At 45.2% G+C, this 71,437-nt stretch overlaps 4 protein-coding genes and 1 pseudogene across 4 annotated transcripts; 4 read left to right on the top strand and 1 right to left on the bottom strand.

Annotated features, from left to right (window-relative positions):
* The first annotated feature begins 28,574 nt into the window (after positions 1-28,574).
* Positions 28,575-34,970, top strand: LOC133921241 (uncharacterized). The gene is made up of 5 exons (XM_062366045.1): positions 28,575-28,650; positions 28,869-29,548; positions 31,176-31,292; positions 31,387-31,814; positions 34,457-34,970. The coding sequence occupies exons 2-5, from the start codon at positions 28,871-28,873 to the stop codon at positions 34,746-34,748; spliced, it is 1,515 nt and encodes a 504-aa protein (XP_062222029.1). The 5' UTR covers positions 28,575-28,650; positions 28,869-28,870; the 3' UTR covers positions 34,749-34,970.
* A 2,141-nt stretch (positions 34,971-37,111) lies between these two features.
* Positions 37,112-43,084, top strand: LOC133920800 (threonine--tRNA ligase, mitochondrial 1-like; annotated as a pseudogene).
* A 2,314-nt stretch (positions 43,085-45,398) lies between these two features.
* Positions 45,399-47,447, top strand: LOC133921240 (sphinganine C4-monooxygenase 1-like). Its single transcript, XM_062366044.1, has 2 exons — positions 45,399-45,949; positions 46,554-47,447. The coding sequence occupies exons 1-2, from the start codon at positions 45,716-45,718 to the stop codon at positions 47,094-47,096; spliced, it is 777 nt and encodes a 258-aa protein (XP_062222028.1). The 5' UTR covers positions 45,399-45,715; the 3' UTR covers positions 47,097-47,447.
* Positions 47,448-47,554: 107 nt separating this feature from the next.
* On the top strand, positions 47,555-52,458 carry LOC133921239 (probable hexosyltransferase MUCI70). Its single transcript, XM_062366042.1, has 8 exons — positions 47,555-48,335; positions 48,827-48,908; positions 48,989-49,041; positions 49,637-49,992; positions 50,228-50,439; positions 50,968-51,224; positions 51,319-51,497; positions 51,928-52,458. The coding sequence occupies exons 1-8, from the start codon at positions 48,167-48,169 to the stop codon at positions 52,039-52,041; spliced, it is 1,422 nt and encodes a 473-aa protein (XP_062222026.1). The 5' UTR covers positions 47,555-48,166; the 3' UTR covers positions 52,042-52,458.
* Positions 52,459-52,928: 470 nt separating this feature from the next.
* On the bottom strand, positions 52,929-55,999 carry LOC133921238 (cullin-3A-like). The gene is made up of 2 exons (XM_062366041.1): positions 55,653-55,999; positions 52,929-55,132 (listed from the first exon to the last, which is right to left on the bottom strand). The coding sequence occupies exons 1-2, from the start codon at positions 55,820-55,822 to the stop codon at positions 53,092-53,094; spliced, it is 2,211 nt and encodes a 736-aa protein (XP_062222025.1). The 5' UTR covers positions 55,823-55,999; the 3' UTR covers positions 52,929-53,091.
* Positions 56,000-71,437: the final 15,438 nt, after the last annotated feature.

Here is a 71,437-nt window from a genome sequence, read left to right as displayed (position 1 = left end):
CTTTGAGTTCAGGCCATTCACAAAGCGGCGTTGCTTGCGCGCATCCGTGCTGACCTCCTCGGTAGCATATTGTGCAAGGTGGTTGAACATCTGCACGTACTCCATCACCGCCCGACCTCCTTGCTTGAGGTCCTCAAACTCCCGCCTCTTAGCCTCCATGAGGCCACTCGGTATGTGAAACGAGCGGAAGGCCTCGCGAAACTCCGCCCATGACACGCGGTGATCGGCGGGATGCATGGCCAGGAAGCCGGACCACCACGCACCCGCCGGGCCCTGAAGCTGATGGGCGGCAAAGAGCGCCTTCTCGTGATCCTCACAACGAAGAAGGGCGAGCTTCTGCTCAATCGTCCGGAGCCAATGATCAGCATCGAGAGGATCCTCAGCTCGCGAGAAGACCGGTGGCTGAGTCCGCAAAAAGTCCGAGAAGTCGTCTCGGCGCACGGCCCCACCTCCTCCATGAGGAGCCGCGTTGCGCACGAGAGCCTCCAGGAGCGCTTGGTTCGTCTGGAGGAGAGCATGATTCGCTTGGCGGTTCTGCTCAATCTGCATGAGCACTTCCGCCATAGTCGGCGGTGGAGGAGGGTTGTTCTGACCGGAACCCTCCGGAACCTCTCCACTACGCCGAGTGACAACCATTCTTGAAATGTAAAATAAAAGGGGGAAACGTCAAATTCCGACTCAGCACAATGCATTCGCCGGATATATCGTTAGAATCCCGTAATACATGCATAAATATGAATGCATGCATGAATGCCATGAAATGATGCATGCTCGAACCTAGCTACCGCTTCTTTCTCAAAATAAGAACCGCACCTGCAAGCATCAAAATCACAGGCAGTTTATAACATCCAGAACGTACCCTTCGCGCTAGAAAGAGTAAGAGCGCGAACGGCCCTTGTACCACATGCCGTACAAGCGACAATCCATACGTCGATAACGACGTATTCACTTCCCGTAGACCCTACGGGACATCTCGTGTAAACGCCACACGAGTAGACGACCATGTCTCCCATCGCATGGTGGATGTTCATACGCTATTGCTAGCGTATTCACTTCCCGTACAGATCACCGTACGGAACATGCCGGGCCCCTGCCTCGCATCCGGCTGAGCCCTCGGTGATTAACCGCCACCGAGCGTCGTACCTTACCTTCCGACGATGCAAAGCCGAAGATGCAATGCTCAACATGAATCGATGCAGGGTCGAAAGCAAAACAATGTGGTATAAGACATATAAACGTCACTCATAATACGCATTTTAACTTAGGGGCATAAACGATAGCAGTTTAATACATATTAGACATGAAGAGGCATAAACATAATTCATGGGTTATTTAGGTGAAGTTGTCGACTTACTAAACAACGCACTAATTATGTTTAGGCTACTAAATTAAACCAGGCTCTGATACCAAGCTGTGAGGAACCGTCCAAATAGTATTCTAATTAATCATCAGGATGATCATTAGTCATAATCACAACCTCGACGATTAACCAGAATACCATTCCGGTAGTCCCGGCACGTGTTTTGTGCCCAGGATCGGAACACATGCCTTCCAACTCAAATATCACAACACAGTTTAATAGAGAGCAAATAATTAAACTGGATTACCATTGTTAAACAAGCAACTGCTTCCACAATTTACAACAAAAGAGGAACAACAACAACTACTATGCAGCGGAAGAAAAACCTATACAACAAAAGAGTATGGAGCCGTATGCCCTTAGGCTCCATACCAAAAGCGCCAGAGTTCGGAGTAGAAGGTGCTACTCCTGCCCGCCACCCTGATCGGCAGGCACAAAGTAGCCGAACACTGCCCCATCTTCGCCGACCTGCGAACCTGAAAGCAACTTAAGGGCAGCACCCTTAGTACGAAGGTACTAGCAAGTCTTACACAGTATGAGTATATATATTCTCGACTCCAAGGATCATGCATTTAAAGCTGTAGCAAGGATTAAGACATGTTTAAGTTCATTAAGCGGTAAGCAACCTAGACTCTAGGTGTAAGCAACTGACTTAACCAACCACCGACTCAAACCCTGCCAACCAACTGATCAAAACAGATATATAACAACAAGTGTATAAAAGCAAACCATTCCCACCAAACCACCAACCACATACCGACCAAACCACCCCAATCCAACCACGCCACAACCCACATCGAAACTCTACGACCAAAATATGGTCGCTCGGTGGAGATAAGCGATAGCGATGCTCATAACCGAGAGCGCGGCAGCTCGAACTGATTATACACCCTGCAGGGGGATACTCCTGGACCCACACGACACAGGGACCATACGGCTTGTGCCACCCGCTAAGATGCGCACAAGGGGGTACCCGTGACAACCTTTCCCAACCAGGCCCAACCATGTGGATCAACCATAGCTCGGCACGGCGGTATTAGAACTACTCCCCGAGCAAACTAATACCGCTAAAAGCCCGGACTCAAACCGGACTCACACCGTCTATGACGAGGCCCACATGACCACGTCTGCGAAAGTAATCGGCTCGCCTACCATTATATCAGCATGTGGTGAGTAAGGTATGTGCTAAAGCCGACTACACCGATGATCGGTGCTTAACCGGTGCAAGCGGTCTACGGTGTCCGGGTTCCCTCCCCGAACTGCCTGAGGACTCCTCGTGAGCAGATGACACCCCTAACACCGCCCACACCTCGTCTCAACTCACCACTCACCAAACCGACTCATCATCAACCCAACCATAAGTGCGAACAAATAATAAGTCCTAGGCTCGCGACAACGGTGGACGCCGCCGTCGACTTCTACCGGAAAGCCTAAGTACCACTAAGCATAGCGAACTAAAATTAGACCTCGATGACACCACTAGGCTCCTAGGAACAACACATGACACGTGACCGAAATGGGATAATGCATCGGCATAGGTTCTACCCAACTCAGTACCCGACACATGCAATGTATACATAAGCGTAGATAACATATTAAAATTTCAAGTAGACACGGTGCAATATGAACGATGCTTGCCTTGCTGCCCTGGATCAGAAAGGTGGGACGCCTCACGATCGCCCACGGCCTCCGGGATCGACGGATCGGCGTTCACTACAGAGAGCAACGCGTGCAATGTAATGAGCATGTATGAAATGCGACCATGTAAGAAAAATATGCTCCACAATACATGACAATATTATTCCAAGATCGTACTGACCAAACCAGAATTTTCCAAGTGGTCTCAAAAAGTTTGGAGTTCCTACGAATTAACTACGAATTTTACAAGCTATCAGCTATCAGGAAAGCCTGATAAACCGTGCTCGGGTGCCCGGGATGAACAGTACTCACGGGGGTACCCGGGGGTGAACAGTTCGGGATCGACCGTGCTCGGGTGCTCGGGGTGAACAGTACAGGGGGTGCTCGGGGTGCTCGGGTGAACAGTACCCGGGGGTCGTCGGGTGAACAGTACCCGGGGGTGCTCGGTGAACAGTACCCGGGGGTCCTCGGGGTCGACCGTGCTCGGGGTGCTCGGGGTGAACAGTACAGGGGTGCTCGGGGTGCTCGGGTGAACAGTACCCGGGGGTCGTCGGGTGAACAGTACCCGGGGGTGCTCGGGTGAACAGTAACGGGGGTCCTCGGGATCGACCGTGCTCGGGGTGCTCGGGGTGAACAGAACAGGGGGTGCTCGGGTGCTCGGGTGAACAGTACCCGGGGGTCGTCGGGTGAACAGTACCCGGGGGTGTTCGGTGAACAGTACCCGGGGGTCCTCGGGGTCGACCGTGCTCGGGGTGCTCGGGGTGAACAGTACAGGGGTGCTCGGGGTGCTCGGGTGAACAGTACCCGGGGGTCGTCGGGTGAACAGTACCCGGGGGTGCTCGGGTGAACAGTAACGGGGGTCCTCGGGATCGACCGTGCTCGGGGTGCTCGGGGTGAACAGAACAGGGGGTGCTCGGGTGCTCGGGTGAACAGTACCCGGGGGTCGTCGGGTGAACAGTACCCGGGGGTCGTCGGGTGAACAGTATCAGGGTGCTCGGGTGAACAGTGCCCCCCGTGCTCGTGTGAACAGTACTCGGCGCTACAGTAAAATCAGCCTCGCGCAGCTCCAGAACAGCAGCCATTACGAAGGGAAAAACTGGCTAAACTAACCTGGGAGTCTCTCTAAATCAAAAGTAAAAAAAATGCCTAGAAGGGTGTACAGGGTCTAGACTTTGTTCAACTGCCTAGCAACATGATTCCTAACTCAAATCCACATAAATCCTCATTTGTTCCCAGACTGTAGAACTTTAAGAACTTTGCAGCCCTAGTTCCAGATTCAAGATCTATCCAACCAAAAATGAGCATACTTGCCATGGGAGCCTAGCAGACTCACCTAAGGTCCTTTGCTGAGGTTGGTGACCGCCAGTTGAAGGAGGAAACGACGGAAAATGGCTTGGAGAAGAGAGGAAAAACTGCTGCTTCCTTGCTTCTCCCAAAGAACACCAAACAAGTTTAGAACCAGCTCGAATTCCTTCGGGGAAACTGAAAATGAATTGGATGGACGAGTAGTCCTTGAGCTGGTGGTCTCGTGAGTACCACATACGTACCTTGATCTTGCTCCCAGAGGTAGGGATCCAAAAGGGGAAAAATGGAGCCTAAAAGAGAGAGTGAGAGACAGCCAACTCCAACTTGCTTCCTCAAAAAGCCTTATCTGGTGGAGTGGGTGAGTAGTACGTATGGGCAAGCTTGTTAGGGGGAGAGAGAGTGTTGTCCACTTATAGAGAGATATTTTCCACCCAAGTGGGCCCCATTTACCTAGCGGAAAGTCCAGACTTGCTTCCAGCTCCTTTATTTCTCTTAGTTTTTCCTTCTCCCACCTCATTGACTCAAAGTGAAGTGCTCCAGTGACCCAAACTGGAACATGAAGCTGAAATTGCATGTTTTAGGATTAAAACACACAATTATGGATTTCGGGACGTGACAACTTGTGTCCATTTTAAGTTCTTAGTTGAGGATTAAGGACTTCTTTGAGTGCTTGGAGAGTAACAAGTGTGCATCTAGCTGTTGTCTAGGCTTGGTCTTTGTCAAGTGAAGCTTGAGGCTTGTTACTCTTGGTGGTTGGCAACACCTAGACGGTCTTGGTGATCGGATGATTTCTCGGTGAGCTCTTGGAGCAATTGTGGGAGCCCCGGAAAAAGAGGATGTACTTGGTTTGATACCCGCCAATCCGGAGATGGAGAAAGGGTAATCAAGAGGGAGCACTTGAGCCTTGGTGACTCAAGGGGGAGCTACATCCTTGGTGGATGCTCCAACGAGGACTAGGGGGAAGTGCCAACTTCTCGAAACCTCGGAAAAAAATTGGTGTTGTCTTCTCCAACTCTTTACTTTCTTGCATCTTATTTTGAGCTTTGTTATTATTGCAAGTTCTTCTTAGGAATTGTCTTTCTTAGTTAATTCTTGCGTGGTTAGCTATCTTGTGCTAGTTAAAATTCCTTACTTGCGTTTCTTATAAGTTTTATTTGGTCAAGCAGTAGTTAATTAAAAAAAAACAAACAAAATTAATATCCCAATTCACCCCCCCTCTTGGGCTATTCGATCCTTTCAATTGGTATCAGAGCTACGTTCTCTTGATAGGCTTAAAATCCTAGAGAAATGGCCCCGGGGAGCGGAAGTAGCGTGCCAAGGTTCGAGGGAAAGAACTTTGCGTATTGGAAAGTTCGCATAGCGAGCTATCTAGAGGCTATTTCCCCCGAGTGTTGGCAAGCAACCTCCGTTGGGTTTGAACAACCTTTTACCGAACAAGAAGTTAGGTGGAATGCTAAGGCTAAGAATGCTATATTTGAGGGAATTAGTGAAGAAGTTTTCTCTAGAGTTAGAAGTAAGGAATTTGCTCATGACATTTGGGTCGCTCTTTGTGAAATTCATGAGGGATCTAGGAGAATTCGTGAAGAAAGATATCATGTGCTTATGAATGCTCTAAATCAATTCAAGATGTTTCCAAATGAATTATGCAATGACATGTATTCTCGTATAAACATGCTTGTGGAAGAAATCAATTCTCTTGAACTCACTCAATTGTCCGATGGAGATGTTATTCGTAGGATCTTGATGGTATTTCCCAAGCTACAATACAATATTGTTATCTCTCTTCTTCATGAAAGAGACATCAATGACATGACCATCACAGATGCCGTTGGAAAGATATGTGCGCATGAAATGTTCTTGTTTGGAGATCATGAGTCCTCATCCAAGAAAAACCTTGCTCTCAAAGCAAAGATGGTCGGCAACAAGAAGAAGAAGATCAAGCTTCCTTCATCATCAAGTGAAAGTGATGAAGATGACGATAATGATGAACATGATGATGATGACTCCGACACCGAGCTTGCTCTTCTCATGAGAAGAACCACAAGGATGATCTCTAAGTTTCAAAAGAAGGGCTACAACTATGATCCCAAGAAGAACAAATTTCGTCCAAAGAAATTTGACAAGTTCGGTGGTGGAGACAAGAAGAAGTGCTACAATTGTGGTAATCTTGGTCACATATCATATGATTGTCCTCATCCTGACAAGAGAAACAAGAACAAGTCCAAGAAGCTTGATGCAAGTGAAGATGAGGACAAGTACAAGAAGAAGGATCAAGATAAGAAGAAGAAGAAGCTCTTTTACAAGAGAGGTGGAGGACGTAAGGCCTACATTGTTGGTGAATGGGTCTCCGGTGAGAGCTCAAGTGATGACTCAAGTGATAATGATGACAACAACTTCGCGGGTCTCGCAATCGTCAATGATGATCCACCTCTACCTCCACCACCTATGTGCCTCATGGCAAAAGGTAACAACAAGGTGAGTAGTGAGGAAGATGATAGTAGTGATGATAATAGTCTTTCTCCTAATGATCTATCTAAGCTAATGAATGACTATGCTGCTATCATCAAGAGGCAAAAGGCTAAAATCAAGTTGCTTGAAAATGCTAACTCCATGCTTAGTTCTAAACATGATGAGTTGCTCACTAAACACAATAATTTGCTTGGAAAATATGATGAAGTAGTTGAATCCAACAAGTCTCTTAAAGCAAGTAACTATAAGCTAAAACTTGAGCATGATGGCCTAATATACAAACACCAAGAACTTGAATATGCCTATGATGCCATTGATCGTAGCTTGGATGAATTGGTTGATAATGATGTAGTTAAGGTCAATGCATCTACCTCTTGTGATGATCTTCTTGATATATCATGTGATATTACATCATCATCTAAGACTAACCATGCAAGGGAGCAAGAGCTTCAAAGTGAAATTGCAAGTCTCAAATCTTGTGTGGCCCGGTTGACTAAGAGGGAGTACAAGCACAAGGAAATCCTCATGATGAATGCTTTGTACTTCAACAAGAAAGGACTTGGATGCTTCCACAACCCGGTAAAAAGGGTCATAAAGACACCGGAGATCAAGAATTATTTCATCAAGGAAGTTGGTTCATATTGCCAACATTGTCAAGTCATCGGACACCACACAAGGGAGTGTCCAATTCCTACCAAACCTCTCCCTATTTTGCCTTCTAAATACAAGTCCACATTTAATGATCATCATTTTCTATTACATAAGCTTAAAAATGGTAAAATTATGGCAAAATTCATTGGAACTCAAGCTAAGGGCAATCTTTCTAGGCAACTTTGGGTGCCTAAATCTCTTGTATCTCACATAAAAGGTACCAAACTTGGTTGGGTACCTAAACAAAAGGCTTGATCACATGTGTGTAGGTGAACTACAAAGCCGGTGGAAAACATTGGGTGCTTGATAGCGGATGTACACAACATATGACCGGCAATGTAACGATGTTCACCTCGCTAGAAGATGAAGTGGATAATCATGATAAAGTCACTTTTGGTGATAACTCTAAGGCAAACGTGGTAGGTTTGGGTAAGGTGGCTATCTCAAAAGATCTCTCTATTTCCAATGTTCTTTCAGTAGAATCACTTAGCTCCAATCTACTCTCCGTAGCTCAACTATGTGATTTGGGTTTCACATGCTTGTTTAGTGATGTTGATGTTATCATAACGAGTAAGAAGCATAATGACCTAATATTCAAAGGATTTAGACATGGGCATATCTATCTTGTGGATTTTTCCTCTAATGATGCTAGCTTGACTACATGTCTCTTCACCAAGACATCTATGGGTTGGCTTTGGCATCGTCGGCTTGCACACATTGGGATGAGCCAACTCAAGAAGGTATTCAAAAATGGGAAGGTGGTTGGTGTGAAGGATGTGATTTTCGAGAAGGACAGGTTGTGTAGTGCGTGTCAAGCCGGAAAACAAGTTGCAAGTCCTCATCCATACAAGTCCATGATGTCTACGTCAAGATCCTTGGAACTTCTACACATGGACCTCTTCGGACCAACTACCTACAAAAGTCTTGGTGGTAATTTATATTGTCTTGTCATTGTTGATGATTATACAAGATATACTTGGACTTTCTTTTTAGATGACAAAGGAAAGACCGTTGAAATCTTCAAGAAGTTCGCAAAAAGGGCTCAAAATGAGTTTGAGTCCATACTTGTGAAGATCCGGAGTGACAATGGGACGGAGTTCAAGAACACTCAAATTGAAGATTTTTGTGAAGAAAGAGGCATCAAACATGAGTTTTCATCAACCTACACACCTCAGCAAAATGGCGTAGTAGAGAGGAAGAACAAGACCTTGATTACACTTGCAAGAGCAATGTTAGATGAGTATGGTACTCCGGAGAAGTTTTGGGCGGAAGCAATCAATACGGCATGCCATGCTTCTAACTGAGTCTACCTCCATCGACTATTGAAAAAGATGCCATACGAGCTTCTTATTGGGAGAAAACCCAATGTCTCCTACTTCCGGGTGTTCGGGTGTAAGTGTTTTATCTACAAGAAAAAGGAACGCCTAGGCAAGTTTGAAAAACGTTGTGACATTGGTTTTCTTGTTGGCTATGCATCAAACTCCAAAGCATATCGAGTATTTAACAATGCCACCAGCTTTGTTGAAGAAACTTGTGATGTGGAGTTTGATGAATCTAATGGCTCCCAAGGAGAGGATATTTCTTGTGATGATGTAGGTGATGAACCCTTGAGAGATGCAATGAAGAATATGGCAATTGGGGATATCAAGCCTAAGGAGGACGATGAAGATGTACCCTCTACTTCAATACCACATACCTCAATGGCACCACAAGTTGATAAAGATGAAGACAAAGATGATCAACCACTTCCATCACATGATGTCCATATCTCTCAAGAGGAAGCTCAAGCTCAAGCTCAAGATGTTGGATCACCACAAAATACACCTCAACAACCACAAGTGAAGCATACACATATTTCCAAGGATCACCCGATTGACTTGATCATTGGAAGTCCATCTAGGGGAGTACAAACTCGCTCTCGTCAGTGTGCTTCATTTTGTGAACATTACTCGTTTGTCTCTTGTTCAGAACCCACACATGTAGATGAGGCTCTCACTGATCCTGATTGGGTGATGGCAATGCAAGAAGAACTCAACAACTTTACTCGAAATGAGGTATGGATACTTGAGGAAAGGCCTCAAGACAAGAACATAATTGGAACAAAGTGGGTCTTTCGCAACAAGCAAGATGAACATGGTGTGGTGGTACGCAACAAGGCAAGACTTGTCGCACAAGGCTTTGCAAAAATTGAAGGTTTGGATTTTGGCGAAACATTTGCTCCCGTGGCAAGGCTTGAGGCCATTCGTATCCTTCTAGCATTTGCTTCACATCATAACATAAAACTCTATCAAATGGACGTGAAAAGTGCATTCTTAAATGGCCTTATTAATGAACTCATATATGTTGAACAACCCCCCGGTTTCAAAGATCCTAGATATCCTAATCATGTTTATAGGTTGGTCAAGGCACTTTATGGTCTCAAGCAAGCCCCACGAACTTGGTATGAACGCCTACGTGACTTCCTCATCAACCAAGGATTCAAGATCGGGAGGGTGGACACCACATTGTTCACAAAAATCATCGACAATGAGCTTTTCTTGTGTCAAGTTTATGTTGATGATATAATATTTGGTTCAACTAACAAAGAGTTTTGCAAGGAATTTGGTGATATGATGTCTAAGGAGTTCGAGATGTCGATGATTGGTGAGCTAAATTACTTTCTTGGATTCCAAATCAAGCAATTAAAGGAATGGACATTCATCCATCAAGAGAAGTACACGAGAGATATCCTCAAGAAGTTTAAGATGGAAGAGTGCAAGCCAATCAAGACCCCCATGCCTACAAATGGACATCTTGACTTGGATGAAACGGGTAAATCGATTGACCAAAAACTCTATCGTTCGATGATTGGGTCACTCCTTTACCTTACCGCATCTAGGCCCGACATAATGTTCAGTGTATGCATGTGCGCTCGTTTTCAAGCTAATCCTAAGGAATCTCATCTTGGTGCGGTAAAAAGAATCCTTAGATACCTAAAGCATACACCTAGCATAGGCTTGTGGTACCCAAAAGGCGCTAGTTTCGTACTGCTTGGATACTCGGATTCGGACTTTGCCGGATGCCGTGTGGATCGCAAGAGTACTTCGGGTGGGTGCTACTTGCTAGGGTGATCCCTAGTCTCTTGGAGTTCTAAGAAGCAAAATTCAGTAGCCTTGTCCACAGCTGAAGCAAAATACATTGCCGCCGGAGCATGTTGTGCTCAAATCCTCTATATGAAGCAAACCTTGTTAGACTTTGGTGTTCGTCTAGAGAAGGTTCCACTCCTTTGTGATAATGAGAGTGCCGTAAAAATTGCTAACAATCCCGTTCAACACTCCCGCACAAAGCACATTGATATCCGTCATCACTTTCTAAGAGACCATGTGGCAAACAATGATATCTCTCTTAGTAGTGTTCGATCGGAAGATCAACTGGCGGATATCTTCACTAAACCTCTAGATGAAGCCACTTTTAGTAGATTACGAAATGAACTAAATGTGATCGATGCTTCTAATGTCATTTGATACCTTGTCATATAGATGCATTCATAATAGGACCTTGTCTAACCTTCTCAAGGTAATGGTGGACATGGGTTTTGCTTGAAATGGTGGGTCACTAGTTCTTCTCAAGGCATGTTGTTGGGTTCACCATGAAGAAGCTTGAGAAGGGAAGTAATATGACAAGATAGATTAATTTTACGCTTCGCATTCACATGTCATATAATATGCACTCATGTCTACTTTCATGTCTTACATTGCTTAAGCATTGGTGGTAGAGAGATCACAAAGGAGAATATCACTCTTTGAGATTATAGTTCGCTCTCAATGTGAACGTACACTTCTAAAAGTGTGATTAGAAAGATATAAGTGCTTAATACCTATTGAGTCATGACCTAGCGAATTTAAAGCCTTCATCTTTAAGTTCATAGGAAATATGGCTCAAATATTTCCTTGGTGTTTTCTACCATCTTCTTTGGCTCTTATTTGATTATTTCAAAAATTATATATGTTAGAGCCTTTTTGGCAAATATTTGTAAATGAGAGTTTGAGAGGGTAAGGGATTCACTCAAACTGGTCCAAATATGTGTTTATGTTGAGTGGTTATTTGAAACTTGGACTCAGTAAGAGAAATTAGTTCAGCCTGGTTTTTCTCATATCACCGGATAGTCCGGCGCTCCTTTCATTTTACCAGCGGAATATCCTGTGATCTCTGTCTCAGATCAGTTCAACCATGACAATGGTCCGGTGATCAGTTAGTTATCAGCGGACATTCCGGTGCTCATCAGTTCAGTGAACTTCAAAATCTTAACATAAGTCCGGTGATGTTATGTTGTGATCAGCGGAACGTCCGGTGAGTATAATAGGTTTCGGCCTTCAAAAATTTAGTTCTGCAAACATTAGTCCGCTGTCTTTTCCTGGTGATCAGCGGAATATCCGGTGATGTCATCCGGTGCTAAATATAAGCTCAGCGGAACATCCTGTGAACAGAGTTTTCGGTCCCTGAAAGTTGGTTCTGCAAAAAATAGTCCGGTGGTCTATCCGGTGCTCTCTGTTGCCTCCACCGGATTATCCGGTGCTTTCAAAAAACTGCGGGACCCACCTGTCATATATGTCTTCCCGGTCGGCCGGCTCTCTCATTTTTTCGCCGCCGCTCGTACGTCGTCGCGCCACCTCGCCGACTCGCCGCCTCCCAGTTCCGTAGCGCCGCCGCCGGAGTTGCGCCGTCCACCGGCGCCACCAGTTCGCCACCGCCGGCTCTCCGCCCGTCGCTGCCCTGAGATCCCGCGCGCAGAGCTGCCTCCGCCGTGCCCTCCTCACCGCCGCCGCTCCTCTTGCGCCGCCGGCTATCATCTCCGGCATCACCACCGCCTCCTCTCTCTCTCCTTCATCGTGGTGAGCACATTTGTGGCCGGTGTACTCAAATTGATGAAGCCCTAGATCAAATTCATACAATTGTGTGCCAAAATTCATGAAATTTCTTCAAAAATCAAAGCAAATTTGATCCAATTTGTTGCTATTCCATCTTTTAGACATGAATTGAGTACATGATAGTCAAAATTGCGCATAATTTGGCCAAATTCATGATTATTCAAGACAATCCATGCAAATTCCATTCAAATTCATGTAAATTTGAGTCAATTTCTCTCAAATTTGGGATCATTCAGTTTCAATTGACATAAATTGAGAGCATGTTCATCAATTATGCGTCTTCCTTGTTAAATCCGTTGACTTTAATACAAATTTGCCTCAAATTCATGTCAAATTAGATGAATTGTGTCAAATCTTGCCTCTTGCCGTGATCAAATCAAGAAATTAGCTTCATCTCCACCTTTTCATCACCTACTAGGGCATGTTCATCTGTTTGTACCATATATCGCTCATTTCACTCAAATTCAAGCAAAATCGTTCACATTTGCTTCAAATTCATGCCTATTTTGATTAATTTGCCCAAATTCAAGTCTTCCTCTATGCAATTGATCAATATCTATTGTCTCTTGCCTATATCCATAGCATGATTGTCTCAATTCATATCCATCCATGCTTAGGGTTCCGTTTAGGGTTAATTTCATTCGAAATCTTAAACCCAATATGATCACTCATCTCTATTTCACGTTGCATCTGTCAGATGGGTCGTAATCGCAGTGACAAGGGCAAGGGCAAGGCAATTGAACAGCCTAAGCAGAAGAAGTCAAAGACTCAGAAGGAATGGGACAGAGCGCTTGCTGCTGTTGATGCCTACAACAGGCAGGAGGGTTTTGTGATCAGAGATGAGACCACCCCTCCTACACGTCGTTCCACCCGCACTCGTGCTTCCGGGAGGTCAGGTTCGACGCCTTCCAGCCGGTCAGGGGGCCGGAAGAGGGTTCGCCAGGAGCTAGAGGCAGTAGAGACACAGCAGCAGCAGTCCGAGCAGTCCGAGCAGTCTGAACAGTAGCAGCAGTCCGAGCAGTCTGAGCAGCAGCCTCCAGCTCAGGGAGAGGTCCGTTTGCTTGATCTCACGTCCTGCAAGGGTCCGAGGATCAAGAGGCTGAGATTCGTACCAGTCGAGGAGTGGTTCCCTGAGGTCAGAGAGGAGGGGATTGATCCCTGTTTCTGGACAGTGGTACAGGAGAGCTTCTATCGCTCATTTGGCAGGAAGAGCGTTCAGTTAAGTCAGCACAGGACGCTGAGATGGGAGTACTTGCAGTCAGCTGCAGGGGGAGCAGATGTGAGATGACACTTTGATGCATTCCCCGGTCTCACCGCTCTCCTTACTCAGGTGGACAGATATGTTGGGGATTGGGTCAGAGTATTCTATGCGACAGTATGGATCGCTCCCGACAGGTCGTTCATTCAGTTCATGTTTCAGGGAGAGGTCTACAAATTGTACCGGGCAGATATGCTCGAGGCTCTGAGGCTTCAGGAGAGTACCAGATTCTTGCATGAGGTCGTTCATCCGAACGCTCATCCTCCTCGTCGTCCTCTGACCAGTGGCGTTTTCCCGACGGATGACGAGATCCGTCTGTTGTTCAGGTCGCCTTTTCCTCCAGGTTCACTGAGACTGCCAGAGATGCTGACTCCAGAGGCGAGGGCAGTTCACTTTGCACTCAGACGCAGCCTGTTGCCTAGGATCGGGAACGCAGAGGCTATTACCAGTATCCAGCAGTGGTTGCTCTTATCTATCCTCACTCATCAGCAGTTTGACATTTTAGATCTCATCTTGTGTGAGATTGAGGATAACATAGCAGAGGGTCTGGGCAGACAGCAGCCATTCGCGCATTTCATCTCATATTTGTTGGCTCGCTCGATTCATTATCCAGAGCATCTTAGCGTCTACCAGCAATCCCCGAAGCGATTCCCGGACTATATTCCTAGCGCTCCGACGGACAGACGTCGCGGACAGCGTGCTATGGCGCAGGCTCAGCGGCAAATCCCAGCAGAGGAGCGAGACAGAGTTGCCGCTGAGGACCAGGCCCTTGCAGAGGCCGAGGCAGAGCTACCTCATGCCTTCATAGACTTGGATGACGACGATAGTGACTCGGAGGATATCGAGTTCATTCCACCACTTCCGAGATGTCATGATGCTGAGGCTGGTGGTTCTACTCAGGGTGCGCCTCAGACATCAGTTCCTTCCTCAGATACTGAGACAGCTACCACCGAGCCCTCTGCTGCAGTGCCTTCGGAGATCACTCTTATCCTTCGGCAGATGCAGCAGCAGCAGGCATCTCAGGCAGAGGATGCTCGCCGCCGAGAGGAGCAGCAGTTTGCACTGATGCAGTCACTACAGCAGCAGCAGCAGGCCATGTTTGCAGCACTTCAGGCAGACCGTGAGAACAACGCCAGATTGTTCTCCGTTCTTTTCCAGGCACAGGGCCTTCAGTTGCCAGCTCCAGCACCTGCTTCAGCTCCTGCCCCGAGTCATCTCCCAGGCAGTGTCAGTGCACTCTTGCGTACTCCAGGGTCCGATTTCCCTCTGTCAGCTCTCTTGGCCTCCGGAGTGTACTCTCTGCCTGCTGGGATGTCTCAGAGGCCAGTGTTACCATCGTTGACTTCTCCTATACCCACTGGCCCTCTGAGTTTCGAGGACACTCCACAGCCGACAGTCCCCGAGCAGCAGCAGCCCGTCATCTCCCCTCATGTCCCTCAGCTGTCAGTTGTGCCTTCTTCAGTCGCTGAGCCAGCACTTGACGCTCCAGATGCTACTCTTCAGTCAGTGCAGGATCAGATCGTTGAGGCGACAGCAGCTGCGGGTCACAGTTCGTCCAGCTCCGACTCCGAGGCCGACGGTTCTCAGTTCGTCGTGGCACCTTCTTCGACAGCATCGGGTCCTCCATCTTCTCCAGCTCCGGCTGCTTAGTCATGTCCTAGTTTTTCTCTTTTTGGTGCTTAGATGCCAAAGGGGGAGAGTCTAGTAATAGGGGGAGTTGGTAGAGAAAGTAGCTGGTGGGTCTAGTGAGATTTTGATTCAGGGGGAGGTTAGATTTTTGGGTAGCTAGTTTTGAAATGTTGGATCTTATGGATTGATTTTGATGTTATGACAGGCTATCTGGCTCTGTATATGGATGTGTTTCGCCTGTCATCACATTGTGTTTATTTTCATGCTCGCATAATTCCTACCTATTCTAGCATGATAGTTTTGTAGCGCTAGGCTTTATCTCGCTTTTATTGCTTTATACATTCTTTTGCCTAGTATGATAGGTTGCTCTTCAAATTCATATCTCTATTGTTATTTGTGTTGTCATCAATCACCAAAAAGGGGGAGATTGTAGCATCTAGGCCCCTAGGTAAGTGGTAAGTGTTTCGGTGATTAATGACAACCATATTACTGTGACTAACAATTTGTTTTGAAGGGAATCAAAAATTCAGTATACAATGACATTTGGTTAATCTTGGTCCCTAAAGTGCTTATATGGACAATCAAAGGACATATGCTTTAAGACTAAGGATCTTCTAGTTCTAAGTATCACAAAGGAGATGAAGGATACTTAGAGTAGTATAGGTCTCCTTTTTCTTTTTGTCTTTTGACCGTACTATAAAGGGGGGCTAAAAGTAGTAGCTTGACTTAGTGAGTCTAGACGTAGATGATGCACACTTGTTAAATTCTAGCACTAGGTAGAGCATACAAGTCCATGGTGAAGCTGTCAAGGAATTAGAGCTCAAAGAGAGTTGAATTGGACAAGTTCACAAAACATTTATTCACCGGATTATCCTCTGATGGATGTCTAATACTCACCGGATAAACACTAATTGAGGCATCTGAATTATATGAAAAATTTCAGAAGTGTTACACCGGAATATCCGGTGCTGAAAGTCCGGTGACCACCGGAGCTTTTCCAGCAGAGAAAATTTTCGGAGAAAAACAATTTTGTACCCACCGGATTATCCGGTGAATGCATAATATGAACACCGGACTATTTCTTGCAGAGAGCATTGCTTCGGGCCACAGTGGAAAATTACGTTCACAGGATTATCCGGTGACTTAGCTGGCAGACCACCGGAGAAATGTTGTGAAGAAACTCAGACAAATTGAACTCACCGGATTATCCGGTGGTAGCAAAAATATCACCGGAGTATTTCTTGCAGAAGGTTCGGAAATTCGAAGGGTCGGGTGAGTTGTACTCACCGGATTATCCGGTGTTGACTGTTGTTCACCGGAGTTTATCACCGGATAAATGTTGCCGTGCAACGGCTAGTGACAGCTGGCTCTGGGTTTGAACCCACCGGACTATCCGGTGATCTTAAGGATATAGCCAGCGGATTATCCGGTGATTACAGTAAAATGAGAGTGGTTAGCCAACGGCTAATTTTTGATCTCTAGGCTATAAATACCCACTCAGTTGGTTTCAACAGTCGCTCTTGCGATCCTGTAGCAGCTCATACACTTGGTGTGTCATTTAGAGGCAAGAGAGGGAGCACTTGTGTCCATTTTAAGTTCTTAGTTGAGGATTAAGGACTTCTTTGAGTGCTTGGAGAGTAACAAGTGTGCATCTAGCTGTTGTCTAGGCTTGGTCTTTGTCAAGTGAAGCTTGAGGCTTGTTACTCTTGGTGGTTGGCAACACCTAGACGGTCTTGGTGATCGGATGATTTCTCGGTGAGCTCTTGGAGCAATTGTGGGAGCCCCGGAAAAGGAGGATGTACTTGGTTTGATACCCGCCAATCCGGAGATGGAGAAAGGGTAATCAAGAGGGAGCACTTGAGCCTTGGTGACTCAAGGGGGAGCTACATCCTTGGTGGATGCTCCAACGGGGACTAGGGGGAAGTGCCAACTTCTCGAAACCTCGGGAAAAAATCGGTGTTGTCTTCTCCAACTCTTTACTTTCTTGCATCTTATTTTGAGCTTTGTTATTATTGCAAGTTCTTCTTAGGAATTGTCTTTCTTAGTTAATTCTTGCGTGGTTAGCTATCTTGTGCTAGTTAAAATTCCTTACTTGCGTTTCTTATAAGTTTTATTTGGTCAAGCAGTAGTTAATTAAAAAAAAACAAACAAAATTAATATCCCAATTCACCCCCCCCCCTCTTGGGCTATTCGATCCTTTCAACAGTCCTATGACGAGAGCAGGCCTGTAGAAAGTAGTGGAGTAGCTCTACTTGTGGAGACAACATGCTTTGAAAGGGGCAATAAAGATAGCTTCATACTAGGAAACAAGACATATTATGGTATTATAAAGGAAATTATTGAATCGGACTATCACCACAAAGGATATGTGGTGCTTTTCAAGTGTGATTGGGTTGACAACCGTGTACAAGATAAATGGGTCAAAACTGATCAATTTGGTGTAACCACAGTCAATTTCAAGCACTTATTCAACACCGGTGAGCGGATATTAGATGAGCCTTTTATTTTAGCATCACAGGCAGCTCAAGTCTACTATGTTCCAGATCCAATTGAACCTAAGTGGTCTGCAGTTGTTCAATCAAAACCAAGAGATATGTATGACATGGATGATATTGCTGAGAATGAGAACCTAAATAATAATCATTTTGTGGAACTGCCTGATCTCCATTCCAATGTGACTGTACATGTTGTTGCCAGTGATGTCCCTTGTGTTAGAACAGACATAGATGGTATAATTGTTGATGCAAAAAAATGTGTCGGTCGGCAATACTTTTCCCGACCGGGCTTTAAACGACAGAAATATCGGTCGGCAATACTTTTTACTGACCAATCTTAAGTTGCTGGTGGGGCTTTTAGCGATAGATTTGAGTCGATTTGGTGCCATGGTGTAGTGGCGATTCATGTTTGCGTGCATTAGTAGGCTAGAGAAAGAAGAGAGGAGGAGGGCTATCTGGCATAGTTGTAAATTCCATTCCTGTAGTTATTATGGTTTTTGTTTGGAATGAAACATTTTGGTACGAGTGTACCATTCCGGGGTATTATTTAAAGTGCATCTAGCCTCTATATGTGATTTTGTTAATTAATGATAATATCTATAGACTAACAATGGTGTTGAGTTTGTTAGTAAATTGTTTCATAAATGATGCATAGAGAAGACATATGCATCAAAATGAATAAGCTCTTAGTAATGCTCATAAGAAGAAAGAAAAGCTCATATAAGATTGACGATAAATGTGAATGCTAAGTTACTTGTGAAAATCAAGTAACTAAAGATATGTCATTGTTAATAGAGTTTTATGGACTAACCCAAGTACTTTATGCTTAAGAGTGAGTTAGAGTTAGAATACATAAGAAGATATAAGTTGAATTGAGATATTCTATATGTCAAGAGTGAAGAATAAGATTGAACTTCATATATGATAAAGTGAATTTATTGAAGATGTCAGATACAAAATGATTTTCTAGGAAAGAGGTGAAGGGCAAGCAAGACTCGGCTACGATGGACCATCTGGTGGTGAAGGGCAAGCAAATGGCTTGGCGTCGAAGTACTAAGGTGGTGGTGAAGAGCGAGTGAAGGGTTTGTGTCAATACCTTGCGAGGCCATGAGAAGTTATTTGGGTGATTCACATCAATCACATGAAGAATCAATAAGAGATGGAGTGAATACGATATAGAAATTGGCAACCCTTAAAGTTTAAAAGAAATAAATAGTACTTGAAGATATGCATAGGCTCAAATTGATTCAAACAAGATTTACTTTTGAAATTGAGTATAGGTGTGCTGCACTATTAAGAGGGATGCAACGTGAGCTAATTGTCGTATCTCAGTTCTTAAGAATTTCTAATCAACCCAAAGTGAGAGTTCGCTTTAGGAATCCAGTGCAGAAAGTGTGGAAGTGTCCGAATTAGATTTCGAGGTGTTCCTAATTTGATCATATATATATATGAGATTATGATTTCAGTTAGGATATGTAGCCCTCTGAATAAGTTTTTCGTAGAGTCCAAAATCGTACATTGGGATAAAAAAATTATCGCTGTTTTCAGAGGGTCAGCTGTGTTAAACTCGAATGTTCCGGGCTGACCCGGATACTCTAGGTTGGCCAGAGTCTCTGGGTTTAGCTCTGATCTAGGTGGTCTATTAGGGCCTAAGTGTTTCACTTGGATACTCCGGATTGACTCAAAGACTCTGGAATCTAGTAGTTGCCTGGACCCTCCGAGTTGTACTCCGGCCAGGGTCTCGATTACGCGTTTAAGTGTCAACCCGAATACTCCGGGTCAGTACAAAAAGCTGTGTACTGGCTAGTTTTTGTGGGAATGGTATAAATAACCCCTCACCCCCACCATTGTTTTCTATTGCTTGGGCATGGAAGAAAAACCTTGTAGAGCCAAAAAAAAAAAACCTTCCTTTCACTCCAATCTAGTTTGTGATTTGAGAAAAAAATGAGTTGGTTGAGAGATTGAAAGATTGAGTACAAGTGAGCTAAATCTCATCTTGAGCACTCGAGTCCATCGACAGAAGTTCGTGAAATGTTTGTTACTTTTGGGGATTCAATCCCCTAGGTAGCTAGGTGTCACCGACGAGTATCCAAGGTTGTGGTGTGCAACAAGAAGTTTATAAATGCTTCGATTTCGCCTCCAGAAAGAAAGAAATCAAGAGTAAAAATCTTAGCTCAAGTGTGACCGAGCCTGAAGAGGAAAAGAATTAAGAGAGACCCGACTCAAGTGTGACCAAGCCCCTCAATAGAGATGTAGGAACCTCTAGAGTAGGTGTCCAAACTTCGGAAAATAAATCTTGTGTCTCCTCTCTTGTTTTCTTGTTCTTGAGTTCTTACTTAATATTTATGCATATTGCTCGATCTACTTACTCGTGTGAAACTAGGTTGTAGGTTCTCCGTTGATCTACTCTGAATCATCATTCGGAACACACTACTTCACTTGGTTTAAGCTAGAACTCCTTATGTGTCCTTTAATTTCAGTTTTGAGTTTATTCTCTACTAAACCCATAAGTTCCAGATTTAACCTGGAAACTCCGTATACTACACAATCAGCTCTGAACCCGGAGGTTTCCGATTTAACCCGAAGTATTCGGTAAACAGTGTTTTTAGGTTTTTGCAAAAATTTTACTAGTTTTCAATAATATTTGTCACCATAGAATTGTAACTTTCACACTTATTTAGGGTGACTATGCACTAGTTGAGCCCAACATAGTTAGGATTTTTACTTGTGAAAAATCCGTTAGTTTATTTTGTGCTGCAAGTTTAGCCTAACGGTAAAAGAGGATGGATTTTTATAAAAACGTATATTCACTCCCCTCTAGATGACATCATTGTCCTTTCAATTATCAATCGTTAATCTTACATGTATTGTGACATCAAAATTGAAGAAAAATGGAAGAAAATATGAAGAAGATGAAAGATTGGGCCGCCCTAACCAAATTAGCCCATTACGGCATTACCCACAGCACGTATAGGCTGGCTGTTGGGCACGCACGACCTGTTTGGATAGCATGTGGCTTTAGAGTTTTTGGTAAAAAAAAGTTTTACCAACGGAACTGGTTGTGTTGAATTTTAATTGTTGGTTTTTACAATAAACTTTACCTTCTTAGCACACAAATATGTCCAAATGATCACGTATCTATATTCGATACCATATCAGACACAGATACGCATTGTATACATATTATATAGATACCATATCAGACACAGATACGCATTGTATACATATTTGTCAAGTATCCGAATAAAATAAATATTGAAAATTTGAATACTCCTTGGATACTTGTGGGATATGTTCAGGATACGGCCAAGCTCAATCTGACCTAGTCGCATCTCCTAGCCGTATAACCTAATGACATCGCATCTCTGAGCCACCGCCTGCACACCTCCCTCTCTACCTTTACCACCATGTGTCACGTCCCAAATCCGTAATCACATAATTAAGCATAATTATACTTCTTAAGCATTATGCTTGATTTTGTTTTGTAACTTTAGAGCAATTCGTTTAAAGTCATTTGGATAAGAGAAACTAATCCGAAAGAGAAAAGAATAGAAATCGCATTGGAAATACCTCCTTTCTCTAGAAAATAGGGTCCACATGTGGGCCAACCACCCCTCACTCACTCCCTTGGGGCAGTCCCCACCTGCTCTCTCTCTCTCTCCTCCTCACTCCTCCCGTGCCCCACCCGAGCAGCACAGCAGGGGAGCTCCCTCTCCCTCTCTCTCTCAAGCTTCCTCTCCTTCTCCCTCAAATCCGCCTCCTAGCAGAAGATTTGAGGTGAGTATGCGGTATCCACACGATCACTAGCTCGCAAGCTTTCCATCCATCTAATTTATTTTTGTTCTCCCGAAGGATTCAAGCCGATTTTGACTCGTCTCGGTGTTTAAGGTTGAAACACAAGGAACGTCGGATTTCTTCCTCTCTCGAGCGTTTCACTCCATTTCCTCCATTATTAGACGGTCATCCAACTCTACAAGCATCTTGGGTAAGTCCCTTAAGCTTCTCATGGCAAGAATGCATGATTTGGTTGGTCAATTTCGAGTTTGAAGCTTAGATTATGAAGTTATAGTGTTCTTGAACTTTAGGGTGAATTAAAGGATTTGGACGAGTTTTGAGTTAGGAATCAAGTTGCGAGGTTGATGAGTGAATTCTAATCCCCATGAACTATCTCAAACATGTCCCCCTTTGGCTTGGAGAGGCTTCCAAATCAAACCGGCCAATTTTTGCCCTCAAAACGGCTGTTTTGGAGCCACCCGGAGTATCCGGGTCGTCACCCGGAGGGTCCGGGTGAACCTGGCCAAAAATAACAGAGAGCCCCACTCGGAGGATCACTCAGAGACTCCGGAACCCGAAGTGTCTGACCCAACCCGGATAATCCGGATTTACTGTTCATCAGACTTTTTTCTTTTATGCTGATAGCTTGTAAAATTCATAGTTAATTCATACAAGCTCTAAAAATTATGAAACTAATTTTATTGGTTTCATAATAACCTCCTCTATCTATTAAAAATACCTTCAACCATGAAATAGTTAATTAAATTTCTGGGATTAATTAATTAGGTTGAGGCTTCATTAATTCACCATCAATTCTTTACAAGTCCAAAATTAGCAAAACTAATTTTTTAGTCTACTTATGACTTCTCCTAACTAGAAAAAATATTTTCATGCTTTATATGACATATTTTATGGAAATTCATCATATGCATATTGTAGCATGCATTATTGCATTTCACTCATGCTCATCATTGCATACGCTTTTCTTTAGTGAACAAGGAGCCGGAGCATGATACAATCATGGTTGAAGACGACTCTAATCTTTCAAATTTCTACGAGTGTTTCTTGGGTAATATATGCAGTCACCTGAACAGTAAGGCAAGCAATTAAGTATATTGTACCTTTGTTCAATTAAATGAAGTCTAAAATTGATGAACTATGCTTATGTATGTTTGCATGTGTCGAGTCAAGATCGGGTACAAATGGGTAGATCCTATATTGAATGCATTAATTATACCTTGAATTGTTGTTTATTCTTTCCATATCACCTTGAGTATGTTGCTGATGTCTAGATTACGAGTTAAATCGAAATGCTTAGCAATGCATAGGTCATTCGGTAGAAGTCGAGCGGTGAATTGTTTCATCGTTCGTAAGCATAGGCGTTATTTACTTTTGTAATGATCACAATATTGGATTTGGGTTGATGATCATTGGATGAGTGGTGAGTACGAGACGAGATGTGAGTGGTGCTAGGGGTGTTATCTGCTTCAGAGGAAAGTCCTGGAGGCAGGCCGAGAGGGGAACCCAGACACCATAAACCGTTTGTGTCGTTTAAGTACGATCATCGGTGTAGTTGGTTTTAGCACTTACCTTACTCACCACATACCGATCTAATGGTAATGCGAGCCGAATACCTTTGCAGCTGTGATCATTTAGGCGTGAATATCGACGGTGTGAGTGGGTAGGCTTGTAAGAGGTGCTAGTTTGCTCCAAGAGTAGTTCTAGTACCTCCGCGTCGAGCGATGCATGATCCAAATGGTTGGAGCTTATTGGGAAAGGTTGACATGAGTACCCCTTGTATGGATCTGTGTGGTCATGCAAGCCGTATGGTCCTCAAGTCGTATTGGTCCAGGAGTACCCCTGCAGGGTGTAAAAATATTTTGAAATGCCGCGCTCTCGTCATGAGCATGCTTCTGTTCATCTACATCGGTTATAGAGTTTTCGCTTGTGATTGATGGTTGGATATGTGGGAGATGGTTGATTTGGTCTTTGTTACATGTATATCCATAATAGTTCCAGTTATTTATGTTCAGTTGGTTATGGCACGGTAGAGTTATGTTGTTGTTGGTTAAGTTAGTTGCTCGCATATATGTGTCTAGGTTGCTTACTGCTTATGTTTAACTTAACTATATGGTTTTTTCTTGCTAATGGCTCAACGCATAATCCTTGAAGTCGAGCTATGTATATGCGCTCATTATGGTTCAAGTCTTATGAGTGCTTTCGTACTCATACCTGCGTTTTCAGGTGCTGCTGGTGAGGAAGAGTCGGTGTTTGGTTACTTTGTGCCTGTCGTTTAGGGTGGCGGGCAAGAGTAGTTCACCCTACTCTCGGAGGTCGTGCTTTTCGGGGTAGAGCCTAAGAGCATGTGGCTCCACTCTTTTTTGTTGTATATGTTTATATTTCCGCTGCGTAGATATTGTTGTCTTTTGTTGTAAATTGGTGTAAATGGTTGCTTGGCTAAAGACTTATAATATAATATTAATTACTCTTTCTTTCTTAAGCTTTGTTGTGATGTATATGTTGGAAAGGTATGTGTTCTGATCTTGGGCACAAAACACGTGCCGGGACTACCGGGATGATATTCTGGTTAATTATCGAGGTTATGATTATAAATAATGATCCTCCTGATGATTAATTAGAATATTAATTAGACGGTTCTCACACTATGCCTACAGTGTCGGAGGCGACGCTGTCGGTGTATCAGGAACCAGGGGTCCCTGAATCCCGAGGCCAGGCCAGCCATCCGCCATATGGCGCCATCCCGCGAGGTCTCTCCTGTAGGATGAGGAAAGATCAAGTCCCGGGAGAAGGTGCTCGGGGCCACAGTCGGTGGCCCCCGAGTACCCCAGTACCCCGATGATCCACGGAATCCAAGTACCGGGAAGAAAGTGCTCGGGGAGGTATCCGGTCACCCCCGAGCACCCTAGTCCCTCGATGATCAGAAGAGCTAAGTTCCAAGAGAGAGTGCTCAGGGCTGCGAGCGACGGCTCCCGAGCACTCGGTTCCCCGAGGATCCGTACAAGAGTGCTCGGGAGAGAGTGCTCGGGGCTGCATGCGGCAGCCCCCGAGCACTCGGTTCCCCGAGGGACCATACAAGAGTGCTCGGGAGAGAGTGCTCGGGGCTACACGCGGCAGCTTCCGAGCACTCGGTTCCCCGAGGGTCTATGCAAGAGTGCTCGGGAAGGTGAACAGTACCCCCGAGCACCCGGCACCCCGAAGACAAGGATAGGCATTCTCGGGAGAGAGTGCTCGGGGATATGAACAGTACCCCCGAGCACTCGGTACCCCGACGACCCAGAAAAGCCCCCGAGGGGCCTTTCGATGAGGTGTCAACCAGCCAGAGGTCCGAGGCCGCATTTAATGAGCGTGCGTGGCCTGACACCTCCAACTGCTCCCGCCGCGCTCAGCGTCAGTTCCTGCCATGTTTTGGCAGAGAGGCGTGGGGTCATTAATTGCACGGGTCCCGTCCCGTGCCATCCGGCTTGTCTCGGATAACCTCGTGAGGATCAAGGCGTTCCGTCTGCCGCGCTGCTGTGGCAGGGGAACAAGACAGGGCGGGCACGCCGGGTTGCTCTGCGGCTGCCCGGTGGGCCCTCTCCACGGCGCCCATTGCCAGGGCATTTATGGTGACGGGCGACCGGGCGTGCGACGTATTTTCCACCCCCGGTCACTTCGCCCAGAAGAAATGATGACGCCCTTTCCATTTATGGCGTCTCGGAACTCGAGCCCCCTCCTTTCCGTTCGGGGCATGTCGTAGCCGGCGAGTACTTAAAATAGCCGGCAACACAGAAGTAGGGCACCCGGACGAACCGGACCGACGACGAGAGACCGAGAGTAGACACGAAGAACACAGCGCAAGAAAAACACTATGAGAAAGGCTGAGCCCAGTTCTAGTAGAAGAACAAGGAGCCTCAAGCTCTTAGTTAGGCCAACATTCTTGTAACTAGCAACATCCTTGAGGGACTTCCTCAGGACAGTGATAGCATCTATACAGGAGTAGGGTATTACGCCCCCGTGTGACCCGAACCTGTCTAAATTCCGGTGCATTTACTTCTTCTTGCACTAGGTCGACACCCCCACCACCGGCCGTTGCATTCATTCCCACTTATTTCTCTGACGAACTTATTCAGGATCATCCCCCCGGCCGAATCTCTAAAAAGGGATCTCTCGGGATCCCTGCGACAGGAGTTAATCCTCCGACAGACGCCCTTCACCGCATACTGGCGGTGAGTTTCTCTCCTCTTTGGCTCCCTCATTTCCTCATTTCTTCCTCTCCCTGTTCTTTTGATTTATGACCGTTGATGATCGAGTGATCATGTGCGGGTAGCAGTGGTATACAACACTGTGGGGGCGGCGGCTGCGAGACAACATTTGGGGTTGCAACTGTTGTCAGAGTAGCCTCCCTTGTCGTTTCATCCAACCCCAAAGACATGAGGACGATGGTGAAGGCTATGCCATCACCGCGTATCGATCTATTAGGTGCTAGTGGTCATGTCTAGTCAAATACAAGTTGGAGACTTGAAGTAGATCTTGAGAGTAACTTATTACTGTTTTTTAAAATAAGAAAACATTCATGGGTTATAGAAAAATGGTATATCTTCGTATTAGCGTTGGCCACATCTCCTAGATGGGGGCCCTCACCATCTTCTTCTCTTAAGTCTTGCTGACTCGTTCCTCCATCTTCCTCAACTCCATTTGACTAGTACCGAGATCGACAGAATGTTCAGTTCTGCTCGAAACAGATGGAATCGGCCAGCATGGTCGGAATTGGCTGAGATAGAATCAAGGGTTACGATATCGTTTGGACTCCGAAAACTAGTCTCAACGGTAACCGAAAATTCACAGTTATCTTGAAAACCGCTCAAAATTTGATGAAAATTCATTCAAAATTCACTCGATCAAATTTGAAAATCGGAGAAAAAATCGTAACCAGTCAAATTGCACCAATAACCGAGCGAATTCACCGATTTATCAACCCGTTTTTCCGCATTTTCCACATTAACCGTATTTCTCGGTAACCATTCGGTTTTTCCGATTTATCGAATGGTCTTCTCAAATTTAAGTGAAGTTCAACAAAAATAATAAAAATAGCTTAACCTTATAAAATCAATAACTAATTCATCTGAGCTTCAAATCAAGTGAACAAATTTTGTTGTTTTTCGTGTAACATGATATGCATGATAAAAATATTTGTACTCATAAAAAAGTTAAATATTTTCTGTGAGAAAATGTATTTGCTAAACCTAATTAAATGCATAGTTAATTCTTTGCTAATAAAAATTATGAAACTAATTTTGTTAGTCTTATTACATGATCCTATATCTTTTAAAAATATATGAACTCATGAAATAGTTATTGTAACATGCAGGATTATGTAAATGTGTTGCAAATATATTAATTTATAATTAACCCATCACACCTCCAAAATTAGTGAAACTACTTTATTAGTTTACTTATACTATATTTTATGTAGGAAAAATAATAGTAGACATGATAAAATTAATTACAGTAATACTTCTTAACATATTCACTTTATACTTGTGAACTTTGTAAAAATCATAGAGAAATTAATAAAACTCTAAATAAAATGAAACCAAATTTAAAGATTCTCTTAAGATACAACTAAAAAAATATGTTTGCACGTTACATAAATTAATAAATAAGCTGTATGCTTTAACTTTTTTTTTCAAACTTTCTCTCCATAGAATATGATGTGAAAAATATTATTTTTGATTTTTTCATAGAAGTTTTTAGAATTGTCTCTAGTTTTTTAGGATTTTGATTTTTTTAATTCTTTGAATTCAAATTTAAAAACCGTTTGTATTATAAAATCGGTGTGGACCAATAAACACGGTAAGTACTATAACCGCTGGATAACCGTCATATTTGGAACCTGGACGGAATGCAACATCTTGTTTACCGTTTTGCCTGGCGATATATGAATGGGATATACCGGTCATTCCGGCTGTACTGGAGCGGAATTGATAAGATTGCTATCAGTTCTGAACCCGACAACTGTGCTTCTCAATTGAAAAATATTCACGTTTCGTGATTGAAATATAGAATCTCTCAAAAAGAAAAGTCAAATGCCGATCGAACGCGTGGCTCATTACCAAGACGTATGGGAGAGTCTCCACCGGTCCAAGATTCGAACCCGAGGTTCGTACCTCTGTAAAAGTCTTCAAAGAAAACTGGATAAAATGACCTGTTAACTGTTCTCATAGTCAACTACGGTTGAAAGTTCCAGGGAAAAACCAAACCTCCTTAAATTGTTAAATACCATATATATTGTAAAAACTAAAGGTGAATTATGTTCGGCTCATGAGCACAAGAATGTACTTATGATTTCCACCAACCGAGATGAATTCTTTTTCCAACTTTTTAGTCTTAATGAGTTGAATCGAGCTAACTCAGTGTCCAAACAAGCTCTATCTAGCCGAGTCGAGAAGTATCCAAATGAGATTTTAACGAGCCCAAGCCAAACCAAGCTAAGATATACACCTCTCTACTTTACCAATCCAATAACTGTGGTTTTTAGTAGGCACACAACTATACTTGTTTGAATTAAAAGAACTCACAATAATACGGTAGAAAACTACCCTCTACAATTATAAAAACTTTACAAATAATGTTTGGTCAAAGTTTTAAATTTTTAACTTATAATAAATTTTAAAATATTTTTGTTCAGAAACATTAAAATCATATATGATGATTTGCCTTTAAAAAGTTTTTATGTTATCACAAATTTATTATACTTAATAAATAAATCTAATAAAAACAGTGTTAAAATTACAGCGTATCTTATCCAACCCGTGAAAGCAAAAGGCCTGAACAACATATGCTAAGACCATGTCTAACGGATTCTTTTCGTGATTAGAATTTTTTTCAAATAGATTTTTGTTGTTTTTAGCGCTCTAACAGTTTTTCTTTACAATTTTTTTTCACAAAGAGATTCCTAAGATTATTACCTTTAGTATAGAATTATATCTTTTTTACTTTATAAACTTTCAAAGAAAAGCGGTTAGAAATAAATAAAATAAAATAAATGAGAACAGAAAATGAATCAGAAAAATAGTTTGGATGGTCTAACTAAGCCGTCGCCGCTGAGGCGCAGACACCACCCACCGCGCGCCGTCATACCCTGTCGTCTCGCTCGCTCCGCAGGTACGTGCGCTCTCCTCATCTTCCTTGACCATCATCCAGGGTTAGGGTTTAGTTCCCCAGATTTTTTCTCATCTAATAGCGCACCATCAAAAGCTCAATCACGCTCAAGAGAACCGCCCAACTACCACTCTATTAGACCGCGCCGAAGGATTCAGCGCAATCTTTGAACTCGTGGTGATTTGATTCTCTCTTGTGACGTGTGTGGTGATTCCGATCAGCCATGGTGAAGAAGCTCAAGCGCAAGGGTGACGCCTCCGCCGCGCCGGCGCCCAAGGCTGGCGCCCCCGGATCGGCGAAACCCGAGAAGTTTAAGAAGAAGGCGGTGAAAACTGTTCCGGGAAAGCTGAAGGCGGCCGCGATTGAATCTGCAGCAATAGCTGAGGCGTTTGCCTCGGCGCCCGCGCCCGCGCCCGCGCCGAAGCCGGTCGAGGCGAGTTCACCGGCGGCCCCTGCTAATCGTGTGGCCGCCGAGAGCAAGGGGGAAGACAGGAGTAGTAGTAAGAAGGAGACGATGAACGGGAGACAGGAGGAGAGGGTGAAAGGGGAAGACAGGAACACGAGTAGGAAGGAGACAATGAAGGGGAGGGAGGAGGAGATGATGAATCCGGAAGAGAAGAGGAGGAAAGCTACGGGGAAGGAGAAGAAGGGGAAGGAGGAGGAGAGCAGTGGCCCCGGGTTTATATTCATGTGTAGCGTGAGGACGAAGCCAGAGTGCTACCGGAACGGCGTATTTGGCCTGCCCAGGGGGAAGATGGATGTGGTGGAGAAGATCCAGCCAGGGGCGAAGCTGTTCCTGTATGATTTCGACCTCAAGCTAATGTATGGGGTGTACAAGGCAACGACGAGGGGAGGGATGGATCTTGTGCGACACGCGTTCGATGGGAAATTCCCTGCGCAGGTAATTCTTGTACCTCATTGTTTGCTTGCTTCTAGTGTAAATTTAGTCCTGCAATTCAGCTCAGCAAGTTTCACAGTCTAAAAGTTAGGTTGAACAGAGGTGCTGAAATAGTTAAGAGGAATACTGAAGTCATATGTTGTAAGTTTGTGATTGTGGTCATCTATTGGATAAAAGAGTTTCTTGGTTTCTTTGGTAACTGCTGTAGTATTCATGATACTAGGAACTCAAGGGACAGAACTAATTGCGTCATTGAATCGTGTCCTTCCTTTTTATGCATTTGTAATCCTTTTATCTAGCTTTCGCTGAATTATTTAATTATTCTTCTGGCAGATCTAGCAACCTCATCTCTAAATAATGACCAAACTTTGATTCCCATGAACCCCGGATTATTGGAGTTATTTTGGTAGATTTTCTGCGGTGGTTTTCAGGATCTGAGTACGTGACTTGTGGGTTGTTAGCCTTAAGAAACTACACTAGCGTGCACACTCGTATCATTGAGCTTTGATTATGTTTATCATTTTGGGTGGAAACATGTCTAAGAATCAGCAAGCGTTGGACCAGTTGCAGCAAAATATGGTTAATTCAAAGCTGTACTTTTCTACTTTCTATAGTTTGCAGCTGGTGACATCTAAAATAATTGGCTTTTTAATACTATCAAACAAGTCGAGAAACATGCTTGCTTATTCATATGGCAACACAGACTCCTGCACCTGTATCATAAATTCTGGAACAACCAATCACATTTGGAAGCCTCTATGGGCCTCATACGTTATACTACATACATGTTGGTTAACACTCAACCATGTGAGACCCATAGAGCAACGTATTAGCTTCATAACATGCTCTAGTTACCTTCTTAGATGTTTTCTGTCTATCTAGGAAAAAAATAGATACTACAATATAACTGTCTGACTAGGGAATTTTGTTTGGTCATGATTTTGATGGTACCCAGAGTTAACATAGATCACCCTGTGGCTTTTTTTTTTGTCAAGGAACTTGTCATTTTTTCCCAACATAATGCCAGCTGTGCGGGGAACATCTCATCTTTAGTTGCTCGGTCTAGTGCAAATGCCCGACCCTAAGTTCATGCTCAAGATTTGTGACCCAAACTTATGTCATAACATAAATATTTTGCATAAAATGTATTGCAGGAATGGGCATTTAATTGCACATCAACATACACATGCCTTTGGTTTTACCATTTTAGTGTTGTTCAGTTCCATGTATTCATTTTGAAATTGCTATGTCTGCCATATGAGTACTTTTTGCTAGATTAAAGAGTGCGGGAGGGTGATTAGGAAAGCTAATCAAGATACTTTGTGGTTGGCTAACCTAAAAGCATTGGAAGGTGATATTTGGGGTTATCTTGGTTCAATTGAGTGCATTAGTTGTAAAAATGTGTGCAATGGAACCATAACATGTTGCATTATGTACTATTTTCGGCAAAAAGATTTCGTCCAAACTTAATGGCCGTAAAATATCATGCGCCCTTTGCCTTTTCCGGTCATTAAATTAGAAGTTTGATTGTAGATGGATGGGGAACAAAGTGGATGATGTTTGAAGGGTGACACTGTTATTCCTTAACTAATTGTGTATTGATTCCTTAACTAATTGTGTATTGGTACAGGTTAAATTTAGCATTGACATAGATTGTCTTCCTATTCCTGAGAGTAGTTTCAAGCACGCCATTAAGGAGAACTACAGTTCAAAGGGCAGGTTTACCCAAGAGCTCAACTCTAAACAAGTGAGTCATGGGGCTTCTTCTATATTGTATAGTTTATTTAAAAATGACTCGAAATTTTATTTTATGCTTGTAAGTGATACGTGCAATCTTGTAGGTTCATCGGTTATTGGCTCTATTCAAGCCTATCGGCCTAGGTCAGCCAGCTTCACACCATATTGAAGATATGCGCCGTCCACATATCATTGAAGATAGGCGAGAATTGTACGATTACGAAGAAAGACGATCATTACAACATGTTAAAGAAATGGGTGCACCTATTAATGTCCATGCATCTACTCTTTTGGATCATTACAAGTTCACACATTCATTACATCCTCCACTTACTAATGAGCCTCGACATAGTTTGGTGCTAGATCCTCATCAAATGCCTGTTGGGCTTGAGTCTCGCCAAGCACCTGTTGCATTGGGATCTCATCATGTGCCTCATATGCGAGAGCTTCAACATGTTCCTGCTAATTATTATCACCAAGTGGCTCCTAATTCTTTGAACCATCAACCTCACATGGATACTATGCATGAAAGGTAAGTCTTTTAGCATTTATCTTATTGAATTTTCTTAATTTGGTTGGTAGGGCCTGTTTTGCCAAGCTTAGCTTTTCCAAACGTTTTAGCTTACTAGAAGCTTAATTTTACATGCCTTGAAAGCTCATTTCTATTGCCCTGGCCATGTTAGGGTTCTTTTTTTTTAGCTTAAAGCCACAAAAATATTATGCTCCTATGAGTAGGTATAGCTAATTGATTTCTCGTACTTGAAGCCCATTTTGTGCTAGAGAAAACTTTTCTTTATTTGCATTTTTTTAACCCTATTGTAAGGAGAGGAAGGGTTGTTCAAACCTGACATGGGAGAGGAGGTAGTAAAGAGAGACTTGAAAGAATGGAACATGGCCAAAGAATTATCCCTGGATAGGAGTGCATGGAAACCAGCAATCCACGTGCCCGAACCATGACCTAGGCTATCGATCTCCTTTACTATTATTACTACTACTGATGCATTTCTTTTTTTTTTTTAATTTTATATCATCTTGTGTTGGTGGCTCTTATTCGATTTCATCTGTAGCTATCCTAACTTGCTTGGGACTAAATGTTTTAATGTCAGTGGCGGGCCTAGGATTTGTAACTTGGGTGTACATACTACATTAGTACATTATGTATAGCTATTTTTTTCGATAACCATAAATATTAAACCTCAATCTGCAATGAACCCTAGACCCTAGTGGAACATCACTAACCTTGCCTGCAAGTTTTCACAAACCGATTCCAAAGTAACACACAAACCCAAGTCAAAATTTTGCAAAAATTGAAAGCCAAAAACCCAACCAATAGTTCGAAGTTAGATATCACACCCAAAAAAAGGGTTCGTGTAAGGGATTCTCAACTATATGTATATTTTGGTCGCTCATCATTGGTTATATGTTTGGGAAGAAAAGGGGAGTTGGGGAAGAATGTCAAATGGTATCATGACGCTTTTATCAATGGTGAATGTCCGTTCAATTGGCAGTTGCAGCAAGAGGAAATAGTAACTAACGGAAGGCTGGCAAAATAGGAAGATGCAATTTTATGATGGTCAGAAAAGAATAAAGCTCACACTAATGGCCAAAAAGAGATTGAAACCGAACCACTCTCCACAAGCTTCTCAGGGAACACTTAGCCTATTTGAAGCATTTAGTAAAAAAAAGAAATGCTTAGATTGGTGGCTGCATGTTAGAAATGTTTCTAATGGGCGGCACTTTCATACTCACTGTTGTCATCTCCACATGAGATCTGAAAATTCCCAGGTAGATGTTTTGGACTTTTAGATTGGAAGTTGGGACTTTCAAGATTTTAATTTTCAACATGAAGATTCGGAAACTTTAAATTCAAGATTTGAATTTTGAAATTGGAATGAAGGACTTCGAAACAAGAAAATAAAATTTTCGATAGGAAGATAAGAAAACTCATGACTCAAATTTTAATTTTAACTACCATTCAGGGATATTAAATTTCAACTAGTAAAATTTGAAGCTTTTATTGGGGTTCCTCACCTTCAACTGTGATGGACTCAAGGGCGATGTACGTGGCTCCAAGCACTGGTGGTGTTGGCTCTAAGTGGTTGTGGTGCTCGACACGCCACTGTGCTCTTAAGCCACTAGTTCATTGTGTGCAGGGGCGGTGCAGTGAATGCAATGGCTCACCGGTGGCAACAGGGGCATGTGTTGTTTCTTGGTGATTTCCCGTTGTGAGTATGAAGTGCAAGTGGAATGGGATCATGATGATTTGGGAATGGCAAAAGTAGAGGAGTAGAGGGCAGGTGGGAGAGTAGAGGGCCATATGACAATTTGAAGCCTTTTGTGCCTAGATCCTTCAGTTGATTGGGTGCCCCTTTCTAACATTTGCAATAGGCACATGTAACATAGTTGTTTCATAGACTTGCAAGATGTGCCTATGGAGCTCTGGCAGATTTGGCCTAGTTTCACCTTCAAGAAGCCTACATGCTGCGGCTAAAGCTTGGCCAAATATTTGTAATGTGGCAGCCAATTCAGTTGAGGCTTTGGCTGTTTGCCAGCTCGCTTGATCCTTAACATTGCTTAATTTAACTGTGATTTGTGAAAGGTAGTCTTAAATATGGTCTATATTGTAGCTCTGAAATGATGCTTGAAAAGTTGTGTTGCTTGAATGCTTGATTTATAAATATGGAACTTTTGTGATGTTTACAAGTTTGCGCTACTGAACTGCATAATTAGATGATCTGCATAATTAGATGATCCTTGAAGAGGTAGTGATTCTGCAAGTATATAGTCCCTTGCAATAATCCAAAAGTTCCATCATGAAGGTAGCAATACAAGAGATTAAATATTAGGAATGAAGACTGAAAATCAAAATTTTGTCTTGTTTAAAGAAAAAATGGTTGGCAGTCAATATTTGAATGTGAGTGAAGTGCTTTACTGAGCATGCTTTTAGGTTATATGTTTCGTGTACCATTTTTTACCTGATTATTTTCCGTGGCGTGCCATAGTGCTTTTGTTTCTGTTATATACTCGGTTTTATTTTGTAAGTCTTGGTTGCTAGCCTGTAGGTGACATTTTTTAAATTACGATGTATTGTGATTCCTTTTATTTGCTCACAAGTAGTATATCCTTCAATGTTTTATGAATATTGAAATTATCGAGCTTTACTGTTGCTTCCAGAACTGCAGCTGCGGCAACTTTTAGGGATCCACTTCTTGCAAGAGATTACGGAGCACTGCCAGGGGAGCTTGCTGCACGCTCTGAACACGTGGATGAGCTCTACCGTTCTTACAAACTCTCTACTCGCGCAATGGACCTCAATCCGGGGCCATCCTATGTGACAACTTCCTATGAGAACCCCAGAAGTGTTTACAGCGAAAGCTTTTTGAGTCCTACTGCTACAAGGGTTAACGGGCCTAGTGTGCCGGTGTCCACCCGTTATTCCTTTGCTGGTCCACCAGCATATCGATGATCCCCCAAATGCATGCGCTCAAATCGGCCCTGAGTCAAATTTACTAGTGAATGTAACTAGTGGCTTCCGATGACTCTTGGAAGCCAGGACATAACTTAGTCGTACTTGCAACTGCAGTTACTTTTGATATCGTTTGCAAGATAATGTATGGACCATGGGCCTTGTTTCACCCAAGTTGTTGAGCAGCAATGCAAACCGCCTGATGTGTCCTGTTTATATGCAGCAGAAGTCTTGCAAGTTGCAAAGATGATTTGTGGTGTTCGTCATGCAAAAAGTCTCTCGCGCACCCTCATTCTCTGCGAATCTGTATGCAAAGTAGCATGAGTTTCCAAGCATCTTGGGATCTACTTGGCTACTCGTTGTTCGGGGAAACAATACTTCTGCAATATGCAGTTGCCACTCGGTTCTGAACTGGCCGGGTTGTCATAGCCACTAGCGGCGTGACCTGGAGTTCCGGAGCGTCCGATCGTGGCGTGCTGTTGATCAGTAGTCTAATAGGTGCATCCTCAGCACTCGCTCCGGCCGGCTCAACACCAGAGGCTCCGAACCCGATCGGACAATGGTCGAGGCGCCAGGCAGGAACCTATCATCAGAAGGACGCTTCACAACTCGCAATCTAGAGTTGGAACACATGGCAATCGGAACTCGCGATTGGTATCATCAAAACTCAAGTGATTCAGCAAAGCAAATTGTGCTTCTCTTGAATTGATCTCCTTTCTCCACTGATATCATCAAAACTCATGGTCTGCGGCTGACACTTTTGCTGATTGTGTGAATCTCAAGAAAAGTATGCCTTATTGGTACCTAAAGCTTTGGATTTAAGTACCAGAAATAGAGCGGAGCAAATGTAGAGTTAATTCAGTTGTGAAAAGATTGGTTGGGCAATGTGATTTCATGTTCCATGAATGCCGGGGCTTATACTTGTTGTCTTAATTACATTATTATGATTGAGATTTCAGATTTTATCCTTCCTTGAATGAAGACATTTGTATTGGTGGGTTCTGTCTGGCATAGTTGTGCTGAACCCTGTAACATGGAAGATACATAATTTTGTTTCTCATTTTCTTAGAGCAAGAAACCCCAATCTTTGATATATCTTCTGCACTGAGGTACTGTGTGTTGTGCCCATGTGCAGATCTTGTGCATATGGGCATCGCATGCTTCCTAACTGCAACTATTCAGTACATCTCTCATAAACCCTCTTTTTTCTTAAGATTCGATCAACTTATCATTCTAGATTCTACTCCTTGCTCATGTATGGATGGTATTTGATACTCGCTTTTTTATTGTCTGAAAATGTTTCAGACTTTTTCCCCATTTCCCTCTGCATCATTAGAATAATTGGAATTATGTAAATGATGGATTCTATCTTTTTTCATGAACATTTTGGCAAGGTAATCCAAAGATCTAGATTTGTTACGAAGTCAACCAAGTTCAGAGATAAGCTTCTTATTTGACCTTTTTTCCCCTGTTCCATTTTACCACCTTACAATTAAGGATGACAATCGGACACAGCGGGCATAGTTAGAACTTTTCCATACCCACCCGTCATATTTTTCTCGCCCACGGGTATGCCCGTTAATATTGACGGGTAAAGAACGGAGAACATACCTATCACCCGCGGGCATCTGTTACCCATGGGCATACCCGTGTGCCCACCAACATCTCCCATCGATGACCATCTCCACTGATGAGCTCTACAGCAGAGATGAATGGCTCCCGCTCCTGCCCCTTCCTCCCCCGTTTCCTCCGTCGCCCCTCTGGCTTCACGGCAGCAGCAGAAATGATGGGAGCAAGCAGCGAAAGATGGCCGTTCGATTGTTTTAGAGCTGGCACCGTAAAGTGTGGTTCTTCGGCTTTGTTCTCTAGTGATGGCCTAGAGGAAAATCTAGAGAACTCGCTCTCTCTCGATACCCACCCCCAAATCCCTGGTCTGCCTCCCATCGTCGTGCACTAGCCACTGCCGCTGCCGGCATCTCCTCCCCCTCGTGCAGAGACTATCGCTAGCTTGTCCTCCCCCCTCGTGTGAAGACCGTCGGCCCCATCGGCTTCTCATGCCTTTCTTGTAGCTCGCCGGAAGGATTTGGAGAGCCGGAGCAGCAAGGTGGTGGAGGAGATGGGGAGGATTTGGCGCAGGCCCCGATGCTTCCCTTCTCCCCCTACTCCCACACGGTTGCCCCTTCGACGCTAGTCGCACCCTCCTCCTGTCACCTGGCCAGCGGCCGTGGCCGTTGAAGCGAGCGCCCATTCGGCACAGACCCCGACACCGCTGGCCTCGACCTCTTCATGTGATGCCGCACTTGGGTGTCGAGCTGTTGCTTCGGGTGGCACCCCCCCTCGGCCACCTATCCGCCTCCGCCGCGATGGCTGAGGGCTCCACCGCCGGGAAGGACATGAAGGGGAAGGCCAAGGCCAAGGCCCCGGCCTCAGCCCTGGTCGTCGTGTGCGACGACTCCTACCTAGAGGTGGTCACATGGAAGAGGATCCGCTTATTCGAGGATATCTAGGAAAGGCAGGCCCTCGAGCTGCTCAACATCGGCAGCGAGGCTATCAAGTAAGTGCTTCTCACGATCCGCCTGCGTGGTTATTGTTGAAGTAGAGTCATGCAGTTGAATCAGAAGTTGTGCTAAGGTTTAGCTTTGGACCACCCAAAATTCATCTCGCCGTATGAAACATGAACTGCCGATTGTTTGTAATATGTGCCGCACCAACTGTTATTCAGTTGTTTGACCTTATATACCGTTAAATTCTTGCTTTGAAACTTGTCCGGTGACTTTTTTCAGGGTAACTTAGCCTGATGGCGTTGTCAAGGAAGAGAAAAGTGGATAATAACTCCAATGGATATTGCTAAAGAGATATCAAGTGGATTAGCGGGTAGTTATTTGATAGCTCAAGTGGATGGAACACTGTGGGATATACCGAGACCACTGGAAGGTGACTGTGAACTGAAGTTGTTCAAATTTGATAGCAATGAAGGGTGTGACACCTTCTGACACTCAAGTGCTCATATTCTTGGAGAAGTGAGTAGGGTGCTTCGCGTGTTGATGGCTCTGATCATACTTTATATGTTCATTTTATTAAGCATCAAATAGATTCTTTCAGTCTTTACCTGTTCATTTTGAATTCAATTATCATCAATTAAATATGCAAATTTTGTAGTCCCTTGAAAGAGTGTATGGCTGCAAATTGTGTATTGGTAGCTTAACCCTCTTATAAATGATCAGACATATTTTCTAATGTTTCCACTTAACCAGTCAAGGGTTTCTACTATGATGCTTACTACAATGATTTGACATTGAATGAGGAGCGCTTTGGTCTCATTGAAAGCCAAGCTCAAAAAGCTGTTGCGGTATGCTGTGAATTGTAATTCATTTCTTTTATGTTTATATTGGGTTTAATTTTGTTTTTTTGGGCACTGTCTACCTGCATGGCTTATTTGAATGCACATTCTGTTGATTATAAAGTTCAATATCGTGATTAGAAACTTTGGCATCACGAATGCTGTACTGATGTCATGCATTAATATATGGTATAAATGAAGTGCTCTAGCAACACACATTGTGTTACTTAAACGGTTAAACCTTACTTGGCGCATGTCGGTGAATCAGGAATCGGGGGTCCCCGAATCCCGAGGCCGGGCCAGCAATCCGCCACGTGGCGCCATCCCGTGGGGTCTCCTCCGCGAGGCAAAAAGATTAAGTCCCGGGAGAGGGTGCTCGGGGCCACAGTCAGTGGTCCCCGAGTACCCAAGTTCTCCGATGATCTGCAAAGTCTAAGTGCCAGAAAGAAAGTGCTCGGGGAGGTATACGGTGACCCCCGAGCACCCGAGTCCCCCGATGATCAGGAAAGCTAAGTACCGGGAGAAGTGTGCCCGGAGCCGCGAGCAGCGGCCCCGTGGGCACCCAAGTATCCCGAGAACCCACTGAAGAAAGTTCCGAGAGAGAGTGCTCGGGGCCGCGTGCAGCGACCCCCGAGCACTCGGTCCCCCGAGGATCCGTACAAGCGTGCCCGGGAGAGAGTGCTCGGGGAGGTGAACAGTAGCCCCTGAGCACTCAGTTCCCCGAGGACCAAGGAAAGGCATTCTCGGGAGAGAGTGCTCGGGGAGGTGAATAGTGACCCCCGAGCACTCGGTTCCCCGACGACCCAGGAAGCCCCCTGACAGTGGCCCCCTCAGGGGCCCACTGATGAGGTGTCAGCCAGTCAAAGGCCCGAGGCCGCATTTAAGAGCGCGCGTGGCCTGTCACCTCCAACTGCTCCCGCCACGCGCGGTGTCAGTTCTTGCCATAATCTAGCAGAAGGGCGTTGGGTCATTAAGTGCACGGGTCCCATCCCATGCCATTCGGCCCGTCTCGGGATAACGTCGTGAGGGCCGAGGCGTTCTGTCTGCCGTGCTGCTGTGGTAGGAGAACAAGACAGGGCGGGCACACCGGGCTGCTCTGCGGCTGCCCGGTGGGCCCTCTCCACGGCGTCCGTTGCCAGTGCATTTATGGTGACGGATGATCGGGCGTGGGGCACATTTTTCACCCCCGGTCACTTCACACAGAGGCTATGATGACACCCTTTCCATTTATGGTGCTTCGAAACTCGTGCCTTCCCGTTCGGGGCACGCTACTACCGGCGGGTATTTAAAGCTGCCGGCAGCACGGACAAAGACAGGCTCGGAAGTGAATCAATCGCTCACAAGTAGACAAGCTTAGGCAGGTTCAATATCCGAACAGACGCAAAACAATCTCTGAGCAATCCCAGAGGAAGTAAGTAGAGAAGGGAAGAGAAGATCGAGAGCATTCAAAGCCAACAGATACGCACAGACCGAAGAACAAGGAGCCCCAGGCTCTAAGATAGACAAACATTCTTGTAACCAGCAGCATCCTTGAGGGACATTCTCAGGGCATTTATAGTGTGCATACAGGAGTAGGGTGTTACGCCTCCGTACGGCCCGAACCTGTCTAAACACCAGTGCATTTACTTTGTTCCGCACCAAATCATTCCACCCCGCCGGCCATCTCACTTATACCCATTTATTTCTCCGGGGAACATATTCAGGATTATCCCCCCGGCCGAATCTCTAAAAAGGGGTCCCTCAGGATCCCTGCTACAGGAGTTAACCCTCCGACAGCGCAAGAAAAGCAACCATTCAAACACATTGAGGTCAGCAGGGCAGAAGCTCTTGAAATATTCGCTAAAAATAAGTTCAAGGCAACCTTTCTTATTCCCATCTTTTTTGTTTCTTTCTTTTGTATCACCTTGCTACTTATGTCAAATATATGAGAACTTCATTCGTCTTTTAATATTTTTGAACCATATGTTCAAGTTGAAATCATCAATAAGTTACCCAAGGACAAGACCATTACAGTATACAAGAGTGGCCCTTTAGTTGACCTCTGCCATGGGCCACAAATCCCGAATACTTCATTCATCAAAGCTTTTTCCTTTCTGAAGATAATTATTATTTGGTTATATGTTAATCTTTGGGTTCTCTTTTTAGTCGAACTGTCTATTTCATATTTAAACTTGCATGTAAACATTTAGGCTTCATCATCGTATTGGAGAGGAAAAGCAGATCGCGAGAGCTTGCAGAGAGTATATGGAATTTCTTTCTCTTTGGGAAGTCTTGGGTTGTTTCATTTACATTGCTCATCTGAAACTTACATCGTAGAATTCTAATGAGAACCGACAATACTTAAATAGACATTGTGTGCTAAAAATTGATATGTTGTATGAATTTTTACTACCAATTTGATGATGGAATGAACATTGGGGTAGTCGCTGTACTCTTCAAAGTTGAATTAAAAACCATAAAAACGATTGTAATTTGCAAGTTGTTATTAAAGGCTAAGCTACTTCATGGTAACAGAAACTACATTCGAATATGCTAAAGCGGCCTGCTATTTATTCATTTTCTAATTGCATGTTCCCAAAGGGAAGTTGGGAATCGGGATAAAGCAAAAAAATAAAAAGAACGTACAATATTTTTGTTTATAATTTTCAGCTTCAATGTTACTGCTTGTATCTCATTTCCCGACCTATAATAATGCAAGTATTGTATGAAGGTTCCTAGCATTTTATTTGGTAGCAAAATAGTATGAGCTTGATAATAAAAACCAAAGATTCCCTGTGCAATGACATGGATTCCTATGTTTGCACACCCTCAAAGCCATTTCTTATCATGTACAACATAAATTTCATATGGAAAAATAGACAAAGGGTTATCTCTCAGTACATCAGTGGCCCTATTTGTTTTGTGGAGAATATATGCAAAGGGTTTAGATGTGGTGGTGCCTGTTCAGTAAAGCTCAAGTAAATCTCCATCTTGCAATGTTTGTAAAAGTTGAACCAAAGATATGCTTGAAACACAAGGCAATAATAGATGCGTAATCACCCTTTCTTTAGCAGCTATAAGAATGATGGGCAATTATCCTCCCCTGCGACGACCACTTGGTAAGTAACAAGCTTTTTCAATCCCAGAGGCCATGCCATCGCTTTACTTTTGTACTCTATAGAAAAGACTCCATTTGATTAAGTGTACATGCAACTAGCGTTGTATAAAAACCACGATATCCACTTTTCAAATGCTATTACGGTAAGTGGCCTAATATTACTTACAAACTTAAGTGACAATACACTACTAATTGCCATTTCAGGTTTAAACTGCAAACTTTATTCACTATATCCTTGCTGATACTTTCAAATCTAAATGTAGCAACCGCTCTAAATTTCTTTTTGTGACTCAAGATACAACAGCCATAGCAATGGTGTCTGTTTGCTATGCTGTGATGTGCTCTGTTTTGAGCTTCTGACCTCTCAATGTTCCTGACCTCTCTGCTGCTCATCCTCTTTACCTTGGTGGCATTGGGATTGCTCTTAATATATATGTTTCTCTTTTATACGAAATTGATAATACAAAGAGTCATATAGTTCATGTTGATTGGACAATTCCGCTCCTTAAAACTTCTCGTTGTGACGCTATTGATTACACTGAGTCTGCTTAGCCATCATGTGCCCCCAGTGGCACCCTGTCACACAGAAGGTGCCCCTGCCCTAGCCGCTGCCACACAACAACCAAAACCCATTATGCTTAATGGACATATCTCAAGTTTCTTTTTCGATGAGAATTGATTTAGATGATAAGAGAGATCTTTATGATATACTCATATGATATAATTTACATAAATAATTTTGATTGACAAGCGTACCCACCAAGTAGCTAATTACTGGTAGTCAGATAAATTAGATTGAACATCCTTGGGAGACAGCTATGTTGTTAGCAATTGGAAAATAGGGTGTTGATGACTAATTATTTGGTGAGACTTAATGTATTAGCTCATGCATCACTGTGTGCAGTTGCAACAGATATAATCATCATCAGGCATTATTGTCATCATTTCCCACATATAGTGGCAAACATAGTATCCACATAGCACAGTGACTGGTGACTGCTTGTGGCACTGCAAAAACATAAGAAAGCATCAAGCATCAAAATATAACAAACTGTAGTTCCGAGACATATAACGTATGATACAATATCTTTCATGTTTTATAGGAGTGCATCCATAAATCCTTCAGGATACGTCATTTGTTATTGCCCTTTATTTTCATGCTATCATGAACATATAGAAGATAGGAATATCAGCATTTGCACATCTATGCACTTAACAGTTGTCCTTGACAGGAAACAATTCAATCATTTTGCATTGTGACATTATTCTTATAGTCATGGTGTGATAAAATAATGTCATCTTTCACATAGATATATCTTTGAAACTGTAATTGTATGCAACATAAATCTATCATAAAATACTCATTACCTAGGTGTGACTAAACAGAGTGACATATTTGAGTTATGTAGTATGTTTTACTGCCTCTGATCCCAATACGACACTTTTACTAATAATATTTATAAAATATATATTATTTCAAACAGATAGAGATATATATTATGAAAGTATTTTTTATGATAAACCTAACAGCATCAACCTTATGTTGTCAATCTATTTGATTTTTTAGCTATTGATGGTCAAAACTAAAAATGTTTCACTTAGAACAAACCTAAATGAACTTATATTTGGGATCAGATGTAGTACCCAACATTCTCTTCATTTTACCCCTTTTGCCAATGGGTATGGAATTGTGCAACCAAAGGCGATATTGATAGTAAGTTCCAAAATTCAGAACTATATCATCCCAGCTTACAATGTACAATTTTCTTCCCTTCATATGCTCTGTTGCTCATTTGCCCTTTACACAATTTGCAGGAACACCCTGATCCACCTGCTCTATTTATTGGCGGCTCCTTGAATATCCTCCATAGAGCATTCTATTGGGCACTGAAGCTCTAGCCTCTAAAATATTTTTGATTGTTCCTTTCATGTTTGAGACTGCATGGTATGGGGTTCTGATTTTGAGATCAGGTTTTGTGACTTCAAATGCATCCATGCTCTGCATTGATATATAAGTTTGATCACAAGAATTCTTTCCGAATAAAAAAGTCAACTTTAAAAGATATATTTATCCTTGTTCTATTCCAAGTTCCTCTTTATATATTCTACATTCCAATCACTATATGCCTCACAACAATTTGCAACTAGGGGATCCCTGCCTTTTCGAACTGTTGCAGACCAACAACCATACAATCAATGTGCATGTCATGCAAAGGTATAATCTATCTTTACAAAAAATATACACTAATTTGACAATAATAACTCATACCCTTTTTTACTTCTCAAAACATAATCTGTCTATTCAATTTATGCATCTTCAGTAACAGAAATTTCTTCTCTCAAGTTCTACTTTGTTTAACTATATTATCTACTATTACCAACAAAGATAATCACATATATATTATGCAGGACAATGATGCCAAACTTTTCAAACTCATATCTACATGGCCATGTTTAAATTTCTATGTACTATGAAACAACACATTGTTATTAGGACTATTTTGCTACAGGATATTACACTTATGTGATATTGACTGTGGAACACTAAGAAAATTTTGTTTTATTGTAGGACACTACGTGTGAACTGTAGATTATAAAAATATCTTTGTTGCAGGACATTGAGTGTCCCACAGTTAAAGACGACATACGAGCAGTGTCTTGTAGCAAAATTCCTATTATTAATGCAAATTACGTACAACTATATATGCTTGTGTGCTGTACTACTAACAAGACATGACCAGCATTATCTATCTTTCAGTTAATATCCCTGTTACTCAATAAGCTTGATGTGTCGAGCCAGAGGCTGATATTGCTCGTTGAGGATACTGCAGCGGCTCGACACTCACACATAAACCTAGGTTATTATGTTATTCTTTTGCAATGTCTTGCTCAACATATTTCTTTTGTACATATTAGCAATTTTACTATGTTAGATTATTTTACTATATTTATGGTACTTCATCTGCATTACCTTGTAGCTGGTCTGCAATGTTTAAGAATTTAGTTGTCCTATTTACTAATTGTCCTCCGAGGACGAATTTTCCCTCCTCATTCCATCCCACCATATATTTGTATCCACAGACCATGTGTTTGTTAGATTGCTTTACATACCCAATTGATCAGTTTTAAGCAACTGAGCAAATAATATGCCATCAAATTTGGGAAAATCACTTAGAAAAAGAATACCATAAACTCCATGCAATATGAAGCATGGTTGATCAATATAATACTATTTCTGTGATAAATTACAGTAACATACAATATTAATATATATGAAAGTAAAGTTGAGAGAAAAAAATGAGGCAAGATGACCCAGACCCTTTCATAACTAAACTCTGGAAAGAAATTTAAAATCTATTTAACAAATTAAGAATACTATATAATCTTTTTTACATTACTGATGTTCTATAAAATTTTGTGTGTAGCGTTGATATCTCCGTCAATACTCACAAAGCGCGCCAATGGGCACGCCAGTTTTCTAGTCACGGTCCGAACCTTCACTGCAATAATATGAATCCTATGCTCAACGTGGCATAATCCAGCAAGGTCGAGAGAGTGGCGCGCCACGCAGCTTCCAGTTGCGATTCTGGAAGGCGTTGTTGGCTTGTTGCCGAGGTAAGCCAGCCGGCAGGTCAAACAAGCAACCCTTCAGGGGGGGGAAAAATCTAGACACATGACGTAGCTGTGAATTTTTTTTTTTTGCCCGGAATGACGTAGCTGTGATGACTGGCGAGATATTTGGCTTCTTTGGATCCACTGATCGAAAAGAGGAAATTCACTAGCAGTTGCAAGATCATATCATCCACTTGTCCGTAAAAAGATGCTCCGTTTTGCTCTCGCGAAAAGAGTCCTCTCGTATCGTACGTGTAGGGAAGGGAGGGAACCCTTTTCTCTTGCTGGTCGGTTTAGGTTAGCTGATCGGAGCCGTCCATTGCCGATAATCAGAGGACAGCACGGAGCCATGGAAGAGCAGTAACGAGGAGAGGTGTTTTATGAAAAAAACTGGATTTTTTTCAATTGCAATAGATATATTTAGCCGAAGGGTGAAGTGTTTATTTAAACATCAACTACTTATATTAATATTAATGAGAGGGTTAATTATATTTAAACATATATAGTCTTTATTTATATTAAAAATTATAATTTTTATATAAATATTTAATACTCTTTTTCTTTAAACATATATCCATAAACACCTGACATTCCCTAATCAGCTATGTGCGACAGCCCTGTCCGCCCGGCCGGGTTCGTCGCAACCGACCCCTCCTTCGCATTGCAACCAACGCCCATCCGTCCGCCCGTCTCCTCGTGTTCTGACCGACGGCGACAGCCGCGCTCACCAACCTCCACCAGAATCCAACCTCTCTTTCTCCTCCTCCCTTCCCGTTGGAGAGATCCGGGGGTTGGGGTCGCCTGGTAATCAATCCATTGGTATCCATTTCACCCGTAATCTCGCCTCCTAACCCGACCGCCGGGAGCCGCAGCGGCGCCGGAGGGCGGCTCGGAGGGGGTGTCCTTTTTCCTGGGACGATGGGGATTGGGGGTGTGTCGGACGAGCTGCTGGGCACGTTCGTGCCGATCGCGGTGTACTGGCTCTACTCGGGGATGTACGTGGTGCTGGACGGGGTGGAGCGGCTCGACGGGTACCGGTTGCACACCAGGGAGGAGGCCGCCGCCAAGAATGCCGTCTCCAGGGCCGCCGTCGTCAGGGGCGTCCTCGTCCAGCAGGCCTTCCAGGTCGCCGTCTCGCTCACCCTCTTCGCGGTAATCTTCTGCCCTCCTCACCGCTGTTTCTTCCCTTATCCTTACTACCAATTCCTAGGATTGTTTTAGTCTTAGCTGAGCCGCATGTTCATTAGGTAGCTTTCGTTGGAGCAATCGGGCAGTGGAACGAAGCAAACTTGATATTTTTAATTGCAGAAATGATAATTCGAGACACAAGGCACTTGCTAAATCTGAAGCAAAATTGGCTTCCTAGATTGTTTTATCATCCTGTTACCGCATAGCGCCTGACATGCAATTTTTTTGGCTTGAGCATCTAGCCTACTCTATGAAGAAAAGAAAACCAGCAAATCATGTTTAAAGTTTTGGGTGCTGGTGTTTTAGCTAGTGCTGACTTTTGGTGCTCTTGACAAACACTCAATATATTTGTAGCTTCTTGAGTGAATGAAAATCCTTGTATCAATATAGTAGGAAATTGCTTAATAAAAACTAGTAACTAGAGAAATAAACTGATGCAGGGATATCCGAATTCTGTTCAGTCTTGATACGTAATGTTTCTTCTGAGTTCCTAAAAAAATGTTTCTTCTGTAATTTACTTGCTACCGTCATCTAGTTCTTAAAATGCTGATATTTCCTTGATCCACAGGTTATTGGTGATGAGAGTGGTACTAGACAGAAGCAACCTTCTGCTCCTGTGATAGTGTTGCAGTTTATAGTTGCAATGCTTGTTATGGACACATGGCAGTACTTCATGCACCGATACATGCACAGCAACAAATTTCTGTATAAGCACATCCATTCCAAGCACCACACTCTTGTCGTCCCTTATTCCTTTGGAGCTCTTTACAATCATCCTCTTGAGGGCCTTATTTTGGACACTATTGGTGGTGCTCTCTCATTCCTCTTCTCCGGTATGACTCCACGGACATCCATATTCTTTTTCTCCTTCGCAACCATAAAAACGGTGGATGATCATTGTGGACTGTGGCTCCCTGGTAACATCCTTCATGCGCTGTTCAACAACAACAGTGCTTATCATGACATTCACCATCAGCTCTATGGCAACAAGTACAACTTTTCACAACCCTTCTTTGTTATGTGGGACAAGATACTCGGAACTTACATGCCCTACTCTATCGAGCAAAGGAAGGGGGGAGGGATCGAATCACGGCCAGTTAAACTCGACTAAGCAGAGGAAGCCAAGACTGATTGATTTGTAGTACATGCATAGTTTCTGATTCTTGTTTTGACTGGTCCAATACTCAAGCCTTGTGGCACTGCTGACTACGCAAATGATGTACAACTCTCATCCTGGTTCATAACTTCATACAGTGAGTTTTTTTTTTTTTTGGTTTACCTTCTTTTTTTGTTTTTGTGGATTTCCATCTTGTAACAAGCTATAGTGAGTAAAGTATTGTAATGTATCAAAGAATACTCGGGATCCACTTGGATTTGTCCGGTGGATCGATCTGTACTTCCCTCCATCCACCTGTTGTTGACAAAGAAAGTTGATATTTGCACTTTGTACAGCTTTTGCTCATCCCTTCTTTCTTTGTGGTGCATTTGATCGTTTACTTTGTCTGGGGAGCGGGCGGACTTTTAGGATCGACTGTTCCATCATGATGCTATTTAATAGATCTTATGGAATGCCCCATATTTTCTATTTTCCTATCAGTGATTTGGTTATAAGGAATGAGTGAATGACAGTGAGAGAACAACTCAACCCGGTCGTTGAACTAAACAAGACGCAGGTGATACCATTCATTCCAAATGAGTCCAGAACAATTTCGAATGCTTTGCGCTGCAGCCTGCAGGTTCACATGCCCCATTTTACCATCAAAATGTTCTTTTTTCCCTTATGAAACCGCTGCTTAGCAAATCTAGAACACGAGAGAATACAGGCCCAAATTCACCAAAAGTAATGTTTATTTCTGTTATATTTGTAGGCCTAATTATGTGTCGGAAATGTTTCATACACTGTCCTATATGTACCACCCCTAAAAACCAACTTATTCAACGTGCCAGATTTATGTGTCAACCACAATCAAATCTGCATTTCACCTAAACAGTGCGACAGTAGTACGTGAAATTTATGTAGCAGGGCTGATCAAGAAATTTAGCATTTCATCTGAAAAGTTGGGATGAAGACACCGAAACTGTAGGTGGGGATTGGGAAGCGCAAGGGGATACATTTTCGCCCGTCCTCTCGCGCTGCCGTCTCTACGCCTCGCCGGAGCGCGCGCGCACGCGGCGCGGGGCATGCCGGAGCGCCGCCTACCGATAACCGCTCCGGCCGCGGCCGGATCCCGCCGCCATTCCCGGCGGACGCGGCGCCGCTGCCGCCTAATCCTCCTCCTCTCCCTCGCCCTCGCGCTTCTCTCCCTCGCCTACCTCTCCTTCTCCTCCCACGCCAACCTCCCGTTCCACGGTAAGCGTTCCGGACAACCAGGCTAAAGATCCGTACTTTTTTCCCGTCGACAACTATCGGTTTGCATGCAAATTGCAATGTAGTGGCAACTGGCAAAGGAGGCATGATTGCATTCTGCTCTCACTGTATGTGTGTGTGGTGGCATCCGTATATTTTTCTTCACTCCTTTTCTAATGATGTAATTATGATCTCGTAGAACCACCTCAGTGTTCGCAAATCTTTGGATGCGTCTTGGTGCTAAATGTATGGTCTATCACGTCGATTCCAGCTTAAAAGTTCCAATCGTTAGAGACGTAAGCATCGTCATTGTCACCTGAAATGAATAGGGGCCTAGGTGAAATGCATGTTACAGAGGTGTTTTGTGACAAGAAATCAAACCCCTTTCCTTTTGTCTCCAGCGAAAAAGATTTACTTTGTTGATTATGTTCTCAAAATTCCTCTGTATGACTCAAAAAAAGCCTCTGTATGAAGTTAGATGTTATGCTTTGCAGTGATACATCATGGCCTGGCTAACAAGAACTTTTTGAAGGGAAAGGATCAGGGATACAGCTCTGATGCTACTAATATCTCTATGTGAGTTCAAAATACATACGCATACATTCAGTTGCTTGCTGTCACTAATTATCAGTCATCATATTTACTTCTTCTGCCAGGACTAAAGCTGAGTTGGAACTACCCAAAGGTCGAAAGAAATCTCGCAAACGTTGTAAGAGATCTTCTATCTACACTCCCTACATACTGCACTTCTTAAAGAACCTTTTTAATCTAATGAAACAAATAGCTTTGATCCAGTTTTTACCATAGATGCACCTATTTATGATGGAATTTTTGGTAGGTTCTGTATTTACTTGTAGTGAGTGTGTGCCTAACTGCAGCCTTCAAGTCCTGCCAAAAGAAAAGAAAAAAAAAACTGCTGCCTTCAAGTCTGATATAGTCTTTTAACTGATATTTCTACAATCAGAATCCCTTTTTTCTGCCTGAGAGTAATCATTGGTGTCCTTTTTTAGGGGATTGTAACAAGTGTTGTTTATTACACCTTAGTATCAAACCTGATCGGACGTGCACGGAGCACGTTGGTAAGACTCCACGGAGGGAGTCGAGCCGGCGGGGGGGCCGTCCTGCACCCCTTGGTCTCCTGAAGACCGTGCAGTTTGGGGGAGGCACAGTAAAAAAAAAGTATCAAACCTGATCCTTACAAGCCAATAGGCACTCACTAGCTTATTTATACGCCAGATGAAGCATTGTATATAAAAGGATATGTTAGAGAAGTTTCTGTTGACTTACTGAATGAAACATTGCAGATGTTCCATGTGAAATTCATTTTTTGCCATCGGTTGATGATCTTGTGGACCCTGCTCACTACAACAATTTTACACAGTTCTCTTTGAACTATATATTGAAGGAGGAAGTATTGCCTGGTAATGGCTTCATTAAACCGTTGTTTGGTGGACACCAGAGTCTTCAGGAAAGAGAAGTGGCGTACCATGCACAAGACCAAACCCTCCACTGTGGTTTTGTAAGTGGGACAGAGGGTTACCCTAGTACTGGATTTGATTTGGATGAAAATGACAGAAGATATATGGCTACCTGCCGTGTTGCCGTGTCATCATGCATTTTTGGAAGCTCTGATTACTTGAGGAGACCAACTAAAAGCAGGGTGATTTTCTTATCTCTTTTGTATGCATGAGCTTGATTGTCCACGTGCTATGTCAACTACCTTGTTTCCAGTAGCAAAATGGCCAGGTATAAGGTTTATACTTCTAATTGAGTCTAGTCTCCCTCATGATTGTACATTATTCATTGGCCTTTATTCCTTATCAGCATTTACTTTCATGAATATTTCTTTTTCTGTTAGCTTTATAGTAATAGTGCAATGTGCCATAAACTCACAGATTGGCTCTTACGCTAAGAAGAATGTGTGCTTCGTCATGTTCATGGATGACCTAACACTGGCAACCCTTTCCTCTGAAGGACACATGCCTGATGAAAATGGATTCATTGGCCTGTGGAGAATTGTTGTAGTTAAGAACTTACCATACAAAGATATGCGAAGAGCTGGGAAGGTGCCAAAATTTCTGGCTCATCGACTCTTCACATCCGCCATGTAAGTCTTTGAGGAAGTATGTTTGCATCTTACCTAGTTGCACGGTGAATCTGTTTATTACCAACAATGTCCTTGCTTTGACAAAACAAAATCTTGTAAATCCTGAAGTGCCTATAAGTAAGCCTACTAATGTTTGGTGTGTGCCATCCCACCAGTTCCTATTGTAACTTAGGGATTTGTAGTTTGTTTTTCGTTGGAGCATATTTTCTTTGTCCTATTTGTGTTAATAATGCATATACTCTGGTCAGTGCGGTCACAAAAGAGTGCTGTTTGGACATCGCCATAGTCTCCAAAATGGAACAGTGACCATTAATTTCTATTGTAACATATTTAAAACTTAGTAAATGTTGATATTATGAATGTACTTTCCAAGAAAATCTACATACATCATTTTTATATGTTCAATGTTATTCACATAGATAACCAAAATTTGTAAAATTTGACTGCATTGATCCCAAAATTACATTATTTTGTGGCGGGAGGGAGTATTTTCTCACCTTGGTTAACGGAAGATGTTTTGCTTTCTAGGTACTCTATATGGTTGGATAGCAAACTGCGTCTCCATGCTGATCCAGTGCTTATCATTGAGTATTTCTTATGGAGAAACAAAGCAGAATACGCCATTTCAATGCACTATGATCGCTATTGTGTATGGGATGAAGTGCTCCAAAACAAGCGCTTGAACAAGTACAATCATGCTGCTATTGATGAGCAATTTCGCTTTTACCAGTCTGATGGTCTTCTGAAGTTTAATGACTCTGGCCAACAGCCTGTTCTTCCAAGCTGTCCGTACCCTATCATATAGTTCAATAAATGGCTTATTGAGTACAAATTTCTTGATTGATCCATGAGTTGATCTTGAACACGATCTTTTTGCAGATGTGCCTGAAGGATCATTCATTGTGCGTGCCCATACACCGATGTCTAATTTGTTTTCCTGCCTTTGGTTTAATGAAGTCAACCGTTTTACCTCGCGTGATCAGCTGAGTTTTACATACACTTACTTGAAGCTCAGGAGAATGAATCCAGGGAAACCTTTTCACCTCAATATGTTTAAGGTAATAGCAACACTCCCTCTATTTCAAAATATTTGTCCCCGAACACTATGCGCAGAGACCAAGTCAATACATTAAAAAAATAGTTGAGGACATTTGACCATGTTTACCTAATTCTAAATGACAACGTATACTCAACCTCTTTTACTCCACTAAATCAGGGGTATAGTGGGTATGTACGAGTTAATGGTAGTGCCTTGTTTCGTTTCCTGAATTTCTTCTGATGTTGCACCATATACTAGTAGACAATGACCGAGTGTAGCAGTCCATGCTTTTGCATATTCATTTGCTGGCAATGAATTATCCTTTTGAACTGTTTATCTTTTATGGTCCGCAAAAAACAAATCTACGAAATCAAGTAATCGTATTACATTAATTGAATGAGTTTACACATAATCCTAATACTATGGAAGCCAAATTTTTGTTGAAACAGGATTGTGAAAGAAGAGCAATAGCTAAACTGTTCCATCACCGAACTAACGAGACTACATATCCACCACCAGTTAATCTTCAATTGGACAAGACTCGCTCATCGCTACAAGGCTGAGACTGCCATTTGAGGATTTAACAGCAATATAACTCTATGTCATCCAAGTGTTTACTTTCTTATTGAGCAGCACTGTTGTGTTCTGTTTTGATCGGAGGAGCAGAAAAGGAGTCAGTCAATATTTTTGGTGGCAAATCATCAATTTATTCGAGAAGTGGCAGTGTGCGTAACATGCTTGTAGAGAAAATAAATCAAGTAATCTTTGCACAGCCATTGGTAGTAGAATCGTAGAAATACCAATTATTACTTTCAGGAAAATCTTTTCGATTTTGACTTAATGTTGTTATAATGTTCAACGAACGAATTTAAATGTTGGTATGAGACCGTCTTTTTCCCCCTTTCTATGCTCATACGCACATGGCAACATGTATCATTTTTCAGGCTTTGCAAGTACATACGCCTAGAGTAGTTTTTGAAGGTTCCTTTATTAAAACTTGAGATTCAGTGTTGTATATCCAAATTTTTGGACAGATGTCTGTTGGCCTCGTTCAGCCCTTAAACAATCGCATGCCTAATACAGACTCTGATGAACTATCTTCGTAATCTGATTCATTCGATTTACTATACTTAAAGCAACATTGCAAATATTGCTGTTAACAGGTGTAAGTACTGAAACATTGTCACAGTAACGAAAAGGAGCTGGATATAACTTGCAACGCAATCTTGACGTCAAGGATATAAGAAGCAGCAATCTTGACGTCAAGGATATAAGAAGCAACCATGACATGCAGAAAAGGGAAAAACAGGATGGAGTCAGACGTAACATCGGAATTCTGAAAGGACAAACAATGCAACACTGTAAACAGATAGTCTGGATTCTTACAGACCTGCTACAGCACCATCAAATGCAATGGAAGGGGAACATGAAAGTGTTTGGGCAGAACAAGTTCCATAAAATCTCCATCGCAGATTCACATTCAATCAATAACCAATGTTTGATAGCTATGATTTCAGTGGCCAATTCAACTGATAAAACTGAACTCAAGCATAACAAAAATTGTTTTACAAGAGCAGAAGTACGCCACTGATGAATTATCACATGATGGCCTTCTATGCAAGATAACGATATAATTTTCTATCTACTTTGTCTCTTTCTAAGAATTCACGTTCAATTAGAGATTCGATGCGTTTCTTTATGACAACTGGGTTTGGCAAGAACCGGGCTTGCAATTGCTTGGTAACCTCAGCTACAATACTGTTATGATCCAGTACCCTCCGGGATTTCATGATCCTGACAATGGCAGCCTCGATCTGCGGTTTCCTGTCCTCCTCAACCCGTTGGCGAGTCTCCTGTTTCTCTGGTTCAGATTCCTTTTGCGCCACCACTGTCCCAATCTTCACCTTAACAAGCTTGCTTGTGAACTTATCATTGAAGTAAAATGTGTCATCCTCCGATATATCCTTGCTCATGGGCTCTTTACGGAGAACATTCTTCCCCTTGACACAAGCAAGAGATTGTAGACATCTCTTTAGGTCTGGGGCAGGTATCTGGGTATCCTGTTCAATCTCTTTGTAGGTCAATCCGTCAGCGGAGTTAAACAGCATGAGAACACACATCTGATAAGTGGATACATTCAGCTCATGCTTCTGGCCTTTTCCAAATGTGGCTTTTATATCAGCTGTACCCATGTTTGTTTGCCAAGTCAATCTCCGGCCATTGTGAGTCCCAAGATAATATGCCTTGAACTTCTCACATACTGTAAGGATTTCAGGTGGAAGGTTGCAGGGAGGGCTGGGCTGCGTTGGCCAAGAACCAGTTGTCAGAATGTGGACATCAAGTGTAGGGCCATCCCCAAGCTCCTCAGACTTCTTGGCATAGAAGTCTTGCATGGTGTCCTGAGAAGTTTTCATGTCAGTAAACATGCCCTCTAGCTTGGAAGTGAACTGGTATCCACATTCCGTCTTGAGTTTAACTATCATACTTCTCTCAGCATCATCAGAAACAGTTTTGCCAGACAGGAGCCTTTTTGCCAAATGCTGCTTATAGTACTTCTCAAACACATCCTTCTCTTGCAGGTACCGAAACAGCATCATGACTTTGTCCAGTATAACCTCCACATCTTCTTCCGTAGCCCCTTTCAGTCCTTTGCGGAGTTTGTCATCAACATATAATGATATGAATTCAGGTGATCTGTTGTTTAAGTTGATGAAATACTCAAAGGACGAATTCAGAGCATTCTGGAAGGTCTTGTCATTGCCAAAAGCAACACTGATGATCTTATCATGCTTTTCCTTCTCATTTAACAAGCGCTGTACGAATTCCACTGGGTCTTTCAACCTTTCTGGATCCGTCACTAACTGCTTCCCTGTTTCCCTCAGGTAAGAAGTCATCACATCTCTGAGTGTGGATAGCCCATCAGGAACCCTTCGGAACAAGGCATACATCCTACCCAAATCTTCATACTTGTCATCTATTAGCATGTTAACAAGTCCTGAATTTTCCATGTGAACTAATCTATGCATGTGATTGGCAATCATTTCTTTCTCCACTACACTAGTTATCTTTGCCTCACTACCAGCATCCAAGTAGTGTGAGACACGCTCCATTTCCTCATTTAGACGCCTCTCAGCCTTCTTAAGGTAGTTCCCACAGTCACAGCACTCAATGAACTCTTGAGATTCCCCACTGTAGAAGCTGGCTGAAACTTCCAGAAATGGTTTCTCAAAATCGTCTTGATACACAGCTGGACCGAGATCCATTAGCATTTTTGTTATGCTCCTCATCAGACCTCTGTTAATCACTTCACCCATTCTTTCCCTGTGTATAAGATCCAGTAGGGTGTCAAGCAGCCGGCTATGGATCATGGGGAAGTGAATAATGTGATCCCTCCACAAATTCAGACCAAGCTCATGAACAGGTGTCCTATGAGATTGGGGGACATATGTCCTATCCATGTACATTAGAATATCTCGGATCATCTGCAGCGCCTTGTTGTGATCCATCCACTTTGCATTAAGCTCCTCCAAAAACAAACCACCCTGCGCAGCCTCTATTGATTTTGATATTTCCTTCAAGCGCCATGTCATAGTGCTCTGGAGGCCGTCATAGAGCTTCTCACCGTACTTGTGAAGTACCATGTTGTAGGCACTCCTGCACAGAGAAAGAAACCTCGCAGATTACAATCAGGCGGGACCACACTACCTAGTGGTATACTGCACCCCCTCCACACCAGGTATTTTTGTATAGTAATTTGCTAGCAATTTGTGACCAACTTGCTGCAACAAAAGAGTTGAACAGGCACTTTGAAATGCAGAGACTATAACAAGTCAACACAAATCATATGGCTCACATAATCACATCAAGTGCAGTGCAACATCAGTTCTAACTTCTACGTATAACCCAGTCTCAACTAATGGCGATTGTTGGCTATAAAAATCCATATAAACGGTGGGAAGGATCACAAAACTGATGTCCAGCTAATAATAATCTCGGAATGGCACAGTCTTGCCCGACTTTGCACATAATCTCTACTCCAGGACCACGGAATTCTTCGAATCAACACAGGTAAGGATCATCGCGGTAGCAGGATGATGACTTAGATTGGCAAGCGGGAGCGGCAGCGAAAGGCGGCGACGGCAAGATGAGGTTGGGTTGGGAGGTTCGGACCGACCTGTAGAGCTCCTCGAAGGAGAGGCCACTGGCGTTGTGGTTGTAGATCTCGTGGATGGCGTGCTCGAGGACCTTCCATGTCCGCTCCGCGTACTTGGGGTCGAGCTCCACGCGGTGCTTGAACGCCTCGATCTTGAAGTTGCGCTTCCTCGGCGGGCCGCCGCCGCTCATCGTCGCCGGCCAGTAGGGTGGGGAGTGGTTGGGTGGGTGGACGCGGGGGCGGAGGTGGGGTGGGCACTGGACAAAGGGAGGGCAGCGGCGGGGAAGAGAGCCGATGGGGAAATGCCAGACGGCTTCTGCTTCTCCTCCAGTATCTCTCTCTCTCTCTCTCTTAGTTTTAGGTTCTCTCTTGTTGAGACGGCTATCTTCTTCTCTACGGTCTTCTTCTAGTTTATGAGAAATTTGGGAGGATAACCATAGTCATTCGCATGTCTATATTAGTGTTATCACCCTAATCATGGGCCATGATATACGTAGTAGATTTTAATTCTAATTCTTTAGGTTTTTGTTTACATACATAGAATATGGTTGAATTTTACCGAACACAAGCACCTATTCTTGTGTATATAGAGCAAAATCAAATCAATAAATTTTCACCACGATAGCTGGCTAGTGGACAATATTCTTTTGCTCTTATTTTTGTTTTCTTTTATTTGTTCTTGTTGTTGCCATCTAGAGATTCGGTGTCTTTCTGTCAATATTAGATGCTACATTATCTCTTGTGCTATCAAATATCATAAGTTACCTTTAAATTATTTAGTTTCTTCGAGATCTAGACTCTGGTGACTACAACTAACCCTTATTTGCTTTACTTTTCTTTTTTATTTGAAATTGTTTCGTAGTTATCTATCTTGCCAATCTTCATTATATAGCAGAAGCTCTACACGAGTTCTGTTTTTTTTGTTGCTAAAGGAAAAGCAGCATATGAAATATTCTGCCTCCCCATAGCTTTTCTTTTATGATTCTCTCATCTCTTCTTATTGTTCTTTTCTTGATTCCCTCAAAAGAGCTGACCCTGTCCGGGGACAAAACGGTATTTTCTTGTATGGATTTGGTATACTAACTAATCAGCTCTAATAATGCATGACAGTAGAATGTTGGTATGTTGCAGGCACAACATAACATGTGTTATTGTATCACTGTGCGGTTTAGCTAGGAGAAATCATGATACACTACAGCCTTAAAGTTTCTCAACGAATCCCACGTCTCCACATGCATTTGCCACACACATATGTAATTATAATAGCTGGGCATAACTAACCCCTCCAACAAACTGAATTATATTTTTTTTATTGGCTCATGGTCGCCATGTCACATTGAACTCAAAATGCAAAACGCAAGTGGCAGATTTGCTGTATGAAACTTCGGCCACATCTACTGCATGCAGCCACTCTATAATACTAGCTTGGTTACCTTTAGATATGGAGCACTTTGATTAAAGTTCTGTTTAGCAGACCTCTATATCAGATCTTGAATTTATAAATTAAAATAAAGTAACTCAAGTCTCTATTTTTAAACTAAAATAAAAATAAAATAACTTATCCAAACATCCTCAATATAATTATAAATCTAAATAGAAATTCCCAATTCTAAAAATTCTTAGAGCTACAGATCTACCAAACTTATCTTAAATATCCTAAGCACGAAACACTCTTTCTTTCCTTTTGTTTTTGTTTTTGAGAGGACTATTTTCCTTTCCTAAACGCCAAACAACTCCAGCGAGACTCGAGGCCCGGGCGCAGACAAATCCGGCCCACCAACGTTTTCGCAACCACGCTACGTCCGTGAGTCCATTGGGCCACATCTGCTTACCTGTTTCTCTCCTGCTAGCTGCTGCTCCTTTCCTCATTTCCCATGCGTTTTTGGCTGTTTGCCAATGGGCAATGGCTGCCATGGCGGTTCGCTGCCCTTCACAGGCCGCCGTGGACGCACAGAGACAACAGGATCACCGACTCGAGATGAACAGACCAACGCAGAGGCGAGATGCTGTATACATCGGCCCCTTCACATGTCGGGGCCGGCGCGTGCGTACACAGGCCAAAAGGGAACAGCCTCGACGCATGTGACCATGCACACAGCGCCGGTGCCACAGCGCGAGCCACCGGTCGAGATCGTCGGAACGTACGGTCGGGCGTCGATTGATCGCGACGCAGGACACTGGCCGGCCGGCGATCGATCGGGCACTGCTCATCCTGCGCGGCTCACACTCTCGCTCGCGCGCGCTCCATCGAAAAAGTTGCTTCTTTCTTTCGGCCTGTAAAGAGCACCGCACGCACAGCTGTTCTTCGCCGCATTATTGCCCGCGTGAGCGCGCGCGACAACTGCTAGCTGCATGGTTGCAAGCATGCATGCGTGATGCGTCCTTCCCTCTTGCCCTTTTCCCAAATAAAGCTACTGGTGATAGCTCTTCGATCGATCGATCAGCGTGGTTAAGTTTACCTACTTGCTTTATAAAGACCTAATAAAGCAACCCGGCTCTCATCTTGGCTCTTGCCGTGTGCTGACGTGCTCTGTGCGTGCGAATTTTTTTTACGAAGGAAGTTTTATTTCAATATGAAATAATGTTCTAGTCTCGGCACTGAGCTCGTACACTTAGCCATTACACATCCATAACGTAAAGAGCCAAAATAAATCGGTTTTAGAGACAACAAAGAAAGAAAACTGAAACTCACACACCAACACGTACCGGCGCCCGTACGTATGGCCTCCTGGATATATTGATCGAGTAGTAGTATTAACTTGCATTGTCAGCTCAACAGAGCTCTGACATGATGATGCCAACTGTATCTATATAGATACGGATCCTATCCTCTGGGCAGTTTCTGAACCAATTGATCGTGTCAGCCGTAAATAATCGCCCAGCGTTGTATGCATTGATGCATGTTAGCAACTGCATGCAGATGCAGCTCTGACACGCACTTACCGTCTAGCCGATTCAATACCTCGACTCCACCGGATGCTCAGTGAACGAGACAGAGACATATATTAGCTTTTTACTTGCTGTAATAATTATTGGACATGCGTAACGATGAACTCGATCGTCAGAGAACAGACCATAAACGCGGCGGTTGCATGCATGTGGAATACGCGTGCGTGCAGCCGTGCAATGCGTCATCGGTCGAGCTACTAAACGGCCCAGGGCGGAGCCAGGAAAAATATATGAACAGGGCTGACTAGAGCACGACTATTTTATATTAAATATTTGCAAAAAAGATGAGCGAATGTAATAGTAAAATATTTCTTGATTATGCCCCATTAAATATTGATAACAAAAAGATTTACAATTACTCACATAATAGTAAAATATAGACAACAGAAGATAGATGAACCAACATTTTTCAATCAAAATGCACTCTACGTGGTTTTTCGTTGAACTCATCTATAATTGCATTAGCTGAGAATCCTATTGCAATCTGTTTTCAATATAGGTCACTAAGCAATCTCTTAAAAAGCCATCTTCCATTTTATTTCAAAGCTTTATCTTCTCAAGTTTCATTGTAGAAAATGCGCGTTATGTTGTTTGCGGTTCAAACCGGTAGAGTTAGAACAAGTCGAATCAATCCGTTAAGGAAAAATTAGTTAGTACTTGCTGAAATGATCGAAACAACTAGCATAAGAGAGGACACCATTATATGACCTGTCAATCAAATTATAATAATTCACTACTGTAGAATTCTCTATCATTGCCAGCTTCAAAACCCCTTTTGATGTCAGTTTTAGAGCTAGAAGTGGATAACAGGCAGTGATAGTCGAGGACTATCACTATCGGCACGAAGGATTGATAGTGAAAGTGTTTTTATTGTCGGCTAAAGGCTCCAGCCGGTAGTGATGCTTGGGAATCACTGCTGGCTCCAAAATCGACAGTGAAGAGTGTTTCAGCCAGCAATGATTCCCAAGGCACCACTGCCGATTGGAGCTTCAGCCGACATCATTTTGCCTCTCCAGCCTCCCTCCCTTCTCCTCCCTCTCTCTGTCCTCTATGTCCTCACTCTCTCTCCTTGATCTCTCCGTCTCCCTCCCTCTCAATACATGCATATAATGAGACATATATTTAATATAAATCAATAATAAAGACACATTCATTAATATATAGTAATTTATGTCATACAATAAAAGTGCCATTAACTAAGAAATCCACATTAGTGATGAGTGATAATCCTTATTAGTGACAAGTATTTTACCCGTCACTCTTAACACGTCACTAATGTAGACTTATCAGTGACGAGTCTAGACCTGTCACTAATGATAGATATTAGTGAGGGGTCTGGACTCGACCCGTCACTAATGATAAACATTAGTGACGGGTCTAGATCTGACATGTCACTAATGACTCCACATTAGTGACGGGTCTGGTCCTGACCCGTCACTAATATGTGTTTTAAAAAACAAAAAAAAGTGAAATAATTTTTGGTCTAAAAAAAATTTGACACCCGACTAGGCACCCGACAATTCGCTACTCACCCGACCGTACCCGACTATTCACAAGTCACGTGATTCTAGTACTTGAACTCACGACCTCAAAAGTGAGCTCCACGCACGTGACCCCTCTAACTATCTCACCTCTTGTTCGTTGTTGAGTATAATAGCAAAATCAATCATTTTGATGTCTTCTGATTGAACATTTGAATGGCTATTTGAATATCTAAATGATCTTAAATGAAAATTTTGTCAACTACAAAGTTGTAGATCTCGTCGAGTTCTACAATGTTCATATAAAGTTTGTCTCCATCCGACTTCGTATGAAAAGTTTGTGTCCAACCTGTGTAGTATTTAGTAAAATAGCCATAACTTTTGTATGCGGAGTCCGATTTTGACATTTGACCTCTTCTTTTGAAAACAGTCATATAAGAAATACTTAAATACATACATGATGCAGTACATGCATAGGAGGGCTAGTACATGCATGTTGCATGCATATGGGTATCCCTGGCTGCACCCCCCCCCCCTCCGTCTCGCCCATGGATGCGACAATATGCGGCACGCTTTTATATAATGAATAATCTATATACGGCGGGATATGCATGGTAACTGCTACGGAGCCAACGGCTGCAAGGGTATATTCCGGGGCCCACCAGGCAGGGAGCGGGCTCGTGACTCGGACGGCAAGTCCAATTGGGTCTGTCCAGACAGCAGCTGCCTGCTGTCGCAGCCGCAACACATGTCTATCGTCCAGCTCTGCCCGTTTTGCCTCCCTAGCGAGTAGTCTGACTGGCTTCCCGGCTCGTGATTAACAGCCCAAAGCCAACCCCAGCCCAATATTTTGTGAGAATAGTTTGTAATCGGTGAAATGTTTCTATATTTGTAGGTTCCATGTATTACGTATTAATACAAGCGAAACCAGTAGCAAGATTTACATGATTCGATTTACATACGTGATATGCAAGATTAGATAATTCTATCTATACAAACAATTCTATGGAAAGCTGGATCTTGACTTGAATGCGAAGATATAATCGTATCTACAACAGGTATTCCTAACAACCTCTCTCAATCAAACCTTGTTAAGGTTTAGATTGTGTTTGAAGTTCTCTAACTGTCACATTGTGAGGGCCTTTGCAAATCCATCTGCCACTTGATCACCGGAAGGAACAAAACTGATGTCAAGCAACTTGCGTGAAACCCTCTCCATGACGAAATGATAGTCAACTTCTATATATTTTGTTCTGGCATGAAAGACATGATTTGCGGAGAGGTAAGTGGCACCGATGTTATCAAACCACAGTCTTGCCGCCAGTGGACTATGAATTCCAAGCTCTTTTAGCAAAGACTGAACACACATGATTCTGCAATAGCAGTTGCAAGAACTTCGTATTCTGCTTCTGTGCTCGATCTTGTAGCCTGTTTACGAGCACTCCATGATATAAGATTAGATCCCAGGAAAACAACAAAACCACCCGTTAACCTTCTATCATCAAGACAGCTTGTCCAATCTATATTTGAAAAGGCACTAACAAGCATATATGGAGACTTGCTTATCTTTAATCCAAGTCTAACAGTATGCCTTAAGTATCTTAATATTCGTTTGTCACGTCCCAAATTCCATAATTGCGTGATTAAGCTTAATCATGCATCATTAGCATCATAATTATTTTCAAGGTAAATTATTTTGGCGCACTAGAGCACTTTGTTTGAAATCAATTGGATGAGAGGAAGAAATTCAGGAGAGAAAAGAATTAAAATCGCAGTTAAAACGGATCTCTTTCTCTCTAACATGTGGGACCCACCTAGCCCCACACCTCCTTCACTCCAAAGGGGCAGCCCCCACCTACCCACTCTCTCCTCCTCACTCTTCCTCACATCCCCACCTGAGCTCCCTCTCCCTCTCACTCCCCTATCAAGCCATCTCTCCTTTTCTTCCAAAATCCAAGCTCAAGTGAAAAATTGGAGGTATGCATGTGGTACCATTGCATTCTAGAGCTCATAAGCTACTCATCCATCCAATTCCTTTTCATTTTCTCGAAATATTCGAACCGGATTTGATGTCTTTTGGTGTTCTTGGTTGAAGCACAAGGAACACCGGAGTTCTTCGATTTCCCTCCATTTCCTCCACTTCCCGACGGTCACCCAACTCCACAAGCATCTTGAGTAAGTCTCTTAGGTTCCCCATGGCAAGAATTCGTGATTTGGTTTATCGATTTTGATTTTTAGCAAAGTTCATGAGTTTTTGAGATTTTGGACCAAAATGGGATTTAGATGAGATTTGAGTTAGGAATCGAGTTGCTAGGTTGATGAGTGAATTCTAGACTCCATAAATCATCTCAAACATGTTCCTCTTTAGTTGGAAAAGATCACAATTCGATTTTGGCAAAAAAATTCCCAAAATCAGAGAAGTTCTGGGCAGTGCAGAGTATCCGCATAAAAGTGCGGATAGTCCGCACAAATGCGGAGGTTCCGCATCAAAGTGCGGAGGGTCCGCACTTTCTGGGAAAATGGCAATTTGAATTGTATTCAAGATTTTCTTAGGGTTAAGCTACAAAGTTAGTCTAGAACCCTTGTATGGTATATGCACAGGAGTTTGTAGCATAGATTCATGTTTGGAATTAAATCTATCGATGAATCATTGAAAACACATTTTTAGCCCAGGCCTGGAGGGTCCGCATATGTCCGGAGTATCCAGAGAATTCTCCGGATAGTCCGGAGATTGCCTGAGTTACGCAATGTCCAGATGTTCTGTATAATTTTGCGGATAGTCCGCATATGTCTGGAGGTTCCGGAGAATTCTCCGGAGGTTCCGCACTTTCAGCAACTTTTCAAAATGGTTTGAGTCCTAATTTTGTTCTAGATCGCATGTTTACACTTTTAACATGTTTTGCGTATTTTATGGCATGCATTGTTGCATTTCATCCATACTCATGGCATTGCACGCGTTATTCTTTTTAGAGAATATCGAACCGACAATCCCGGCGAGCGAGAGCGATCTAGAGGTACCCCACCTTTGTGAGCCAGTGCATCAAGGCAAGCAACTAACATATTTCATCCATGTCAAATTTGGAAGTCTCAATTGATGAATATGCTTATGTATGTATGTATGTGTCGGGTACCCTTGGGTAGAACCTATGCCGATTGCATCTTTCTACCTTGATCAATTGTTCAAGTAATTTTCTTGTAGTCTAGAGATGGTGTTAGGTCTAGGTATGAGTACAATATACATGCTTAGAAATTCTTAGGTCTTTCGGTAGAAGTCGAATGACGGTGTTTTTCGTTGTTCGTGAGTATAGGGATTACTATTGATTACAAATACATGCTGATGGTGAGATGGTTGGTGAGTGGTGAGTATGAGACGAGATGTGGGCGGTGTTAGGGGTATCATCTGCCTCGGTGGAAAGTCTAAGGGGCAGGTCGGGAGAGGAAACCCGAGCACCATATACCGCTTACATCGTTTAAGGCCGATCATCGGGGTTGTTGGCTTTAGCACTTACATTACTCACCACATGCCGATCTAATGGTAAGGCGAGCCCAATATCTTTGCAGCTGTGGCTTTGTGGGCGTGAACATCGACGGTGTGAGCGTACGGGCTTGTAAGCGGTACTAGTTTACTCCGGGAGTAGTTCTAGTATCGCCGCGTCAAACAATACATGCCCCACACGGTTGGGGTTGGTTGGGAAAGGTTGTCACGAGTACCCCTGTCGGTATATTAGGAACCAGGGGTCCCTGAATCCCGAGACCAGGCCGGCCATCCGCCACATGTCACCATCCCGCGAGGTCCACCCTGCAGGATAAGAAGAACCTAAGTCCCGGGGGCCTTTGACTGGCTGACACCCCGACGATGGGACCCTTCGGGTCGTCGGACGATCTTGCGCGAACCTTCGGGGAACCGAGTCCTCGGGGGCTGCCACGTGCAGCCCCGAGCCCTCTCTCCCGAGCACTTTGGTGAGACCTTCGGGGAACCGAGTCCTCGGGGGCTGCCACGTGCAGCCCCGAGCACTCTCTCCCGAGTACTTCGGTGAGACCTTCGAGGAACCGAGTCCTCGGGGGCTGCCACGTGCAGCCCCGAGCACTCTCTCCCGAGCACTTCGGTGGGACCTTCGGGGAACCGAGTCCTCGGGGGCTGCCACGTGCAGCCCCGAGCCCTCTCTCCCGAGCACTTCGGTGGGACCTTCGGAAAACCGAGTCCTCGGGGGCTGCCACGTGCAGCCCCGAGCACTCTCTCCCGAGCACTTGGGTGAGACCTTCGGGGAACCGAGTCCTCGGGGGCTGCCACGTGCAGCCCCGAGCACTCTCTCCCGAGCACTTGCGTGAGACCTTCGGGGAACCGAGTCCTCGGGGGCTGCTTAGGTAGAGCTCTTCCCAGCCAAGGAGTCGAGCCCGAGTGCCCGGCCAGCCCCGACCGTGCCGCCAACCCTGGGGGCTACAGTAGCCCCCCGGGTGGGGCCGCCGTCCGGACTCGCCGGGTGCAGCGACCGGTGTACTTCGTCAGCGAAGTCCTCCGGGAAGCCAAGACAAGATATCCCCAGGCGCAAAAGCTACTCTATGCCGTGCTCGTCGCCTCCCGGAAGCTGCGCCACTACTTCCAGGCGCACAAGGTCTCGGTGGTTACCACTTATCCACTGGGACCCATTCTCCAGAACCGGGAAGGCACCGGGCGCGTTGTCAAATGGGCAGTAGAGCTGGCGGAGTTCGACCTACACTTCGTCAGTCGCCAGGCAATCAAAAGCCAGGCGCTCTCCGACTTCTTGGCAGAGTGGACGCCCGTCCCCTGCGTCGTCCCAGAAGAGGTCTCTGCCTATCCCGGGCATGACACGCCCGGGTACTGGGTCATGCACTTCGACGGCTCCCTCTCGCTGAAAGGCGCAGGGGCCGGAGTGGTTCTCACCTCCCCAACGGGTGAAGAGCTCCGGTACGTCGTACAGTTGCAGTTCCGCGCATCCAACAACATGGCGGAGTATGAAGGTCTCATCGCCGGCCTCCGGGCTGCGGTGGGGCTCGAGATTCGTCGCCTCCTGGTCAAAGGGGACTCCCAACTGGTCGTCAACCAGGTATCCAAGGAGTACTAGTGCACGGATCCTCAAATAGCGGCGTACGTGGCTGCAGTCAGGAAGCTCGAGAGACGCTTCGACGGCCTCGAATTGCGGCATATCCCTCGCCGCGACAATGCTCCGGCCGACGAGCTCTCTCGCCTGGCCTCCTCACGTACGCGCGTCCCTGCCGGAGTCTTTGAAGAAAGACTCGCACGGCCTTCCGTCCTGGCTGCTGAACAGGATGAAGGGGAAACCTCGAACCCAATTCAGGGGACCCCGGCGGTGCCCTCAGTGGGAAGCCCCGTCAGGGCGCCACCGTCCGGCGAGTGCGCTGTGCTCGCCGAATGTTCTCAAGATGCCTCGTGGATGTCTGACATCCGAGGGTACTTGAAAGAAAAGTTCCTACCCGAGGATGAGGCGTCTGCCGAAAGAGTTGCTCGGCAGTCCAGACGCTATGCCATAGTAGATGGGGATCTCTACCGGCGTAGCGCACGAGGTGTTCTCCTGAAATGCGCGAACGGTCGGGGCTGGCCGGGCACTCGGGCTCAACTCCTTGGCTGGGAAGAGCAGTGTGCTCGGGCTCGACCCCTTGCCCAGGGGGAGCCGCGAGGACAAGTGAGTGGTCGGGGGCCTCTGGGAGCTGGGACCCAGCACCCGGCCCCAAACACTCGTCGCGCTCCACCACCAGCACTACGCTCACGACCTGAGGAGTGGCCGAAACGTAGAGTAGTAGGGGCTCACCTTGAAAGGGAGCCACCAACACGGGTGGCGAAGTAAGGTACTTCTTTAAGTCACGGAAGGCCCGCTCGGCCTCCGGCGTCCAGTCAAAACGACCGGATTTCTTCAAAAGCTTGAAGAGGGGGAGCCCTCGCTCCCCGAGCTTGGAGATGAAGCGCCCGAGGGCTGCCATGCAGCCAGTGAGGCGCTGGACCTCCTTGAGTCGAACCGGGGGTCGCATCTGCTCGATGGCCCTGATCTTTTCTGGATTGACCTCGATCCCTCGGCCAGAGACCAAGAAACCAAGGAGCTTGCCCGCCGGCACCCCGAAGACACACTTCTCCGGGTTGAGCTTGAGGCGGGTAGAACGGAGACTGTTGAAAGTCTCGGCAAGGTTCTCGAGCAGGGTGGCACGGTCTCGGGTTTTGACCACGAGGTCATCGATGTAAGCCTCGACGTTACGGCCAACCTGCGAGTCAAGAGTAATACGAATAGCGCGCTGGAAGGATGACCCAGCGTTGCGCAGGCCGAAAGGCATTGACATGTAGCAATAAGTCTCTACCGGGGTGGTAAAAGCAGTTTTTTCCTCGTCCCCTACGGCCATGTGAATCTGGTGATACCCAGAGTTTGCATCTAGAAAGCATAAAAGATCGCATCCCGCAGTTAAATCTATAATTTGATCAATGCGAGGTAAGGGGAAGGGATCTTTAGGGCAAGCCTTATTTAGGTCGGTGTAGTCCACGCACATGCGGAGCTTGCCATTGGCCTTTGGGACGATGACTGGGTTTGCTAGCCAGTCGGGGTGGAGGACTTCTCGGATGAATCCGGCGTTGAGGAGCTTGCTGACCTGCTCGCGGATAAACTCCTGGCGCTCTGGCGCCTGCCGCCGGACCTTCTGCTTCACCGGGCGGGCGTCCGGACGCACCGCCAAGTGATGCTCGATCACCTCCCTAGGGATCCCGGGCATGTCGGACGGTTGCCAGGCAAACACGTCTACGTTAGCCCGGAGGAAGGCGACGAGCGCGCTTTCCTATTTGCTGCCCAGGTTGCTGCCGATACGGACAACCTGGGTAGCGTCTTCGCCCACCACAACCTCCTTCGTTGGAGCAGAGGTGTCGGCGGCGAGTCGGGGTTTGAATGAAGAGGGTCCCGGGCCCCCTGTAGAGCCATCGACCTCGGCCTGCGCTGAGACCAGAGCCATGTATGACTGTTCAGCGCAGGAGACGGCGCCGCAGGAATCGGCGAGCACAGAGATGGAGCCTGCGGGGCCGGGCATCTTAACCGTAAGGTATGCATAATGCACGGCCATCATAAACTTGGCGAGCGCCGGACGCCCGAGGATGGTGTTGTAGGGGAGAGGGAGCTCCGCGACATCGAAGAGGACGCACTCCGTGCGGAAGTTGTCCCGGCTCCCGAACGTGACAGGCAACTCAACCTGCCCGAGGGGCAGGGAGTGCCCAGGGGTCACTCCACAGAAAGGGAGCGACGGCTTTAGGCGTCGGGAAGACACCTGCAGCTTCTCAAAAGCCTCCTTAGAAAGGAGGTTGAGGCCAGCACCACCGTCGATCAGCACCCTGCCGACCTTGACATTGCATACAGTGGGGGACACTACCAAAGGTAGTCACCCCACGGCTGTAGTACTGGCGGGGTGATCAGCCATGCTGAACGTGATCGAAGTATCCGACCATCTTAGGGGCCTTGCGGCCTCTTCGCTCGGGGTTGCCGAGCACACCTCGCGTCGCATGACCTTGATGCCATGGCGCGAGGAAGACGTATATGCGCCCCCGTCAATGAAGGCGACGGTGTGCTCGGACTCCTGGAAGCCGAGCTCGGCGTTGTCGGGGGCGACCTCAGCATCGCCTCCCCCACGGGACTCGTCGCGCTCCCTCTGGCGCTGCTCCATGAGTCCTTTGACCGTACGACACTCCGTGAGGTCGTGCCATCTGGTCTGGTGTATGGGACACCATTTACCTGGCTCGGGCACCGCGGGAGCGGGGGCCCTCGCTGGAGCGGGAGCTCGGCCAGGGGCCGGGGCTCTCGCTGGAGCTGGCGCCCTTGCTGGAGCCGGGGCCCTCGTAGGCACGGAGGCCCGAGGAGGAGCCCGAGCAGGGGCCCTGACAGGGCGTCGATCGACACCCGGCCGGCGCTCTTGCCGGTGATCGGGCTCTTGCGGCACCCTGTGAGCGGGGACCTGGGTTGGCTCAACGGGAGCGGCCTCGCGCTTCCTTCTCTTCTTCTTTTCCCGCTTGTCGGAGTGGGAAGAACTTGGCTAGTCGGAGGCGGGGCGAGGAGCATGCCACGCCCTGGCCTCCGCAGCCATGGCGCACTTATCGGCCAGTGCGAAGAGTTCCGCAGTGGTCTCGATCTCGTGCGTACCTAGCTTTTCGAGCATCCGCTCATCGCGGACGCCCTGCCGGAAAGCAACAATAACAGCATGGGGGGCCACTCGTGGAATGGTGTTGCGAACCTGGCTGAAACGCTGTATAAAGCGCCGTAGCGTCTCCCCTTCCTGCTGTTGGACGGCGTGAAGGTCGCACTCCAAACCGGGACGCGTAAACGTGCCCTGAAAATTGGCCACGAACTGGTGGCACAGGACATCCCAGGAGCCAATAGACCCTGGGGGTAAGTTCATAAGCCAAGAGCGGGCGGAGCCCCTCAGGGCAACATGAAAGTAGTTTGCCATCACCTTTTCGCTGCCTCCGGCCGCTTGGACGGCCGTTGTGTAGATCTGGAGGAACTCGACGGGGTCGATGGACCCGTCGTACTTCTCCGGCAGCTCGGGGCGGAACTTGGAAGGCCACCTGACCCGACGGAGCTCGGCGGTGAAAGCACGGCAGCCGGTGCCGTACCCCGCAGCGCGAGCGGGGGTCCTCGGTGGCGAGTGGCGGCGAGCCGGGGATCCCCGGTGGCCTTGGGCCTGTAGAGAGGAAGCCTGGTCCTCTGCCCCGACCCCCTGCCGGGTCTCCCGCTGACGCTCGAGAGTAACTCGGGCATCCTCGTGGCCCCTCCGTTCGTCAAGGCGCAAACGAAGGTCCTGGGCTTCAGATACGACCAGGGGGACGGCACTCCGCCTGGAGACCCCTCGGCCCGTGCGGGTGTTGCCTGTTGAGGAGCCGGCTCTGGCGGCACCATGCCGGGAAGTGGTGCGAGGACTCCCGGCCTGCACCTGGCGACGAGCAGTGCCGACCAAAGCGACGACATCTTGTATCCACCGGCCTTCCGGAGTGTTCGGCGTGGCCTGAACGGGCGGGTGCCTAAGGAGAGCATGTGCTGCAAGCAGCGCGGTCCCTGGGCTGGCCTCGCTGAAAGCGAGCCCGCGTCGTGGTGGCACCCGACGCGGTCCAGAGGCGGATCTGGCGGCCGGGGTCCCGACCACCTGCTGGGGGTCGGAAAATGCGTCGGCAGCAGCGGCGGCGGCCCTGATGGGCCCAGCGCCTTGATCCCCTTGAGCGGGAAAACCGCGCACGTGGATGGTGGCTGTTGCTAGTACGCAGCAGCGACTGGGCCTCCTCTGGCGTCGAGCAGCGCCCCGTCACTGGAAGTGGAGCCGGAACGCTGGAGGCGATGCCCACCGGCCATCTTTTCCTGTGGGAAAAAAAGTGAAACAAACAATCCAGGGATATTCCCCCCTACCTGGCGCGCCAGCTGTCGGAGGATGAACTCCTGTCACAGGGATCCCGAGAGACCCCTTTTTAGAGATTCGGCCGGGGGGATGATCCTGAACGAGCTTGTTTGGGAAATAAGCGGGAAACGGAAATAAATGCAGTGGCTGGTGGGAGATGATCGTCCTAGTGCGAGAAAGATGGGTGCACCGGGGTTTAGACAGGTTCGGGCCGCACGGGGGCGTAACACCCTACTCCTGTGTGAGTGCTATATCTATCCTTGAAGGGAATTCTTCAAGGATGTATCTGGTTACAAGAGAGAGCCACTTACAGAGAGCTTGAGGCTCTCGTGTTCTAGCTTGGCTTGAGCTGGTTCGAGCGTCTGCGTCCTCTTTCTTTTTTTCTTACCCCTTTTACGTGTTCTCCATCCTTTCCTTTTATAGGCGCGCCGACCTCGACATATCCTGAATGGGAAAGAGGGGGTGCCAGTGCCATGGTGCCACGGAGAAAGGCGTCATCATTCCGTCTTGGCGAAGTGACAGGGGCGGTGGAAAAATGCGGCGCGATCCGACCACCCGCCACTGTGGATGCCCCTGGGCGCCATTAAGGGGGCCCACCGGGCAGCCTCAGAGGTGCCCGGTGCGCCCACCCTGTCTTGTTCTTCTGCCAGGGCAGGGTGGCAGGCGGAGCGCTTCGATTCTGGCAACGTTATCCCGAGGCACCCGGATGAAACGGGACGGGACCCGTGCATTTAATGGACCCACGCCCCCCTGCCAGTGCATGGCAGGGTCTGACACTGGGGCGTGGGCAGCTGAGAATGTCAGGATGTCAGGCCGCGCGTGCCTATTAAATGCGGCATTGGGCCTTTGACTGGCTGACACCCCGACGATGGGACCCTTCGGGTCGTCGGACGATCTTGCGCGAACCTTCGGGGAACCGAGTCCTCGGGGGCTGCCACGTGCAGCCCCGAGCTCTCTCTCCCGAGCACTTTGGTGAGACCTTCGGGGAACCGAGTCCTCGGGGGCTGCCACGTGCAGCCCCGAGCACTCTCTCCCGAGTACTTCGGTGAGACCTTCGAGGAACCGAGTCCTCGGGGGCTGCCACGTGCAGCCCCGAGCACTCTCTCCCGAGCACTTCGGTGGGACCTTCGGGGAACCGAGTCCTCGGGGGCTGCCACGTGCAGCCCCGAGCCCTCTCTCCCGAGCACTTCGGTGGGACCTTCGGGAAACCGAGTCCTCGGGGGCTGCCACGTGCAGCCCCGAGCACTCTCTCCCGAGCACTTGGGTGAGACCTTCGGGGAACCGAGTCCTCGGGGGCTGCCACGTGCAGCCCCGAGCACTCTCTCCCGAGCACTTGCGTGAGACCTTCGGGGAACCGAGTCCTCGGGGGCTGCCACGTGCAACCCCGAGCACTCTCTCCCGAGTACTTCGGTGTTTGGATCATTGGGGGACTACAGTACTCGGGGATAAGTGAGAAACCTTACGAGCACTTCCTTCCCGGTACTTGGACTCTGCGGATCATCGGGGAACTGGGGTGCTCGGAAACCTAGAGGCTACGGCCCCGAGCACCTTCCCCCGGGACTTAGGTTCTTCTTATCCTGCAGGGTGGACCTCGCGGGATGGTGACATGTGGCGGATGGCCGGCCTGGTCTCGGGATTCAGGGACCCCTGGTTCCTAATATACCGACAACCCCCTTGTGTGCACTTTGGCCGGTGACACAAGCCGAATGGTTCTCGTATCGTGTGGTTCCAAGAGTATCCCCCTGCATGGTGTATAAACAGTTTGAGCTGTCGCGCTCTCGGTCATGAGCATGCTATTATTTCATCTACACCTGATCATAGAGTTCTCGTTGTGGTTTGTGGATGATGGCATAAGGTTGATGGTTGGCATGTGATTATGGTCTGGGTATGGTGGTTGGTGGTTGGTGGATCAAGCTGGCACTTGTTCACATTGATATACTTGTTGTTACATTTAGTTATGTTCAGTTGGTGGTGCAGGGTAGTTTCATA

This window comes from Phragmites australis, chromosome 6 (assembly GCF_958298935.1).
Source record: "Phragmites australis chromosome 6, lpPhrAust1.1, whole genome shotgun sequence".
Taxonomy (NCBI): domain Eukaryota; kingdom Viridiplantae; phylum Streptophyta; class Magnoliopsida; order Poales; family Poaceae; genus Phragmites; species Phragmites australis.
The sequence above is the reverse complement of the archived record's forward strand: the minus strand, read 5'-3'. Positions and strand labels throughout refer to the sequence as shown.

Coding starts and splice junctions, on each gene's coding strand:
- LOC133921238 (XM_062366041.1), bottom strand. CDS start 55,822: ATGAGCGGCGGCGGCCCGCCGAGGAAGCGCAACTTCAAGATCGAGGCG. Junction 55,133..55,652: donor TCCTTCGAGGAGCTCTACAG/GTCGGTCCGAAC, acceptor TTCTCTGTGCAG/GAGTGCCTACAACATGGTAC.
- LOC133921239 (XM_062366042.1), top strand. CDS start 48,167: ATGCCGGAGCGCCGCCTACCGATAACCGCTCCGGCCGCGGCCGGATCC. Junction 50,440..50,967: donor CGACTCTTCACATCCGCCAT/GTAAGTCTTTGA, acceptor TTTGCTTTCTAG/GTACTCTATATGGTTGGATA. Junction 51,498..51,927: donor TTCACCTCAATATGTTTAAG/GTAATAGCAACA, acceptor TTGTTGAAACAG/GATTGTGAAAGAAGAGCAAT.
- LOC133921241 (XM_062366045.1), top strand. CDS start 28,871: ATGGTGAAGAAGCTCAAGCGCAAGGGTGACGCCTCCGCCGCGCCGGCG. Junction 31,293..31,386: donor AAGAGCTCAACTCTAAACAA/GTGAGTCATGGG, acceptor GCAATCTTGTAG/GTTCATCGGTTATTGGCTCT. Junction 31,815..34,456: donor ATGGATACTATGCATGAAAG/GTAAGTCTTTTA, acceptor TGTTGCTTCCAG/AACTGCAGCTGCGGCAACTT.
- LOC133921240 (XM_062366044.1), top strand. CDS start 45,716: ATGGGGATTGGGGGTGTGTCGGACGAGCTGCTGGGCACGTTCGTGCCG. Junction 45,950..46,553: donor TCTCGCTCACCCTCTTCGCG/GTAATCTTCTGC, acceptor CTTGATCCACAG/GTTATTGGTGATGAGAGTGG.